Here is a 72,089-nt window from a genome sequence, read left to right on the forward strand (position 1 = left end):
TAGGCTGTAGCACTCTTTTATTTAGGGCGATTACATTAAGATATAAGTTCCACGACACTAAGATACGTTTTTGTCCTTTCTTGACATGTGAAATCACGTGCTTATTCATTTTAGTCAAAATATTCACAGGTGACAGTACCGACCAGTCAGTATTCAGCAGCTGCATTGATTCAACCATTTTGAATTATTGTCAAAGAAGTGAAGAGTCCGAACCCTAAATATCAAGTTTTTGGACTTAAAATACGTTTTAATTGCCTAAAAAAAGATACTTTTCTATATATAACGCAGTATTATATCGTGCTATACGTCAACGGTATTTCTGCAGTTGAAGTATAGCGCGGTATAATAACGCGGTACAATACAGTATTATATATAGCGCGGTATTATAACGCGTTATACCTGTTTGTGGGCCTACCAATTAGTCTCCTGCATTTAACTGACATAACTGTAATTCAAATATATATAGCGTGGTATAATACCGCGCTATATATGTTTGTGGGCCCACCAATAACTCTCCTGCGGTTAACTGACTTAACAATAATTCAAATGGGTATAGCCCAGTGTAATACCGCGCTATACATCAAAAAATCCAGCCCCCCTGACATTGCTTTATTTAAAGGCGTTAGAATTTTATGAAAATCCATTCAAAAAATATTCTAACTTCCGTTCAAACTTTTCTTCTTGTTATCAAGCAATTTTCTATAATGTCTGAAGAGCCAAAAATAAGGGTTTCATTATATTGGGGGGAAGGGGGTGAGATTGTAATGGAGAATAACTCTGTGAGGTATAGTTCATCTCCACAGTGTCATGTTAAATTGCCGCTTACAACGGAGTGCGATAAATTGGTATCGTTGTTACGTAAAAAAATGAGTGTGAGGAAACGTTCGGTGAACCTTAAAGTAACCGGTAGATTTCCGTATTCTGTGACTCCGCAGGGGTTTGCTTATTATTCTGAGTTTAACATCGAAGATGATGAAACTCTTATAGATTTTTTGCGGATTCCGGATGAATACAGAGAATTTATTGTAATAAAATTGTTGGAAATGTACGTCAAGGCTGAAGACGTTGGCAATAATGAAATTGCGCAAACCAGGGATAACCCCCAGTCTCGGGTGGTTATTCTGGAGCAATTTTAGCCTAACATGTTCCGGCTGAAAGAGTTTGGCCGGATCTTAACTTATCTCCGCGGGCGAACGAGGAGCGAGGAAATAATTTCTCTCCTACTTTACATAATCCATAAGACGACTCGTAAACTTCAATTTCCTTTCTGTTATGATGTTTATTTTTTTGTTGAATTGAATTTGTATTAACACTCATATTTTCCACAGGGGTTACCGTTCGGATATGAATTTTACAAGTTATGACCTCACGCCTAGTTGGAATATGCGTAGTTCTGGCATGTTGGATCACGGTGGTCTATCCGGGAGTCATCACCAACAGGAAAATGTGCATCATGGAATGTCAACGTAGTACGACTTGCAAGTGAAGTGATATAGCATATGTAAAATATTTATCAATTTGAGTAGCTTATCATTTTGTTCTTTTTGTGCAGTGAAAACGAGCAACTTGATGGTCCTGACCTCACTCAATTGCCCGTAGACGACGTATTTACTCGTGATCTGGAAGATGCGCAGAGTCAGGAAGATAATAGTGATTATGAAAATAATGTTGATGAGCCTGGAGATGACACACCCTTCCCTGACGAGGGTGATGATGAGGAGGAAGTGAATGTCAAACCTGAGCTGACGAGGGAGCATGCTCTTCCACCTCCCGTTAGACCAAGAGTGTACGAGTCCCACGTACCGTTTCATGAGCGGAATATTCCCTACTTGATAATTTGCCAAGTATGCCAGATGTGGATGCCCTCACAAGGGATGCTGACGAATTTCGGTCAGCAATGTGAGATGAGTCAAGATCAACGGTGCTGGCAAAGGGCATGTATTTTCCCAATAAAGCTCGTTTAACCAAGGCTGTAAAAATATACAGCGTAAGAGAGTGTCGTGAGATAACGGTAAGGAAGTCAACTCCGGAGGTATACAAGGCTGTATGTCGTAGACATTTTATGGGTTGTAACTAGATGTTGTGTGCGATCAAGAAGGAAATAGGGTTGTGGAAAATGGGTAAATATATTGGCACCCACAGATATGAAATGGACACATTCAATCAGAATCACTTCAACTTGGATGTAGACTTGATTTCTCTTGTCTTGATTCCACGCTTGGAAGTATCCATTAGGTACAAGATCAAAGAGTGTATTACATCCGTCCACCAGGAATATAGGTGTACTATAACCAAAAGAAAGGCATATCTCGGGCGAAACGTGCATTTGAAATATTTATGGTGACTGAGATAAGTCATTTTCATCTCTACCCAGGTACATGGACACACTGAAATACGTTAACCCCAGGACTGTTGTTGAATGGAGGCATGAGTGGAGTCCGAAAATACCGGAATCTATTTTTAATTATGTGTTCTGGTCATTTAAACCAGCAATTTATTGTTTTGTGCATTGTCGTCCGGTAATTTCCATAGACATTACTCATGTCTTTGGAAAGTATGATATTAAGCTTTTGATCGCAGTTGCAGTAGATGCCAACGGACAAATATTTGCACTAGCTTTTGCCATTTGTGCCAATGAAAGCGAAGAGACGTGGACGCTTTTTTTGAACTACTTGAAGCAGCACGTTGTCAAATAGCGTTCAGGTATTTTTATAATATCTGATCAGCACGGTGGTATTTTAAGTTCTGTATGGCATTTGCCCGAATGGCAGGAACCCTGTGCATACCACCGTTACTTATGAGGCATTTGAAGGCCAATTTTCAGAAGAAATATCCCGACAATGCCTTACATGATTTAATGTGGATGGCTGCAACTGAGCACCAGCAGTTCAAATTCATGAGGCGCATGGAAGCGATCCGGCAGTTAGACGAAAGAGAATATAATTGGCTGATAGGACATGAGCTTCACAAATGGACATTGCATGCTTATGGTGGCAGACGATGGGGAGCTCTGACTACAAATGTATCAGAATCATTCAATGGCTTATTGAAGTCTGCACGTGGATTGCTTGTCACTGCCATGGTCCGGATGACATTCAAACAGATTACGGAGAGGTTTGTTGAAAGGCATAGAGATGCATCGGAATGGAAGGGTAAGGGTGTTCAATTTATGCCAATATCGATGAGAAGATTTGAGAAATACAGGAGGCGAACAAATTGGCATTCATTTTTACAGTATGATCACAGCCGGGGTGTTTTTGAAGTTCGCACCGCTATTCGTGGACACCGGGGAAATAATCTACAAACTGCGAATAAAGCCAGTAGGTTGTGTTCATGTGGGAAATGGACCATCTACCACATGTCGTGCGCACATGCCATGAAGTGCTTTCAACAAGTTGGTTTAGGGGCAACCAACTATGTTGATAGGCAATACAATGTTATTGCATTATTATGTGAAGCCTTATGTGTATTTCTCCCGGAAGTATTTTGATTCCGGGCATAAGTTCTTTCAAAATCAACCCTTTTACATAAGGGTTTCAATAAGTATTTGCGCAAGTTTACTTTTTGCGTCCTTTCGTATGCGGCCTCGGGTGTATTTTTCCCCGAAGGCATTTTGATTCGGGGCATAAATCCTTCCAAAATCAACCAATTAACGTGAGGGTTTTTATAAGAAAGAGCTCTCTTATGTTTACGGTGCTCTTAAAGAGGACGTCTCTTATTTATTATGACACTAGCATTTGAAGTACTTGTTTAACTTTCAAATGACAAAGTTGATTCATTGTTCAGACAAGAAACAAGATAAAAACAAAAGGATTTCATTTTATTCCTTCTATTTTCAAAAAGGAAAGTACATAAGCATTTGCTATGCTGAAAAGAAACTATCATTACTTGTGGCTAACTCGTACAACTTGTTTCTACGGGGCTGGCCGCGCAATCCCCGGTCTCGATGATAAAATTGTGTTTTCAATTTTTCATTTCCCGGTCAACGTGGCAGTTATTATTTCCGTATCCTCATATTTTTTCCTCTCAGTGTTCGAATAGGAAAAATGCAAATTGGAACACTGGAAGTTTTGTACCTTCGAAGATTCCACTAATGAATTGCTAGATAATCCTTAACTCGGTAACATGCTTTATTTCCCTCACGAATTTACGCTATCTATTGAAGGACTATCTAACAACCCTCTAGTGGTTTATGCTCGTGAACGATCGGGTAACCTCTGCTCAGTAGCAAACTTAACTTCCCGGTAGGAATTTGCTATAGAGCAAAAGATTATCTAACCGTCTCAGAGTGGATCTTTGCTTGTGCGCCTTGCTATTAAAGGTCTTATTGTTGCTGTCTTCGTAGTATGCTTTCTGTTCCTGCCTCATTAAAAAGCTTGCTAGAAAAATTCAATTGGGACAAGAACTGAACAAAGGAAAAAAGAGTGCAACACATGCTTCCGCTCGGATAATGTTCATCAGCAATAATATCTTTTGAGATGTGCCACGTTCCAGCTTCTATGCAACTTTTCTCCATCTTGGTTCTCCAATTCATACGAACCTTTCCCTGTGACAGTTGAAACCCGGTAGGGGCCTTCCCATGTTAGACCTAGTTTCCCTGCATTGTGCTCCTAGGTGTTTTGAGTTACTTTCCTTATGACCAGGTCTCCTACTTTGAAATAATGGAGGTTGGTTCTTTGTTTATAATACCACTCCATTCTCTACTTTTGGGCTGTCATTCTTACATGCGCCAAGTCCCTGCGCTCATCGAGCAGCTCCAAGATGACTAACATTGATTCGTTGTTTGATTCTTCATCTGCTTGGAAATATCTCAAGGTGGGTTCCCTTACCTCCACCAGGATTAAAGCTTCTGCACTGTACACAAGGGAAAATGGAGTTTCTCATGTGCTTGATTTGGCTGTTGCTTGGTATGCCCATAAAACTCTAGGTAACTCCTTGGGCCAATTACGTTTAGCCGCTTCCAACCTTTTGTTGAGATTTTGTATAATCACTTTGTTCGTTGACTCTGCTTGACCCTTTGCACTCGGATGATAGGGTGAAGATGTGATCCTCGTTATTTTTAAATCTTCTAGGACTTTGTGACTTTTGCACCGATAAATTATGGCCCATTATCACACGCTATTTCTTTTGGTATTCCGAACCTGCAAATTATATTTTCCCACAAGAAATCCACCACTTCGCGCTAGCCGATCTTTTGATAAGGACCTGCTTCTACCCACTTAGAAAAATAGTTAGTCAAAATTAAAAGAAATATTACCTTTTAGGGAGCTGGCGGTAGTGATGCGACGATGTCTATCCCCCACTTCATGAATGTCTATGGGGACAGAACCGAATGTAATGGTTCTGCTAGTTGATGCACCGGTGGTGCGTAGGGTTGGCACTTATCACATTTTCATACGAAGTCTTTGGCATCTTGTTCAATGCGGGGCCAATAATATCCTGCCCTTACCAACTTTAGCACTAAGGAATCTGCGCCCGAATGGTTGCCGCATATCCCTTTATGGACTTCTCCCATGACATAGTTAGGTTTGGATGTTCCTAAGCATCGGGCCAGCGGGCCTTAGAAATATTTTCTATACAATTGGCCTCTCTTGAAGCTATATCGCGTTGCTTTAGTGCGCAATACTTGGGATGCTTTGGGGTCTTCGGTGTAGCTTCTCATGCTCGAGATAATCAATGATCTCATTCCTCCAGTCCCAGATCAAATTAGTCGCATTTACCTCATAATAACCATCTGCATCCAGGACTGAGTTCATCAGTTGTACTACCATTCCGGACTCCGATCCCTTTATTTCCCTTGATGATATGAGGTTAGCCAATGCATCTACTTCTGTGTTTTCTTCCCTCGAGATATGAGTAATCGACCACTCCCAAAATTGTGCCAGCAGAGCCTGGACCTTTACCACGTATTGTTGCATGCGCTCCTCTTTGGTTTCGAATATCCCGTAGACCTAATTTACCACCAGCTGTGAGTCGCATTTGCTTTCGATGACCTCGAAGTCAAGTCCCTCGGCCAGTTCGAGCCCTGCAATCAAAGCTTCATAATCTGCTTTATTATTAGTTAAAGGGACCGTTCTGATGGCTTACCTTAGGGTTTCCCTTGAAGGCGTGATTAATACTATACCAAGCTCGGACCCTTTTACGTTGGAAGCTTCGTCCGTAAATAATGTCCAAACCCCTGATGCCGATTCCGACACCATTACTACCTCTTTGGTTGCTAGAGGCAATAATCCTAGACTAAAATCGACCACAAAGCCAGCCAAGATTTTTGACTTAATTGTAGTCCTTGGTTTATACTCTATGTCAAACTCACTCATTTTGATGGCCCATTTGGCCAATCTACTCAAGAGCTCGGGTTCGTGAAGGATGTTTTACAAAGTGAAACTGGTCACCAAGACTATCAGGTAACATTGGAACTAGGGCCTCAGCTTCCTAGCGGCGACTACGAGAGCTAAGGCCAGTTTCTCCAAATGTGGGTAGCGAGTTTTTCCTCCCGTTAAAATTTTGCTTACATAATAAATGGGGGAATGCGTACCTTCGTCCTCATGGACTAAAGCAAAACTTACTGCAACTTCTGAGACCGCGAGGTAGACTAACAACGTTTCATCTTCTTTTGGTTTCGAAAATAATGGAGCACTTGACAAGTACTTTTTCAAATCCCTAAAAGCCTACTGGAACTCCGGGTTCTAATTGAAATTATTTTTCTTTTTGAGTAGTGTGAAGAAACGATGACACTTTTCTAATGACCGGGAAATGAACTTGCTCAAAGCTGCCTGTCTCCCTATGAGCCTTTGGACTTCCTTCATGCTTGACAGTTGGTTTGGGATGTCTTCGATGTCCTTGATCTTATCGGGGTTTAAATTAATGCCTTTTTGCGATACTAGAAAACCAGAAACTTACTAGAGCTAACTTTGAACATGCATTTCTCGGGGTTAAGTTTCATATTATGCTTCCTTAGGATGTCAAAAGTTTCTTGCAGATGTTTAAGGTGATCAGCTACATTCAACGACTTAACTAGCATATCGTCTATATAAACTTCCATAGTTTTTCCTATTTGATTTTCAAACATCCTATTCACGAGCCGTTGATAAGTGGCTCCAACGTTTTTCTACCCAAAAGGCATACATTGCTACAATATGTACCAAAATTCGTTATGAACAAAGTCTTTTCCTGATCCTCCAAGTTCATCTTAATTTGGTTGTACCCGGAATAAGCATCGAGAAAACTCCTTAACTCGTGTCCGACCGTGGAATCAATCATTTGATCGATGATTGGCAGTGGGAACGATTCTTTCGGGCACACCTTATTAAGATCTTTATAATCTCTTCTTTGACGAATTTATTCTTGGCTTCGATAATAGGGCATTTCTTTAGTCTTACCGGAGGTACGTTGGGATCCATACTTAACTTTTGTATGGCTACCTCCGTTGGGATACTTGTCATATCTGCATACGACCATGCAAAATAATCGGTATTAAATTTAAGGAATTTCATTAAGCTAGACCTCAGCTCTGAGTGCAGTCTTGTCCCCAAGTGGAATTTCCTTTCTAGGAATTCTTCGAACAATGCAACTTGCTCAAGCTCTTCCACTGTGGATTTCGTTGGATCCATCTCTTCTGGAACCTGGAAATACCTTGGCACCTGATAATAGTCTAACATTTCTGGCCCCGAGCTGACTTCATCTAGTTTGAGAGCAGCACCGGTTCCTATAATTTCTATGCCCCGTGTTCCTTTCCTTTGCTACTGGAGACCGAAATTGCATTCATCTCCCTTGCTGCCGGTTTGGTCACCCTTTATCTATTTAACTCTTTCGAGTGTTGGAAACTTCAGTAGTTGATGAAATGTTGATGGTACAACTTTCATCTCGTGCAACCATGGCCTTCCCAAAATGATGTTATACCCTATTCACAATCTACCACTTCGAAGAGAGTTATTTTTATTACTCCTTCGGCGTTTGTGAGTAATAAAATTTCTCCTCGAGTTGTCACGCTCGTGAGGTTGAATCCAACAAGGAGCTTTATGGTCGGAATAATGCTTCCGGTGAGTTTAGCTAGCTCCAATACTCTCCATTTTATGATATTAGCTGAACTTCCTAGATCCACTAGAACACGTTTAATCTTAAAATCTAGCACATTTAAAGAAATTACTAGTGTGTCATTATGTGGTAGCAACAATCCTTCTGCGTCCTCCTCCGTAAAGGTGATATCATCTTCCCGGAGCCTTTTGCTATGGGTTATTGATATTTTTGTCTTTTTTGCTGCCAAAAAGGTGATCTAGTTGATCTCATTCCCTCCGAAGATCATGTTAACCGTTTAACGCGGGGGATCTTCTCCTGCTTTCAAGGTGTTCACATTGTCCCCGTTATGACCATAATTGTTCTTAGATTGGGCACTCAAGAATTCTCTGAGATGGTCATTATTCAATAATATTGCCACTTCTTCCCGTATGTGTTGGCAGTCTCCTGTCCGGTGGTCATTCGTCCTGTGCTATTCACACCATAAACTGGGATCCCTCTAGATAGGATTAGATCTCATTGGTTTCGGGAACCTCGCTTCTTTGATGTTTCTCATGGCTGAAACCAACTCCACTATACTAACGTTGAAGTTGTATTCTGATAGCTTGGGTTAAGAAGGATCCCGTGACCCTAACGCTTCTTTGTCCTCCAGTATCTATTGTTCCGACCGTGATCAATCCTTCTATCACTAGCCAGCTTGTCTGTTGTTTGAAAGCCTCTGCTGCGGCCCTCGACCCATTCGTAGGGAAAAAATCGACCCCTCGAAGATCGTCTGTCCATGTCGAAATAGTCTCTTGATTTTTCTCTATTCTTCTCCCATCCTTTGGTTGACAATGGAAAGCCAACCTGATCATCGTTGATTCGTATCGATTGTGGACATCTTCCCAAGTCGTTGCTTGAAACTCAAGCAAGCTTTCCTTCAATTTTCGAGAAGCGTCTGAACTTCTCGGATTCAGTCCCTTGGTAAATGCTTCAGCTGCCCATTCCGAAATAGCCAGGAGCAACATTCTCTCCTTCTAGAATCGGGTAATGAACTCTCGTAGCAACTCGGATTCTCCTTGCGCAATTCTGAATATGTCGGCCTTTCGGGCCTACACTTTTCTGGCCACGGCATGCGACTTGATGAAAGAGTCCACGAGCATCTCAAATGAGTTTATGGAATGCTCGGGTAACAGTGAATACCACGTAAAGGCTCCCATCGTGAGAGTCTCTCAAATTTCTTCAGCAAAACAAATTCAATTCGTGAGGATCTAAATCATTTCCCTTTACCGCCGTCGTGTAGGTGGTAATATGCTCCTTAGGGTCTGAATTTCAATCATACTTTGGCACATCAGGACTTTTAAACCGCTTCGGGATTAATTCTGGTGCCGCACTTGGCTTGTATGGAAGTTAGGTATACTTCTTTGAGTCTAGACCTTTCAGCACTGGTGGTGCACCCGGATTTGGTCCATGCGGGAGTTTACTTCCCTCATAAATCGTAAAAGTTCATTCTTGAAAGGATCGTTCTCGTTATTGGGGCCGAATTTGCTCCCCCGGCCCCATCGGAGCCAACTTCTCCCCTCAGAGTGTTGTCGTCAACCCTCTACATCGTTTGATTTGCGGGCGCGCCAGGGAGAGTCGGATCTAGTCTATTTGCATTATTCGAAGCCCCCGATAGCGCCTCCTTCAACTCCGTCATAACCTTATCCTATCGCGTGAGGTGGCCAAGAATGATCGCGTATTGTTCTTGCAAGAACCTTACAGCATCAACAACATATTCCTCCTCAGCATCATTAGGAGTTGTCTTCCGAATATGTCGAGGATATTGCCTATCATGCACCTGTGTGGCATCATTCCCCTTGTTATGAGTGTCACTGATTGAGTCCACGAAATAAGACTGATCCCCTCGAATCTTGGGATTATGCGTGTTGTTAACACCGTTATCTGCCATTTCTTATGATTTTTTCTAAGACAAAATAATCAAAACACATTAGTAAAGAAGTCAAGGATAAATTTAATCGCACGACTCTCTAGGCCCCATGGTGGGCGCCAAACTGTTTACCCATAAAATGGTACAGTTCAATTTATACATGATTTCTAGACAAGTGAAGTAATTTGATCCTAAAATAATAAGATAATTGAAAGAATATGCAATACTTAGCCTTGAGATGGAGACAAAATAGTAGAAACAGAAGTTATGGGAGTAGGGCTTCCGGGCATAACAATAATGAAATCAAAAAAGCAAGAAGATAAAATTGTATTAAGCTTTGGATAGAGTGTAGTGTAAGTTTGCCAGAAAATTTTTGTCCTTTATAATGATAACTGAGCTCCCTATTTATAGCTACGTCTAGGGAAGGAGGTCCTAGCATCATACCCTTCTTTAATGTCAATTATGAGGGTCGTTGATGAAAATGTCACGGTGAGTATAAATGCCAAATTCCTTGTAATGGTCAATCACACTTAATGCCATAGAATATTCTCTATTAAATACTACCAGGCGAAGAGTATTTATTACATCCTTATGAGCATTATTCTCCCCGGTGACAGACGGAACAATTGCCTTCGGTCTTGGCTATGCCCCCGTCTTGGGCTCCACGTGTCCCTCTTTTGGACGACCACGTAGCACAACACATTTTACCCTATACAATATTGTTTCTATTTCTAGTCTCAAGGAGAGTTAGAGGGAGGTTATACTGAATGGAGATATAAATCCATCCATCTCAATTTATTTGATACCTTTGTTTTGAAACTATAATATTTTAAAATATTTGACTCTATTTTGTATTTGTACAACTTTTACAACTTTCAAGAACTTAAATTCAATGAATTATTCGCGCTATATCTTTAATATGATATTTACTCGCTTTTTGATCACCAGTTCAGTATCATCATTCATCATTACCAAATGGATAAGTAATGAGTTTAAGTGATCATATTTAAGAAGCCATGGATAATATGAAGAGTAGAATCCATTGAATCCTTCATAACCTGAGCCTCCGCCATGATGGGTCATAGCTAAAGAGTAGAATCCACTGAATCCTCCAGAACCTTGAGACCTCTTGTTCTCCTTATCCTCCCTCTCCTCACCCCGAATACACTCTAATCACCTGGCAATCTCCACAACTTGCTAAAATGGAGTATCAGTTTCCAACTCCCCAGCCATACTGAATCAAAGACCATAACTGAGCCCCTCGATAAATCTATAGACTCGCTCTCTAAGTGTAGGAACAAAAGTAGGTGCATGACGGGATAACTCATTGAACCCGATGGCATACTCCAACATCGTCATGTTGCCCTGACGCAGCTGCTCGAACTTTGTGCGCCACACCTCCTAGAGAGTCTGGTGAACAAACTCCCTCAAAAATATCTCTAAAAACTAAGTCCAAGTAAGTGGTGCTACATCAGCTGGCCTACCCTCCTCATAAACCTGCCACCACTGATACGCTGCTCCCGACAGCTGAAATGTAGTAAAAGCAACTTCGTTCCCCTCCACAATATCTATGGTGCATAGAATACGGTGACACTTCTTTAGAAAACCATGTGCATCCTCGGTAGTTGTACCACTAAAAGTAGGTGGACCATACTTCTTGAATATCTCAAGCCTCTTCTGCTCTTCCTCTGATGCCCGTGGACTGACCTCAGGCTGAACCGGAATAACAGGTTGTACCGGCACCACACTCGGAGTATAACCAACATGAGCTTGCTGCTATGGAGTACGAGCGGTGGGAGTTTGGGGGCTAAAAGTATAGCCATGTTTGGGGGCCAACATGGTGCAACAGAGATCAATTCCGCCTGGGCCAATGTTCAAAACATGCGCAGGAACTGCGCTAAAGTGTCCTGAAGTTTGGGGGTAACAATAGGCGCATTGGTTTCTGTCCCCCAACCAGAGTTATTGGCGACTCCTCAACTACTGCTCTAGCAGGTGCTCTAGCTACGAAACATGCCCCTCCTCAGAATCTACCTCATCCCGGGCCTCTCGCGGTTCTAGCAGGGGTGCGGGTGTCTGCTCGGCTAATCCAATAGCGCACGTCCTCACTATCTGTAAGAGAATAGAGATACAAATGCTCAAACTTCGAAATTGACAAATCCGCACGACAAGAATGAAAGAAGTGAAGTTTTCCTAATGGTTATGTATTCTTTAGAAGATAAGTACAGACATCTCCGTAACGATCCGCAAGACTCTACTAAACTTGCTCCTGACTCGTAGAACCTATGAACCTAGAGTTCTGATACCAACTTGTCACGACCCAAAATTCCGCCTCAGACGTCGTGATGGCATCTAGTCTCTAAGACTAGGTAAGCCGATTAGTTACCACAATTAAGCCAATTTAACAATGATATTTAAATCAGAGAACTATATAAAATATCAGACTAAATGTGAAATAAGCCTCCACGACAATAATCACTACAACCTCCCAAGACTAGGTAATACAGAGTCATGAACTCTAGTTGAGTACATGGAAAGATCTCAAAGATCGAAATATAATACTAGTCAAATAACAATCTAACAGTACAATGAAAGGAAAGGACTCCAAGGGACTATGACGACCAAGTAGCTCTACCTTGAATCCTCGCGATCAATAAGCTAACTCTGCCTGAGTCTGATATCTCCAATACCTGGATCTGCACAAAAATATGAAGAAATATAGTATGAGTACACCACGATCGGTACCTAGTAAGTATCAAGACTAACCTCGGTGGAGTAGTGACGAGGTACAAGTCAAGACACCTACTAGTCAAATTAACATGTGTAGTATAGAAATATATAGCTAATAATGAAAGCAGGAATCAGTAAATGGCAACAAGAATCAACATATGATATAAATAGTACAGTAATAAGAACACCGTGAAGGTACCACTGAAACCAAATAGGGAAAACAAATAACAAACCAATTAATCAAACCTTCTAACATAGGTTTCGCAACGAAATTACTCTGAGATATCTCATCTTATAATCACAAGTCACAGGTCTCAACCCACAAATCATACGCTCACGGCATCTTGTATCCACTTTTCTAATAAAGACCGTACGGATAACTCACGTGCCAATATCTCAGTCCGCCCAACATGATCAAAGGCTCATAATCACGATCCGCCCGGCATGGTCATATGCCCAATATCACAATGAAAGAAGATAAGATAAGAATACATGGGCATGATCAATAAATGTCAAGTTTCATACTCTGAACTAGTATAAGTGGCATGCTACCATGTATGCTTGTGCGGGTGTACTATTACAGCGCAAGTCAACAAGTAATATCAAAGACATTGAGTAGCTCAATGAAGTAACACAACAAGTCGCGTAAGGTGTATAACATACACAAGGATTACACCATCACACGAATATCATCAACATAATGCCCCCAAGCTATCACACATGATCCCTGATATTGCCACCCTTATATTTCCGATAGCCACCCATATTACTCTGCCCTGAAAATATCATTAGCTACCCGTATCACTCCATATAATAGCCAACCTTGTCTCTCCACCCGAACAATAACACAACAGCCATTTGTATCACTCCGCACAATCAAGAACGGTGAGATGCCACCCTTATGCCCCGCAGAATAACAACAGTGAGATGCCACCCTTATGTTCCGCATAACAACAACTAATCTACATAACAATTCACATGTGTTAATATCACAACAACACGACATATCAACTCTTACTACACATATCCATAGGCCACAACTTTTCCAAAAGAACCAAAATATCAATATTTCCACAACAAATAGCCCATGGCTCAAACACAATGTGAATAAAATCTCAATAACAACAAAATGAACGGGAAAGTAACTCAACAATAAACAACATCCCCTTTAAACACAACTTCAATTCAAATAGATTAATGACTTTCAACAACTTCGACTTCAATTAATTGATTAGGAATAAAATCGATAATAAAGGTATTTTCATGAATTGGCAAACTTCGGATTCTAGTGTATGAAATAGACTAACAATGAAATAGATGGCACAAACTAGCAACTACGTCTAAATGCATGAGAATAACCTGGTAACAAAAGGATATCATGTAACAACAATTTCAATTAAGAGTAACTCAACAATAAAGGAAGTCATGTAATGATAAAAGATGTAACAACTTCAAATAAAGCATATAAGAGTAAACTTGACAAGTAAAGGATGTGATATGTAACAATAACTCCAAATAAAGTATGTGAAAGTAAACATGACAAATAAAAGATATAACATGTGCTAACAATTCCAAATAAATTCATGAAAGAATCCTAAGAGTCTAAACCGGTCAATTTCCACATATAAGTCCGAGTACGCACTCGTAACCTCACGTACACGGTTTTCACATAACACAAATAGCACAAACAACTAAAATCCCGGGGGAATAGCTCCCTCACACAAAGTTAGGCGATATACTTACCTCAAAGAAGCCAAATCAATACTCTAAAATGACCTTCTCATGTGAAACACACCTCCGGATGGCTCAATCTAGCCAAAATAACTTAATATCATAAATAAGAACACATAGGAAATAATTCCGGATAATAAAGCTTCGATCTTTAATAAAAACTAAAAAGTCAACCCCGAGTCCCTACCTCGGAACCCGACAAAGCTCACAAAATCCGAACACCATTCTGATACAAGTCCAAACATACAAAAATTATCCAATTCCAACACCAAATCGACCTTCAAATCCTCATTTTACATTTTTGAAAGTTTTTACAAATATCCTCAATTTCTCCAATTCAAATCACTAATTTAATGATAAAAACAAAGATAGAATCATGAAATATATTCAAATCCAAGTCAAGAACACTTACCCCAATCCAAATGGTGGAAATCCCCTCCAAAATTGCCAAAACCGAGGTCAACAAATCAAAACATGATAAAAACAACCAAACCCTCAATTTATATGAAGTTGCCAAGGGATTCCGCATTTGCAGCCAATAAACACATTTGGGAGCAATGGCTTGCATCTGCGACAACAACTTACCATATAGAGATTCATATCTATGGAATGGTAGTCACACCTGCGACAGCGCAAAAGCGCAAAACAAATCGCAGAAGCGGAAAATCTCCTAAGCCTTCCACACGCACTCTTCGCAGATGCGAAGCCACACCTGTGGTTACCTATTCACGAAAGTGGAAAGCCTGACCATGAAAAACTGTGTAGAAGTTACTAGCAATCATGCAGAAGTGGGTCGACATCTGCGGTCCAAAATGCACAAATGCGAAACACCAGAACCAGACTTCTTCAACAATCATAGAAATGACCCGAAACTCATCTGAAACACATCTGGGGCCCCCGTCCAATCATACCAACTAACCCTATATCATAACGTGGACCTACTCAAGACCTCAAATCACATCAAACAATAACAAAACTAAGAATTGCACCTCAATTCAAGCCTAATGAACTAATGAACTTCCAACTTCTATAACTCGCACCGAGTCATATCAAACCAACTCGGAATGACCTAAAATATTGCATGCAAGTCCCAAAATACATAACGGAGCCACTGCAACTCCCGGAATCAAAATTCCAAACCCGATATCAACAAGGTCAACTTTCGGCCAAACCTTTCAACCTTTCAAACCTTCAATTTTTCCAACTTTCGCCAAAATGCATCAAATCAACCTATTTGTACATACACCTAAGTCCAAAAGCACCACACGAAGCTATTGGAATCATCAAAATACCATTTCGGAGTCGTCTACACAAAAGTTAAACTTCAGTTAACTCTTATCACTTAAGCTTCTAAAGAATCATTCTTCCAAATCAATCCCGAATCATTCAAAAACCGAACCCGGTCACACACTCAAGTCATGATACATAATACGAAGCTGCTCGAAACCTTAATCCACCGAACTGAATGTAATTCTCAAAATAATAGCCAGGTCATTACAAGTATTTAGACAATAGAGTAAGCAATCATACGTGTGGATGCAAAGACAAGTTTGTGGAGATAAATAAAACGGTGAGAGGTAATGTATCCTTTGGAGATATCTCAAAGATTCAAATTGAAAGTATAGTTACGATTTTAATCTCTTGTAAAGATGGTGGCCACATGTTAATTCAAGATGTTTATTATGTGACAAAATTAAAAAGTAAAGTTTTGAGTTGGGGCCAACTTCCTGAAAAGGGATATGATATCCACATGAAAAATATGCATCTTTGGCTTAGAGATTCAAGTAAAATTCTAATTGCTAAATTGCATATAGCAAAGAATAGATTATTTTCTCTGAATATTAAGATAATTGATGCAAAGTGTTTGAAGGCTAATATGCAAGATGAATCATGGTGTTGGCACATGTTATTCGGGCACTTGAACTTTGAAGCACTCAAATTAATGGGAGAAAAGAATATGGTGCGTGGGATACAGTCAATCAACCATCCAATCAACTGTGTGAAGCTTGTCTACTTGGAAAACATGCAAGGAGAAGTTTTTCGAAGGAGTCCATGTCAAGAGCAACCAAACCACTCCATTTTTTTTCTAATTGCTAAACTTGTTTATTTTATGTATGTGCACCAATCAATCCACATTCTTTTGGTAAAAGTAAATACTTTCTACTCTTCAATGATGACTTTAGTAGAAAGACTTAGGTTTATCTCTTGACCCAAAAATCTGAAGCATTTGTTGCCTTTAAAAAGCACTTGTGGAAAAAAAATGGCTATGAAACAAAAGCTTTGAGGTCCGATAGAGGAGGAAAATTTACCTCAAAAGAATTTAATGACTTTTGTCAGTCTCATGGAATTCGTCGCCCTCTAACGGAACCTTATTCATCCCAACAAAATGGAGTTGCGGAGAGAAAGAATCAAACGATTCTTAATATGGCTAGATGTATGTTGAAAGCTAGAAGTATGCCCAAGGAATTTTGGGCCAAAGCAGTTTCATGTGTAGTTTATTTGAGAAACAGGTCTCCAACAAGAAATATTAGAGATCAAACTCCTGAAGAAGCATAGAGTGGAAGAAAGACAAGTGTCAAGAACTTGAGAATCTTTGGGAGCATAGTCTATACTCATCTGCCACAGCAAGGGAGAGCGAAGCTTGAAGATCAAAGTGTCAAGCATGTGTTCATCGACTATGATACGAGTTCAAAAAGTTACAAGTTATACAACCCAAGTAGCGGCAAGCTGGTGGTGAGTCATAATGTTGAATTTGATGAAGAATTGGCATGGAATTGTGAAGCTCAGGAAGAAACTTCATATGATTTTCTTCCATACTTTAGTGATGAAGAGGAACCAGAGACCGTGAAACATTTGCAAGATGCAACTCTGCCTCCTTCGCCAACCAATGTTGCATCTCTTTCTTCTCAAGAAAGTTCAAATGAACAACAACAAAGGAAGAGGAGTATTCAAGATCTCTATGATGACACCGAAGAAGTTACTAATTTTGATTTTTTTATATTGTCTCTTTGCTGATAGTGAACCAATGAACTTTGATGAAGCTGTTACAGACAAAAGGTGGAGACAAGCCATGGAGGATGAGATCGAGTCAATAGAGAAATAACAACACTTGGGAATTAACGACTCTTTCCAAGGGTCAACGAGCAATTGGAGTGAAATGGGTATACAAGACAAAGAAGAAGGATGATAGAGTTATGGAGAGATACAAGGCACGACTTGTGGCTAAAGGCTACAAGCAAAGGCAAGGTATTGACTATGAAGAAGTCTATGCACATGTTGTCCGCATGGAGACGATTTGTTTGCTGATCTCTTTGGCGGCGCAAATGAAGCAGAAGATCTATCAATTAGACGTCAAGTCAGCCTTTTTGAATGGCTATCTTGAAGAACAAGTCTATGTTGAACAACCATTATACTTCCTGGTCAAAAACAATGAAGATAAAGTGATGAAGTTGAACAAAGCTTTATATGGATTGAAGCAATCCCAGCGAGCATGGAATAGTTGCATCGACAAGTATTTTCAAGACAATGGATTTACTCATTGTCTCCATGAATATGCTCTTTACCTTAAAGTTCATACTAATGGAAATATCTTGCTTGTTTGTCTTTATATTGATGGTCTTATTTTCATGGGTAATAACCCAAGTTTGTTTGAAGCTTTTAATAAAGATATGTCCCGTGAGTTTGAGATGACGGATATAGGGCTCATGTCATACTACTTAGGCCTAGAAGTAAAGCAGATGGAGGGTGGAATTTTCATCTCTCAAGAAAACTATATGAAGGAGATCTTGAAGAAGTTCAACATGCTCGATTGTAACCCCGTGAACACACCGATGGAGAGTGGGACAAAATTGTCCAAGTTTGATAAAGGAGAAAAAGTGAATCCCACATTTTTCAAAAGTCTTGTGGGATGTTTGTGGTATTTGACTTGTACCATGCCGGATATACTCTTTGCCATTGGAGTAGTAAGTCGCTTCATGGAAGCTCCTACCTCCACTCACTTGAAAATCGCTAAAAGAATTCTTCGTTACCTAAAATGTACGATTGACTTTGGGCTATTCTATTCTTCTTTTAGTGATTTCAACCTTGTAGGAGTTTGTGATAATGATTATGCGGGAGATACTGATGATAGAAAAAGCACAACTGGCTTTGTGTTTTTCTTGGGTGATTCTGTTATTTTTTGGAGTTCAAAGAAACAATCAATTGTTACTCTCTTGACTTGTGAAACTGAATATACAACAACAATATCATGTACGTGTCATGCTATTTGATTGAGAAGATTGTTAAAGGATCTCAATTTACCACAAATTGAAGCTACAAAGATTTTATTAATAAAAATCTGCACATGCACTCGCGAAGAATCTGGTGTATCATCATCGAAGGAAGAATATAGACACAAGGTATCATTTCATCAGAGAATGCCCTATCAAGAAGGAAGTCGAGCTCAAATATGTGAAGTCTCATGATCAATCTGCGAATATTTTTACAAAACCTCTCAAGTTTAAAAACTTTCAGAGATTGAGATCGAGATTTGGAATGAAGAAGAAAAATCAAAACTAAGGGAGAGATTAGTGGGGTCAGCCTCATGAAATAAAAGAAAAAACTAAAGGAAAAATGTGATTGGTGGAAAAGAAACCAATGCTGGGCGGCAACTTGTTTTAATGGAACAATTGGTTTTGGTTTTGCAAATTGCATATGCAAACATTCTGATTGGTTTGTTCAACGGTGGAGGCTTCTATATAAGGAGCTTCAATTCCTTCATTTCAACACACTAAAAATTAGAGAGCGCAATAGAGCGTAGAGAGAGTAATTCATAGATTGTAGTCTGTGAGATAAATAGAGTGAGAGTTATATTATAGTGAATTATTTAAAATAAAAAGTGTTATTTCTCGTGAAGTTGTAGTAGTCTCTTGACTCTACCAAGTTATAATATTATAATGGTATTATATTGCTCCGCTCGGGTATTATATTTTATCCAGTTAAAAGATTTGGTGTCATTGTTACTTCTTGTGTTATTATTATTTACCGTGGATATTATTCCTGGGCGGTATATTATTTTTTCCAATATTGTTTTGGGGGAGATTATTCTCTCGATAATTTTTTTATATAAGTTAATTTTCTCATATGTAGGTCAATCGACCAAAATTATATTATCGTATATTATGCATTTTTAGAATAATTCTCTTTGTCATCTGATTTATTGTCACCAAGATTTGTTTTGGTAGCTTCGACATGAAACCTTGTTATTTTCGAACCTAAATCATTTCTCCCCATTATATTTGAAATGCATAGATATTTTGAGTATCACATTGGGTACATATAGAAAGAAAATCTGCATATTTATTGAAGTATTACCTCTAAAGCCTTGGTCACTGTAGGAATAGTCGTTTTATTCATTGTTCCTTCTACCTGTCATTTGAAAGGTAAAATTCTCACTTATTATTTGAGTGTCCTCTTTGCCAGTGATGCCTAATTAGGTCTCTCTACTAACTTTTTAACTATGTGAAAACACATGCCACACAAAAAATATGTATGTATGTAATAAGCTATATATGCATTCATGTTATGTTTTGAAGATCTAACAAACTTACTGTCAAGAACCAAATAAGGAACTTGTTACACATTCTCAAGACCTTAAGATCAAAAAGGTTCCAGCTAGGGATATGGTTCAACTCTTTAGAGTCAAAATAATAATATAGAGAATATATAAGTACTAGTTCCTATGCTGTCTGGACAAGTCAACTGCTCCAGCTATAAAGTTGTTGCCTGCACATGCAACAGTGCGAAAACAGTGCAGCAATCAACTTTATGGAAATGCCTTTTACCTACCTTGCTTACATCATTCATGTGATATCAAAAATGTATTATTAACATCAAGCAAAAGGTAAAACAAGTCACTTGAACACTTAGAGAATTTACTCAATCTCTCTCATAGTGATTGATCATCCAGCAAATTATTCTCAAGTGCATCAGAACAAAGAACGACACTGCTGACCAGTTCCCCATATCAATTTATTATATGTCCTTAGTTGAGTTGTAACTTTGTAAAAGCTCTTATTTGTAATTCCTACTTAGCTTACTTAGAAGCATTGTGTAGGAAATCCTTTGTAAATCATACACCCTTGTGTTTATGTCTTGGCTAGAGATAGTCGAGTTGTAAAGACTTTCTAATAGAGTTATTACAAAGTGGCTTGTACAGAGTTGTTACAAGTTAGTGATGGATTAAGAGGTTAATTCCTAGGTTATAATCTAAAGATTGCTCAGTAGTGAAGTTGAAATCCTACAAAGGTAGGTCATGATTTTTAATCCCGTTGAGCTGAGAATTTTTCATGTAAAATTCCTCTGTGTCATTTACTTACTGCAGTGTGCGTGGTTTCTATAGGAACTAATAGAGAACCTGGTTCTCTGTATAGTTTGGTGGACCCTTAAATTGTATCAATTAGTATCGGAGCAAGTTCTTTCTATCAGGCTAACACCTAGAAAGGATCCTCATGGCTGCTCCTTCAAACTTTGAAGAAGGTCAATCTACCTACAGGCCACCAAGGTTCAATGGCCAATATTATGGATGGTGGAAGACTAGGATGCACGACTTCATCATGGTTGAAGATTCTGAGCTTTGGGATGTCATCTGTGATGGACCCTTCGTTCCTACCAAGACTATCGGCGACCCAAATGTAGTTGTAACTGTTCCCAATAGAAAGGAATTCAATGACGCTGACCGAAATGCCATAGAAAAGAATTTTCGAGAAAAGAAAATTCTTGTTTGTGGCATTAGTCCTAATTAATATAATAGGATACCGGCATGCCAATAAGCTAATGAAATATGAGAAGCCCTCCAAACAGCTCACGAAGTAACAACAGAAGTCAAGCAATCAAAGATTGACATGCTTATAACTGAATACGAGCTCTTCAGGATAAAGGACGATGAATCCATTAAAGATATGCATACTCGCTTCACCTCTATCATCAATGAGCTCTATTCTCTTGGGGAAATCATTCCAAGAAACAAGCTAGTCAGGAAAATACTCAGTGTCTTGCCCAGCTCCTGGGAAAGCAAAGTGAACATTATCACATAGGCAAAGGACTTGCAAGAGTTAACCATTGATGAGCTTATCGGTAATCTGAAAACCTACGAAATGAAGAAGAAGAAGAAGGATAATGAGAAAAGAGAGCCTAAAAGGGAGAAGAAACTGGTCCTCAAGACCGACAACAATGATTCAAGTGGTAAGGATAGTGATATGGCTTACCTGACAAGAAGATTACAGAAAATGGTTCGCAGGAATGGAGGCATTCCAAAAAGGGGCAGTTCTAGCAAGCCAAAAAATTATGACCTCTATCATAAATGTGGCAATCCAGGACACTTCATCAAGGATTGTCCTCTCCTAAAGCAAGATCAATTTAAGAACAACTTAGTCAAAGCAACCAAGAGGAACCCGATTCCTAATAAACGCTTCAAGAGAAAGAATGTCGTTGACAATGTCGTGAAGCAAGCTCTTACTACATGGGGAGACTCCTCCAGCAAATCTGAAGAAGAAAATGATCACGGCGATAGTTCAATGGTGCTAGTAGAAAGTGAAGCAACTGAGTATGACCCAATCTTTGCCTTGATGGCTCAGTCTGATGATGATGAAGATGACGACGGTGATGAGGTAAATTTTCTAGATGTTCAGAGAAACCTGAAATCTTATTCTCCTAAAAAACTCATGTCTTATAAATGATAAAGATGCTTTAAATGTGGAATTAGGAGAAGCAGAGAAGTCTAGAGATGACCTAGTAGTCGTTGTGGTTGATTTAAAGGAAACAATTGAGAACCTGAAGAAAGAGAAGGATGCCTTAGATGAAAAAATTGTAAATATGGAACATGAGAGAGATGATCTGATGGTTATTATGGTAGATCTAAAAGAGACCATTGAGTGTGTTAGAAAGCAAAAAAAAGAAGTCTTAACTAAGAGAGTTGCTAACATTGAGCATGAGAGAGATTACCTATTAGTGGTGGTAGTGGGCCTAAAGAAAACAATGAGGAACTTAAAATGGAGAGCAAGCCTGAAAATTCTCAAAAGGGAAAGAAAGTTTCAAGTGAGGCACACCTTAAGCTTGAAAGTGAGTTAAAATCAGTAAAGTCTAGTTTGTGTGCCAAGCTTGAGAAAAACAAACAACTTCAGGAAGAACTAGAAAGAGCGAAAAGTGATCTTGAAAAATCAATTAAGTGGACCTGGTCCTCTAAATATATCAGTGCCATGTACACTAACAATGGGGGAAACATGCAAGGAATTGGGTTCCAAAGGAAAAAAAACTCCATACAACCCTCATAGCAAGTACGTTATTGTTCTTGACAATTGGCTTTGCACTTATTGTGACAATACTGTGCACTTCAAAGAAAACTGTAAGTCCAGATTTCAGTCACAACAGAAAAATAAAGTTTTTGCTAAAAAAGTTACTACTGGTAGAGAACCTGGTCCTTCATATAATAAATGTATAATGCCTGCTTTGACCAGAAGATCTCTCATTCACCCATTTCCTCATTACAAGGACCCAAACTCATTTGGATTCCTAAGTCTAACTCCTGATTTTCTTATGCAGGGAACAGTGAAAGGGAGCAGCCTACAATGGTACATGGATAGCGGTTGCTCAAAGCATATGACTAGAAGTATGAATGATTTCCATTCACTTAAGGCCCTGCAATGAGGGAGTATATCCTTTGGAAATGGCAAGAAATGATACATTCTAGGAGTTGTAAGGATTGGGAAATCTCTCTCTCACTCAATTGAAAATGTGTACTACGTGAATGGGTTGAAGTACAACTTGCTAAGTGTTTCCCAGATCTGTGACAAGGGAAATAAGGTGGACTTTTTTTGTCATAAATATGTACAGTCACAAACTTCGTGACTGGTGAGGTAGTGCTAGTGGCAAAAAGATACAAAAATATCTATGTTGCTGATTTTGAGTCTCTACAGAATGGTGATCTAGGTCATGTAAGCTTCACGTTGCTGAACAAATTGGTCAGGAAGGACCTGGTTCGTGGTCTGCCCAAGTCAAGCTTCAAGGATCACAAAGTGTGTGATGCATGTGTAAAACGAAAGCAGGTCAGATCCTCAGTCAATCCCAAAAAAGAAGTCAGTACCTCAAGGCCACTTAATCTTCTTCACATGGATCTATGTGGACCTATGAGGGTTCCAAGCAGGGGAGGAAAGAAATACATCTTTGTTATAGTTGACGACTACTCCAGATTCACCTCGACTTTGTTTCTAAGAACCAAGGATGAAACTTTTGAAGTGTTTGTTGCTTTCGTCAAAACGATCCAGGTGAACATGGGTAATAAGGTAGCTTTCATCAGGTCTGATCATGGGACAGAGTTCGACAATGCCAAATTTGATGAGTTCTGCACTAAAAATGGTATCACTCACAATTTTTCAGCTCCAAGAACACCTCAACAAAATGGTGTTGTGGAGAGTAAGAATAGAACTCTTAAAGATATGGCAAAGACAAGGTTGATTGACAGTGGGATTGCAAAGAATTTCTGGGCAAATGTTGTCAATACTGCTTGCTACTTGGTGAACATGTGCATGATTAGGTCCCTTCTGAACAAAAATCCATATGAACTGTTGAATGGAAGGAAGCCCAAGCTGACATATCTAAGGACTTTTGGATGTAAGTGTTTTGTCCTCAACAATGGAAAGGAAGCTCTTGGAAAATTCAGTGCCAAAAGTGATGAATGAATCTTTTTGGGATACTCATCTCAAAGCAAATCGTACAAAGTGTACAACAAAAGGACTCAATGTATTGAGGAAAGTATACATGTGATTTTTGATGAATCTCACCTCTCATGTGAGAAGGACAGATTTTTGAACAAGATGGAAAAATTTTAAAATTTGTTCCAGGAGAAGTTATTGACATGGCAAATGGAAAGGCAGACATGATGAGTCATGTCAAGGAATCCAGTGAGGATTATGCAAATACACCTCCATCCATCGGAGAGGAACCTGGTCCCACGATCACAATAACTAAAGCTGAAAACAAAGTTGTTGACGCAGTCCAAGGTACTCCTCTTGCTGAAACAAGAAGTGGCAAAGAACCTCAGTCAGGCATACCTGGATCTTCTACCAATGAGATTCAAGTACCAAATCGGAAGCACAAAAGTTCACACCACCTTGACAATATAATCACTCCTCTTGACTCAGGAATTCAAACCAGCTCAAAAGCTAGAAACTCACTCGCCTCTCAGCCTTCCTTTATCAAATAGAGCCTACAATTTTCAAAGAAGAATTAAAAGATGCATACTAGATGAATGCCATGCAAGAAAAGCTGCATCAATTTGAAAGAAACAAAGTATGGCACCTGGTTCCACAACCTGCAGATCGAACTGTTATAAGAACCAGATGGGTATTCAGGAACAAAATTGATGAGTTTGGAAACACAACAATAAATAAGGCAAGGCTTGTAGTTCAAGGCTACAATCAGGAAAAAGGGATTGACTATGATGAAACTTTTGCTCAGTTGCTCGAATGGAAGTTATCAGAATCCTTTTTGCCTTTGCATCACATATGGAGTTCACATTATTCCAAATGGATGTCAAAAGTGCATTTCTAAATAGTTTCCTAAAAGAAGAAGTTTATGTCAAGCAACCACCTGAATTTGAGAATCACGAGCATCCTGAGCATGTGTTCAAACTGGACAAGGCATTGTATGGGCTAAAGCGGGATCCTCGGGCTTGGTATGAAAGGTTGTCAAAATTTCTTCTAGAAAATGGCTTTACAAGAGGGAAAATTGACAACATTCTTTTTCTGAAGAAATGAGGGAGGAGCCTACTCATTGTGCAAGTATATGTTGATGATATCATTTTAGGAGCCACAATTGACTCTCTTTGTGAAGAATTTGCAAAACTCATGGGGTGTGAGTTTGACACGAGTATGATGGGAGAATTAAGTTTTTTCCTGGGACTTCAAGCGAAGCAGTCTCAAAAGGGAACATTGATAAGTTAGTAGAAACACATCAAAGAGCTGCTAAAAAGGTTTGACATGGAAGCTTCAAAAGTTATTGACACTCCCATTGCCACGGCTACTCATCTAGACATGGATGAACCTTGTTCCCCTGTAAATCAGACCATGTATAGAGGGATCATAGTCACTCTTGTATCTCACTACAAGCAGACCAGACATTGTGTTCAGTGTGTGTCTCTGTACAAGGTTCCAATCTAATCCAAAGGAATCTCATCTGAAGGTTGCCAAGAGAATATTTAGATATCTCAAAGGAACGCATGACCTGGTTCTCTACTATCCCTCAGGAGGCAACTTTGATCTTGTTGGGTATGCTGATGCTGATTATGCAAGATATCTGGTGGATAGGAAAAGTATGTCTGGAATGGCACATTTCCTGGGTTCTTCTATAATCTCATGTGGCACAAGGAAGCAAAGATCGGTGGCACTCTCAACTGCAGAAGCGAAATATGTAGTTGTTGCTTCTTGCTGTGCTCAATTGCTATGGATCAAGCACCAGTTGGAAGACTTTGGAGTGTTCACTGACTGTGTGCCCCTCCTGTGCGACAATACAAGTTCACTCAATATGGCCAAATATCCAGTCCAACATAAGAGAACCAAGCACAATGATGTGCGCCATCACTTCCTTAGAGACAATGTTGAAAAAGGGCTCATCAGCATGAAATTCTGCATCACAGAAGATCAGATTGCAGATATATTCACCAAGGCCTTAAGCAGAGAACATTTTGAAAGAAATCACTAGCCACTGGGGTTGATAAAACCCAACTGAGAACCTGGCCCCTCGATGATTGGCTATGAAAGAAATGTACAGGTAAAATTAGCTAAAAAGTGTTTTCTGGCAAAGTCTAACTTACCTCTATATCATTACAGGTAGGCACGCATGATGATTACAGAGCAAATAAGCAGTTGATACAGCGCACACCGGTAAAAAGGGCAAAGCTTATAGGTGCAAGATTCATTAGAGAACCTGGTTCTCCTGACACAAGTTAGTAGTTTCTTTGTTCTCTCATGCACAATTTTTAATGGTTAAAACAAGTGCCACATCATCAGTGTGTCAGTTTCTTTTCTTTGCGTCTTTTGAACCCAAACGTCTCACCCATTGGCAATCGACCCGAATCCCAAAATTGCCGCCCTTTCTTAACCGGTCCCTTATCCATCTTACATATATCCATCACTGTCACAACTCTTCACATCAAACTTTAAGATTTTCCTCCTTCTTTCTCTCTTCAAACTACCAATCCCTCCTCTTCAACTCATTACTTTCACCATGGCTGAAAATCACGAAACCTCGAGTGTTCCAAGTAACACCCCTATTGAGTCCTCACCAGTTAAAACATCGATGTTAGACTCCTCACTCAACACCACTACTTTCCAAAAACCTAAGGCAGAGTCACCCCCACACTCAGTTTCCTCTCCTACCCAATTGAGTTTTGGTTCTCATCGGAGCCGCAAAATCTCGACTCCTAAAAAGTTTGTGGCTACGAGCTCTACTCCTACCTCGCCGAAAAAAGAGGGTGAAAAAGGCACAGTCAAAGATGAAAATCAAGAAATCTCCAGTCTTCCCATGGAAGAAGGCTCAAATGTAGACCAAACTGCTGGTTCTGAGAATGCTGACTCCACAAAGGCATTCCCCGATCTTGAGTCTGTAGGTAACACTCCTCTTTCTCTTGCGTTTTCCATGGAGTTACAAGAGAGAGAAGCAATAGAAAATATGCTATCTATAGCTGGTGAATAGGTTATTATCGAAAGAGGTAAGGATGGGTCTAAGCCTCAGGGGGAAAAGTCTAAGACCTTGATAGAAGGCAGAGAGCTTGTGACTATTGAACAATAGGCACATAAAAATACTACTGGAGTACCTAATAAAGAACCTAATCCCTCCTCGGAGGATCCAACTCAGGGGTCCTCTCAAAAGCCCCATGTGAGTATTGACCCTACTCCCTCTTCTCATTTTGATGCTGAGCCTTTGTCTGTGGTTGTACCTGAGATGAGATCTGATTATGGAGAAGATAATGGAGATAGTGAAGAGGATTCTGATGATATGCCCATCGCTAGCTTGACTAGGCGTAGACCAATTCTGGTGGACAAAGTAAGTTTCGCCTATATTATCCACTGGAGAGTGATGGAGCAAGCCAAGCTCACCAAAAGTATTATTCCGTCCACAAAACTTCTCGTTGGGTTCAATTTGGCAAGAATAACAACCTGGGAAGAGATCTTGCTGCCCACGAATGCCGAGGGGGTGATGAAGATGACCCTTTTCGACGTAGTGGATGGTGATATAGGTTACAATATCATCCTTGGGAGACCAGGGTTGCACAAGATGAAGGCTATGCCATCAATGTATCACCAGTTGCTAAAATGCTCGACTCCCGAGGGAATTAAACAAATAAAAGGTGACCAACTGACAACAAGGGAGATGAATGCAATCTTAATTTCCAGTAGCAAAAGAAAGGAGCATGCGGCATAGCAATTACAGGAATCGGCGCCTGCTCCTAAACCTAGCAAAATCTGCCAGGGGGAAGAGTCGTCGGAATCCTATTAGGTACCAAGATATTTCCAAGTACCAGAAGAGACAGACGCAACAAAATCCACGGCGGAAGAACTTGAACAAGTCGCATTATTCAAAAAGTTCTTGGAGAGGAAGTTCCACTTGGAGACAGGACTACACCCCGAGCTCGGGTATAGATTTATTGAATTTCTTAAATTTAATGTTTATTGTTTTGCGTGGTCGCATGCGGATATGACAGGTATCCTGTAGAAGTGACCGTACACAAATTAAGCCTAGATCCCAGCATCCTTCCGATAAGATAGAAAAAACATCATATTGCCGAGGTCAGGAAAAAATTTGTCAAGGAAGAGGTAACTTGATTGCTTGATATCAGTTCAATCCGAGAGGTAAGTATCCAGACTGGTTAGATAATATAGTAGTAGTTCCAAAGAAGAAGAACAAGTTTCGCATGTGTTTAGACTATAAAGATTTAAATAAGGCGTGCCCAAAAAACTCATTCCCATTACGAAACATTGATCAAATGATTGATGTAATGGCCAGGCATGAGTTAATAAGTTTCCTCGATGCTTACTCCGGGTACAACCAAATCAAGATGAACCCTGAGGATCAGGAAAAAACTTTATTCCTAACAAACTTCGACACATATTGTTATGATGTGATGCCCGTCGGGCTAAAGAACGTCGGAGCCACGTATCAGCGCTCATGAACAAAATGTTCGAGAAACAAATAGGGAAAACCATGGAAGTTTACATAGATAATATACTGGTTAAGTCTTTGAACGTATGTGATCATCTTAAACACTTGCAAGAAACTTTTGACATCTTAAGGAAACATAATATGAAGCTTAACCGTGAGAAATGTGCGTTTGGGGTCAACTCCGGTAAGTTTCTGGGATTCCCGGTGTCACAAAGGGGGATCGAAGTTAACCCCAATAAAATTAAATCCATTGAAGACATCCCAGATCAACTTTCAAGCGTGAATGAGGTTCAAAGGTTAACAAAGAGACTGACCGCTTTGAGCATATTCATTTCCTGGTCTTTAGATAAATGCCATCATTTCTTCTCACTACTCAAAAAGAAGAAGAACTTCGAATGGACCCCGGAGTGTTAGCAGGCTTTGAGGGATTTGAAAAGGTATTTGTCAAGTCCTCTGTTAATATCAAAATCGGAGGAAGGCGAACAACTGTTGATTTACTTAGCAGTCTCGAAGGTAGAGCAAAATGCCATTTTAGTCCATGAGAACGAAGGTACACAATCTCCTATTTATTACGTTAGTGAAATTTTAACGGGAGTATAAACTCGCTACCCACATCTGGAAAAATTAGCCTTAGCTCTCGTAGTCTCCACATGAAATCTTAGGCCTTATTTCCAATGTCATCTGATAGCCATGGTGACCAATTTTCCCCTATGAACATTCTTCATAAACCCAAACTTTCGGGTAGGATGGCCAAGTGGGCTATCAAAATAAGTGAATTTGACATAGAATATAAGCCTAGGACTGCGATTAAATCACAAGTCTTGGCCGACTTCGTGGCCGATTTCAGACCAGGACTATTACCTTTAGCCACCAAAGAAGCAGTGATGGTGTCAGAATCAACATCAGGAGTTTGGATCTTATTCACGGACGGAGCTTCCAACGTGAAGGGGTCTGGGCTTGGCATAGTACTGACCACGCCCTTGGGAGAAATCCTAAGGTAGGCCATAAGAACCGTTCCCCTGACTAAAAATGAAGCAGAGTTTGAAGCATTGATTGCAGGACTCGAACTAGCCCGGGGGCTTGACTCCGAGGTCATAGAAATCAAATGTGACTCCAAATTGGTAGTAAATCAGGTCTATGGGATCTTTGAAGCCAAAAAGGAACGTATGCAACAGTATGTAGTGAAAGTCCACGCTTTACTCGCTCGATTAAAGGAATGGTCAATTACACACATCCCGAGGGAAGAGAATGGGGAAGCGGATGCACTAGCCAATCTAGGCTCGTCTACAAATATGAAAGGATCGAAATCTGGTATGGTCGTACAACTTATGCATTCGGTACTGGATGCAAATAGATATTATGAGGTCAACGCGACCAACTTGGTCTGGGACTGGAGAAATGAGATCATTGACTATCTCGAGCACGGAAAGTTCCCTAAAGATCCCAAGGCATCTCGGGTGCTACGCACTAAGGCAGCGCGATATAGTTTTAAAGGAGGTCAATTGTACAGAAGATCTTTCCAAGGCGTGCTGGCCCGATGTTTGGGAGCTTCTGAAGCTAATTATGTTATGCGAGAAGTCCACGAAGGGATCTGCAGAAATCATTCGACCGCGGATTCCTTCTTGCTAAAATTAATTAGGGCAGGAAACCACTGGCCCTGGATGGAAGAAGATGCCAAGGCCTATGTTCAAAAATGTGATAATGTCAACACTACGCACCGTTGGTACATCAACTGGCAGAGCCACCATACTTGGTTTTGTCACCATGCCCATTCATGAAGTGGGGGTGGATATCGTCGGACCACTGCCACCAGCCACCGACAAGGTAAGATTTCTTTTGATTTTAACTAACTATTTTTCTATGTGGGTTGAAGCAGGTCCTTATCAGAAGATTGGCGAACAAGAAGTAGTAGATATCTTGTAGGAGAATATAATTTGCAGATTTGGGATACCAAAAGAGATTGCCTTTGACAACATGCCACAGTTTATAGGCTCAAAGGTCACAAAGTTCCTTGAAGACTTAAAAATCAAAAGGATTACATCATCACCCTATCATCCGAGTGAAAATGTCCAAGCAGAATCAACCAACAAGGTTATTATACAAAATTTCATCTCCCGTCTTCTGGCAAAGACGTTGATGACAAGCGACTGTCCTCTACACAGAAGGACTTACTTGTGCCAGTCATACCTAGTAGCGGATACAGAACTCCACGATGATGGAATCAAGCTCCCCACTTAAAGAGAACGGCCCCAAAGTCAAAGAATACATATAAAAATACGTAAAAACCTTCTTGGGTAAGGTTATCCGCTCCGTCAAATCAGGAGTGATAATGTCTAAATCTTGGCAATGGCAATCTTCCTTCACATTAGGGATATTGGTAGAAGGGTACACCCCAATGGTCCACATACGAGGTTTAGCGGAAGGATATTTCTCTTCAAAGTCTTTAGTTATGACAAGACTTCTTGGGATGATGGTACTCACCGTAGGATGAGTAGCATCATCAGCTTTACCATTATTTTTTGAAGAACTAGGGTTTCTGGAAGAAGAAGCCATTTTTATCAAAAAGGAAAGGAAGGGTTTCTCTAAAGAAGAAGGCTAAAGAAAGGTTGAAGACAAAGTACGAGTTGAGTAAAGAGAGTTTGAGAAAATTTGGAGAATTATGAAGTATAAATGAAGAAGTTCGATGTGTGTAAGTAAAGGAATAAATGGCTAAAATCGTGGCCATAATTACCTCGTTAACCGGCAAAAGTGATGTTAAATCGTGGGATGATGCGTGTTTTGGGGAATTAAATGCAGAGAGACGCGCGCCTAATAAACCGTCAGAAACTTTTTAAAGGGGGTCAGAGAATTTCCCGCTAAAAAAATATCTCTACCAACTTTCTGGTGACACAAAGTTATGCCACCGGAAAGCAGGGGAACTATATGTATGGGGGTAAAATATGTTCATATTTAATGTTCACATGAGAAAGTGACACGTGGAGCCGGAGATAGAGGACAGTCGAGCCTGAGGGCAGTGATCTCGCTTGTTGTCGGAGAGAACGATATTCATAAAGGCAAAGTAAATGCCTACCATCTGGTAGTATTTAATGAAGAATATTCTATAACATTAAGTACATGGTCTGTTACAGAGAATAAGATATTTATCGCCTACCGTTACACATTCTTTAATGGCCCTTGTAATAGTCATTTAAGAGGGGCATGATCCTAGGACCTTGTTCCCTAGGTACAATTATAAATAGTGAGCTCCACCATCATTGTAAGTGAGGAATAATCTAACAAACATATGCTACACTTTGTTCAAAGCTCAATATAATTTTATCTTCTTGCTAATTTATATAATTATTATTGTCCCCGGAAGCCCTACTCCCGGAATTACGATTTCTGCTGTTTTATCTCCATATCAAGGCTAAGTATTACATTTATATATAATTTATTCATCATCTTGGGATCAAGTTAATTCACTTGTCTATAAACCACGTATAAATTTAACTGTACCTTTTTACGGGTAAATACTAGTGTAGTCCCATAAGTGGGGTCTAGGAAGGGTAGAGTGTATGCAGACCTTACCCCTGTCTTTAGAAAGGTAGAGATGTTATTTCCGATAGACCCTTGACTCAGGAAGGAAAAATGGAAGGGAAAATAACAAGCAAACCAATTTGACAACTGAAGCAAAAATACAAACTAACACTAAGTAATGCAATTAGAAACTGAAACAAGATAGCAATAAGTAATAACAACAATATAGCAATAAAAAAAAAATACAAGAAGGACACTAAGTGATGTATCAAAGCTACTATTACAAACAAGGAGAACACTCAACTACCTAACCCTTTACCTTTATTCTCAACCTCCATACATTCCTATCTATGGTTATATCTCGCCTAATCACCTCTCCCCAATATTTGTTTGGCCTGCCTCTACCTCTTCGTTGGCCCTCCAACGCCAGCCTCTCATACCTCCTCATAAGAGTATCAACGGCTCTCCTCTTAACATGCCCGGACCATCTAAGTCTCGCCTCCCGCATCTTATCCTCCACAGGGGCCAACCTATTTTGCCCCGAATAACTTTATTTCTAATTCTATCTAACCTGGTATGTCCCCACATCCATCTCAATATCCTCATTTCGGCCACCTTCATCTTCTGTACATGGGAGTTCTTGATTGACCAACACTCTGTTCCATAAAGAAATTATGATTTTAAATATATCATAAAAATTTTATATTCAACGAGATATGTCTGTATATCGAGAGTTTGTTCTCTCTCTCTCACACACACACACAACAAAGGAAAGAGATAGAGAATTTATGTACTTTACTCTTTTCCTGCGAATTTATCGTAATAATAAGAAAGTATAGAAATGTGTCATTTTCAAAAACGAAATAATGTCAAACAAAGTGGGGCGGATGAAGTATTATATTACCAGCCCGCAGAAAATCGATTTATCATTATTACAAATATTTTTTAGTTATATGACCCTTTTTACATAATTGTTGAAAAACTATAATACAAGAGATTGATAAATAAAACATACTTATTAGATATTTATAGGATTATTTTCTTCTATTCACATTATAATGGACACTCTTTTTCAACTTCATCTTCAAATAGTAGAAATGGCGTGGGGTAGCCATTGTTTAAGCTGGTATTTACTTTTTATCCAATATTTTTAATGCTTAGCAATAGTAGCAATAGTGGCCCGGTCGCCCTACGCGACTGGCGCTTCAAAGGGCAAAACTCTGGGTCGTAGTTTGTGACATATTTTCAGTAGGGGCCTTTAGTCTATTGATTAGAGTAGGGGTTGCGCGGGTTTCATTACTTTTCTTCCATTCCGTCGCAGAAAGAAAAGGATATATAATGATCGATTTGTACATTTCTCGAAAGAGTTCCTCGAGAGGACCATACCCTAGCCAGTTGTCAACCCTAAAGGTTTTTTTTCTGACTATTTCCAATACCGAAGCCAATATTAGCAACAAAAATAGGCCATTGCTGTCTGATGGTTCTCCAAGTGCTCACCCCAAATGAAGTTTTCACTGGTTTAGTACACTAGTGACCCTCTTAACCATACTTTTGATTTGTCATCTGCCTCCATAAAGGTTGTTCTTCACAGTCGTGTCTCCATAACCATTTTAGTAGCAGACACTTATTATGTACCCTTTAATTCCTTGTACCGGTACCACCTTCTCTTTTGCTGTTGTATTATGACCGCTAGATTCTAGGGCCATTTTTGTATGTTAAACATGTTTAGCTTATGAGTCAAAAGTAAATCTTTCTTAAATCTCATGCCTAGTCAAATATCATCATGTAAAATAAAACAGTGGGAGTATGAAAGACCTTATGGAATGTGATACCTAGTATTGAAGTCTCTTCCTGTTCTCCAATTATGTGTATTTGATCTTATTGATTACAAAAATGGTGATTTAAAGATTATGATTTATATTCAGAAGAAAGAACGCTAGATAAGTGTAGATTAGTCAAAGTTGCATATTCATTATCTAGTGAGAAGTTAACAAACAAGTTTAAAGAAGAGATAAGACACTACTATTTAACGTCAGGTGATGTCCGACTAGTGTGAGTGGACTGTATAGTTGTGCTCAAGAGCAAGAAAGGAAATTGAAATCATGAAAGCATCAAGATTTCATTTTCCCTTTATTTGTCTGCTTTTCTTGAGTATTTTATCTTTTAGATGCTTATCTGTAAAGGAAATATGAAATTCTGGTAAATTCCATATAATGTATCCGCAACATTCAATAGATGTTGAGATACTGTGCAAATCATCATTGTGATTTAGGTACCCGGCGATTAGAAAGGGACTGAACAAAGAAAAATGATTATTCCTTTTTGAACAAAAGAAACATAACGATTACTATAAAAGTGGGGAATAGATTCAAATTCGTTTACTAGATGTCTATCCATTGGTGCTCTGGAATATGTTTTGAGCTTTGTCCTTACTCTTTGTTGGTATGTTTAGTTTTTTACATATGGTCTGCTTTTTGTAATTTAGGTATTGAATTGTCTAGTAGTTAAATACATATTAACCTTTCATGCAAAGATGTTCATTTTGGTAGTCAAATACATTATGGTGTAATGTAAACATTGCTCAATAGGGTAGTAAATCTAGTTTCTCAAGCAATTTATGTCAGTGCAGAAGACTGCATTTAGTTCATTTCTATTTATCTTGATAGAATTGTTACTATTGTCAGCATTTCATTCTTGTGCACAGTTGATAGTAATATCTTTCATACATCTTGGAATTCTCTCTCTTCTATGCTGCGATTAACTTATTTGACCACTCTGGAAGTAAGAAATAAAAGTATTTGTTAGTGATGGGTGAAGGGGCAGAAGAAAATACAGAACAATTTTGTGTTGCTTGCTTTGGTAATACTGGCTATTGTATTGGCTACTCAAAACATTGATAAATATGTTAGGTATTGCAGGATTGTCAGATTCATAATCCTCGCACTAGGGTTCAAGAAGCATCCCATTGTTTAGCTGGGAATAATTGATTTGTGGAATCCCCATTGATATGATTAAAAAGGATCATATAGGTGCCAAAGAGGGATGGTTGGGAGGAATAATGGATGTTGCATATTTTTCTTGTGGGAGGCCTTATATTTGGCCCAGCTCCAAACTCAATCCCAGCTACACCTAAGAGACTAAAAATTAAGTTCTAATCACAAATATAGATGACTTTGTGAGATGGAAATTAGAAACTCTCTATCACTGAATTTCTGAACTTCATTATTATTATTATTTTGAAAATTGTAAATTCCTGATTTTGGTATTGTTATTTTTCAGTACCGTTAGGCATGGAGAGCGCATTGGTTTCAGCTATCTTGTTTCTCAAAAATATACTGGAGATGATGCTCGAGTGAAAGTTCTTCGTAAATCTAAGACTCTAGAATTCAAAATAAAGCTTAACGCACATAAACGATTGATTCCAGCTCATATCAAGGGAAAACCTCCTTCTTACTACATTGTCGGTGGATTTGTTTTCACTGCTGTTTCTGTTCCATATTTACGTTCAGAGGTTTGTAATCAACTGCATAACTTCATATTTTATTTATTACTTGTTCGCTATGCCTTTGAGGGCTTACATATCTTGCTTGGGTACCACTTTTTTCCCTTAAATTTAGTATGAAAAAGATTATGAATTTGATGCTCCAGTTAAGTTGTTGGACAAACTCTTACACGCAATGGCACAATCAATTGATGAACAACTGGTTGTGGTTTCTCAGGTCAGTCTAGCTCTTTGTCGATTTACTAGTCTGTTATATCTAAGGCTCCTTTCTGATCTGCCTTGCCCACTTCCTATTAGGTGCTTGTGGCTGACATCAATATTGGTTATGAAGAACTAGTTAACACTCAGGTGAGAAGAAAATATTGTGGGACTACAGAGCTGAGTAGTATTTACGAATTAGGGAGCTGCCATTGTTAATTTTTTCACGTGCATCTATATGTTTTGATTTGACATTGAATGAATGTAATCTAGGTTCTTGCTTTCAACGGCAAGCCTATAAAAAATCTGAAGAGCTTGGCTAACATGGTGGAGGCCTGTAAAGAAGAATACATGAAGTTTGATCTTGATTATGATCAGGTTATCTCTCTATCTGATTTTTATGTCCTTTCCTTTCTTTTCTTTTCTTTTCTTATCCTTCTGGACCTCTCAAGGTGATTCTGTTGTTTTTTTAGATTGTTGTACTGCAGACTAAAAATGCAAAAGCGGCAACGTCAGATATTCTTGCAATGCATTGTATACCTTCAGCCATGTCTGATGATCTGAAGACATGAGAGCTGTTTTTGATGGTATCGAAGCTCAGGACTCTCCGCATTCACCTTTTCTCCTCTTTGAGCTACTTTTTTGTGTTTCTACTCCTATTATCTTTGGTCAATTTGCATAGATTGTGGAGTTTCTACTGGCAACTGTGGTGTCATCGATGGCCTCTCCATAAGAGAGTTCCTGTTCTCTTCCCTGCGATAGGAACTGAACAGATGCTATGAAGTTTTGGTACCTTTTTTTCCCCGGGTGCGCAGTTCAAAACATGGTAGATAATGGGCTCGTCCCTTTATCCTTCTCCACTTAAATACCTACCTATTATATTGTCCAGCTAGTATACTAGATTTTCTTATAGTGCATTCCTGAGATACAAGTGGAGAGCGTTGTTTCTCCAGTAGTGGATTTGAGTGCTTTAAAGCCAACGTAGAATGTGGTTCAGAAGTCCTATCAGGAGATCACTCTACTGCACTCTCCCTCTCAGACCGCCTTTCATTTATACCTATACGATTTATGTTCTTGTAGAAACATACCTTTATATGTGCTTGCAGGATTTACTTTTCGATATCCTTTAGCATTACGCTTGTCTGCGAACTGCATAATGATGATGAGGTTATGAATATCTAGCTTAGCTACCTTTTTGTGTTGTATTTGTTTTTTTCCCTCTGTAACAAGGGAAACTTTTTTAGCTGAAGATAACGCTAGAGCCGCTAACATAACATTCAGAAATGTCTTTGTTCCTTTCCCTACTTAACATTGGAGAATCCAATGGCTATAATTGTTACGTTGTCACAACCCAAGCGAATCTCATATCATGACAAAACATGAGATGTTGAATATATAAGTAAACAAGCCTTATACCTTAGTGATGCGTTTAAAAGTTGTGTGGATCTAGGCCCAAAGCGGACAATGAGCTTGTTTGGATTGGCTTGTCTTAAGTGCTTTTAAGCCAAAATGGGTTTTAAGCTATTTTGTAGTGTTAGTAAAGTAAAAAAGTGCTTTTAAACACTTATTTTTAAGCTAAAATGACAAAAACAAGGTAAAAGTCAAAAGTTGGAATTCCTAATTTATGGCTTAAAAATTATTTTGGCTTAAAAGTCACTTAAAACAAGCACATCCAAACGGGCTCAATATCACTAGTTAATTGAGCTGTTACATATGGTATCAGAGCCATTCTGTGTGGAACCTTGAGATGGTGGGACAAATTTTAGCTATCAACTAAGAGCTTGTTTGACCAAGTTGTCAAAAACTGCTTATTTTGAAATGATTTTTTTTTGTTTAAATATGTTTTTTGAAAAAGTACTTTTGCAAAATAGTAGTTTGTGTTCGGCCAATTCGTTTGAATAATGCTTTTTGCAAGCTCATTGTGTTTGGTTATTTTTAAAAAAAAAAGTACTTTTAAGTATCAAATTACCAAAAAAGGATAGTAAAGGTTCGATTTGCAATTAGTATTAAAAATAAATTTAAACATTTATTATAAAAGAATTTAATTGAAATATAAAATATAAAGTAAAAATATAAATTAAAAATTTCAATCAATATAATAGTTATTCCAAAGTAATAACATTGAGTGCTTGGTATTACTTATTGTTTATATGATACTTTAAATATGCCAAAATATATTGTTTAATATAAATTTAAAATTTACTCTTACGAATAGGAGAAAAAGAATAAATCTATGATTAAAATAAAAAAGAAAAGAAATGTATAGTAGAATAAAAAGAAAAAGGAAAAGAAAAATGTTAAATTAATGAGGATAATTTGAAAAATATAAAGTTATTGCAAAGTTATTTTTGTCTTGAACAAATTAGTTTTCCGCTTCTACTTCTTGGAAGAAGCTAGAATTTGTAGCTTCTCCCCAAAAGCAGAAAAACTGCTTCTGTTGCTGCTCAAAAGTATTTTTTATTTTGGCTAAATATCTTAAACTTTTTATTAAAATACTTTTTTTACAAACAAAAAAAAGAAGTATTTTTGGTCTCCCAGAAGCTTGGCCAAACAGACTCTAAGTTTAGGCGAATCTCACATATTTTGGGATACATAGACATTTGTCTGTAAACACATAACCCCAGCAGGGGTCTGGTTTGGACATGCACAGCAATAGCTGATGCTGGCATAATCACAAACCAGACATAAAACATTAACACATGGAAGGGATAGGGGTTTGGGATTCATAAGATAGTAAGTATACAGTAATGATTGACAGGGCATGCTTGGGAGCACACATAAGGGAATGCATTAATCTAAAGGGGAAGGGGAGACATTATAGCATGCTGGTAATGTAACTTGACTGCAGGTTTCACGACAGAATCACAAGCAGAAGTAGACAAGAATGAGAGAAACTGAAACAATTAAAGAAGCATGTTGTTGTTGAGGCTTTAAAATTAACTAGGACATACCAGTTGAGAATGCAAAGTGCAGAAAGGTAAAGCAAGTCGGATTCTACAGTCTAGCCTTGGCTTTCAGCCGGCTAGACAAAGCAAAAGCACAAGTAGTAGTAGAGAAAGAGAGTTTTGAGTGTATAAGTGTGTGTTCTGAACTAAATTGTTTGTGTCTTTAAAGAAGAGAGGGTAGGGTTTTTATAGCTTTGAAAACGAGTGAAAAATAAGGCAACAAATAAAGGTTTAACACAAATATGGAAATAATCACAATCAGAATCTCACTAATACAAGTACTTTCCTTTAATCAAGGAATTACTGCTTAACGGATACTAATGGAATAATTAAGGAAATAAAATCAATCTGAGGAAGATTGATTTCTGACCATATAAGGGATAGTAAAATTATAGAGTATACAATTGAGTCTAGGTACAGAATATACTTAATTTGGGGAGAGGATTCAGCAGGGTAAAACATCACAGCAAATAAAGGAAAGGAATCAATCAATTTAAACAAATGAGTAAAATTAGGGTTTATAAGAAAATGTTTTGCAATCAGTCGTAACTTAAGAAAATAAAGATCAATCAAGAAAAGGTCATGATTCTGCACTTCAACATATAAAAGAATGAATATGCATATTAGACATGCAGGGTCAAACATATTGAAAAAAAGTAGCAAACTAGAGGAACATAAACATACAGGAGTGACATGAATAGGCTAAGGACTATTCAAAGCATGGTAATCAACAAGGTCAAGCAGTCATGGCTCACACATAGAACCAAAGTGAAGAAACTAGTCTAACAGGTAAAGAAAGTCAGAAACAAGTAAAGAACTCACAGTAATAAGTAAGGAAAACCTTTTAAAAAATTAGGGTTTTAATAATAGTCGAGTTAAGAAATGGTAAGAACTCTGAATCAGATAAGTCAAACAAGGAAAAGGATTCAAACACAAGAACTTAATCGAACCAAGCATGCGTATAAAATAAACAAAGAGAGTTTCAGAACACCGGATAGAACCAAAACACTTAGGGTTTTAACACGATGAACCAGGTAGAAGAAAAACATAAGCAAATCGTTTAAACATAGTAAAATCATAAAACAACACCGAAAATTGGAGAAGAGATATTTTAAAAAGAGTTTAAGAAACCCTAATTTTTGAGGACGGAGAGTCGCTTTGAAAAATCGGAAAAGCTTTGAGAAAAACACATAAGAGGCTCATAACATACACAGATCTAAGGTAGATCTAAAATAAAATCGAAAGATCTTAAAGGTTAGGGTTTCAGAGAACCCAGAAAAGTGAGAAAAAACTTTGAAAAGTTACCGATCTAGCTGGAAAAGCCATGGATCTGACTCGATCGGCCATGTATAGCTGGAAAAAGACCATAGACAGAAGTCGAGAAGGATCTGGATTAGATCTCTTTGAGATATTTCCATGGAATCACGAAAGCAGGCCACAAGGAGACATAGGAGATGAGTACACGTCTCAAACAGCCATGGGAGTCCATGGATTGAGTGATGATTGAAGGGGTTTAGGGTGGATTTGGGTGGCGGCGGCTAGGGTTAGCCTTAGGATTTCAGAGAGAGTTTAGAGGAGAGGGGATTCAAGGGTGGCAGACAGGTGAGGAATGATTAAGGTTAGGGGGTCGTTTGGGGTTAAAAATGGTAAGGTGGAATGGTGGTCGTTGATCTGAATGATCAATGGCCTAGATTAAATGGGGTAGGTGGGGATCCGGGTTTGGGTTGGTTTTAAAGGGTTAGGGTCGGGTTTAAAACAAAATTGGGCTGGGGATTTGGAATCTAATTTAGGCTATAATTGAAATACAAATGGGATGTTATTTAAATAGCCATTGTTTTCTTTTAATTTATAAAAAATAGTAAATAGTTTCTAAAAATAAATTGAAAGTACTAAAATGATTTATAACATATAAATAACAATTTAAAAATATAGGGCCTAATTTTATGCGTACAAAACACAATTAAACCTTAAAAGGGACAAATTTGCAATTATGTGAAATTTAGCTTTAAAAATACTAAATTGTAAAAATGTGTAAAAATTACCTTAGCCATATTTTGGCATAAATATAAAAACCCAATAGATGAATTATTAAGATAATAAGTTTGGAAATAATTATTGGGGATTTTATGGATAAAGAGGGGGAAAATAAATTAATTTAAACTTTTTAAAATTATAGAAAAATAACAAAAACCTTGGATATGCTTATGTATGAATATATATGCTATTTTGCATGTATTTTGCATATTTAAGAAATATATGGGGGAAAATTTGGGTATCAACAACTGCCCCTCTTTACCCGGGAAGGATGAAAGAGTTGTCGGTAAAGATATGATGGCCAATTTTGACCGAGCGAAACGGTTTTGAAGAGGATTTAGGCCGCACCCTGGCTTCTAAGTTGCCTACATATCCCTAGTTTCACAGGAATCAGGCCGTATGTAGTTCAGGATCCATCGGCGGAGTATACCGATGAAGACCTTTCAAGAATGAACGCAATATTTAAGGCTGGGTGAGTGAAAGGTTTACGGGGATGGTTAGGTTTGAATGGCTGAGGGAACTGGAGCGGGATCGCTCCTGTCGGGATAGCCGTTGCTCGCTGGTTTACCTGCAATTAGACACAATACAAGCATATGTTGTGCATAAATTTAAACATGATGCACATTCCCGTTGGACCATGAATGTTGTCTTTGGACGGTTAGGAATGGAGTCCTCAGACCATGATGTCATGGGCCATGAAGCGTATGATAAAGGATTCGCAGGCCATAAAAGGATGTTCTCGGTCTATGAGGATGGTGCCTCCGAACCATGACGCCTGTGAATAATGATGTGCAAAAGATTGAGAGAGATCCTCATGCCATGATATGGTGTTCTCGGGCTATGAAGATGGTGCCTCCGAACGATGATGACTTTGGACGAGTTGGCAATATTTCAGCCCATGAAAGATGCAGTAGTATGATGCGGACAAGACGGAGCTTAATCTTGCAATTTAAAGGGCAGAGCTTAGCTCGTAAGAATAGCGAGATAAATAGTTCCTGAGATGGCACTTAGTTTCGAAGAAAATTGGAGGCAGAGCTTAGCCTCGGAAGGCAGAATGATAACCTTATGCAAAATGCAGATGGAGACAGCGTTTAGTCTCGGAAGGCAGAAAGGTAGCCTTATGCAAGAATGCAGATGCAGATGGAGGTAGAGCTTAACCTCGGAAGGCAGAATGGTAGCCTTATGCAGAATGCAGATGGAGACAACATTTAGTCTCGGAAGGCATAAAGGTAGCCTTATGCAAATATGTGAATGTGGATGGAGGTAGAGCTTAACCTCGGAAGGCAGAATGGTAACCTTATGCAATGCAAATGCGGATGGAGACAACATTTAGCCTCGGAAGGCAGAATGGTAGCCTTATGCAATGCAAATGCGGATGGAGACAGCGTTTAGTCTCGGAAGGTAAAATGGTAGCCTTATGCAGATTGGAAGGCAGAATAGTAGCCTTATGCAATGCAAATGCAGATGGAGACAGCGTTTAGTCTCAAAAGACATAATGGTAGCCTTATGCTAGTTGGAAGGCAGAATAGTAGCCTTATGCAAGAAATAAAATAACAAACGATAGTAAAGTTTTCTTAGCTGATAGCAGATTGCGACGTTATGATTATTGGGAGCATTGTGACACGGGACATCATTGGTGTGTGCTGATAGCAAATGTTGGCAAGTGCAACGGTTCTGAGAATCGTATTCTTGAACAATGTTTGTTTCATAGGTGTACAGTATGTTTAGTGATTCCGCCATCCTAGTGCCTGCATCCAAAGGAAAATTGTGAGTTTTGTAAAGGGGAAGGTTAGTTTGCATCCCCGCTGGCTTTGCTTGACTCATTCGACTTTGATTTGGTGATACCGTCTGTATCATTGGGGTAGCATTTCTAAACAAAGCAGTTTCAATAATAAACATGCGTGATTTCGTAAAAGTATGACATAAATATATAATTAAAAATATCTTTTAGATGAATCGACGACTGTGACGTGGCTCGGGATATTGCAGCCTCTCCTGTTATGGAATTTTGAGGGTCCTCCTCAAAGATCTGCCCCAATTTGATGGGTTGACGCTTCTGATTGTTGCTCGTGTGGCGATCGACTGAAATTACTTTGGAATTTTGAGGGTCCTCCTCAAAATTCTGCCTCAATTTCCAATTGTCGGGGGAAATGAAAATTTTATTGGGTTGTGGCCGAACCCATAGGGCTGCCTACATATCCCCTCTTAAACAGGAATCAGGTCACGCGTAGTTCAATTTACATCATATAAGGGAAGCATAAAGATTACACATAGTAACACTTCACTGCATCCGAATTGATCGACTTCGGCCAGACTTCTCCATCCATTTCTGCAAGTATGAGGGCTTCTCCTATCAGAACTCGGTGAACCATGTATGGACCGTGCCAGTTGGGAGACAACTTCCCTTTGGCTTCATCCTGATGCAGAAAATTTTCTTTAACACCAGTTGCCCTGGTGTGAACTGTTTCGGCTTGACTCTTTTGTTGAAGGCTCTGGACATTCTGTTCTGATAGAGTTGACCATGGTAGACTGCATTCATTCTCTTTCCGTCTATAAGGGCTAGTTGCTCATAACGACTTTTTATCCACTCTGCGTCGTCGAGCTCAGCTTTTTGTATGATCCTTAGGGAAGGAATTTCTACCTCAGCGGGAATGACAGCCTTTGTACCGTAAACCAGCATATAGGGGGTTGCCCAGGTTGATGTGCGGACTGTAGTGCGATACCCCAATAGAGAAAATAATAACTTTTCGTGCCACTATTTATGCTTCTCTATCATTTTCCTTAATATCTTCTTGATATTTTTGTTGGCGACTTCTACAGCTCCATTCATCTGAGGCCTATTGGCTGTGGAATTCTTGTGTCTAATCTTGAAGGTTTCACACATAGCTTTCATCAAGTCGCTATTGAGGTTGGATCCATTATCAGTAATGATTGACTCTAGAATTCCGAATTGACAAACAATGTAGTCGCGGACAAAGTCTGCCACGACTTTCTTAGTTACTGCTCTATAAGATGCTTCTTCGACCCACTTGGTGAAATAGTCGATGGCTACTAGGATAAACCTGTGTCCATTGGAAGCGACAGGCTCGATTAGTCCAATAACGTCCATTCCCCAGGCGGCGAACGGCCACGGTGAGCTTGTTGTGTGAAGCTCGCTTGGAGGTACCTTTATCATGTCTGCATGTACTTGACAGTGATATCATTTCCAGACATATTGGATGCAGTCTGTTTCCATAGTTATCCAAAAGTAACCAGCCTGGAGTATTTTCTTTGCTAAGACAAAACCGTTCATATGTGGTCCGCAGGTCCCAGCATGAATTTCCTCTAGTAGCCTGGATGCTTCCTTCGCGTCAAAAAATCTTAATAGTCCCAGATCAGGAGTCCTCATATACAGGATTCCTCCGCTGTGAAAGAAGTTATCGGACAATCTCCGAAGTGTGCGTTTCTGAGTAGGATTTGCAAGTTCTGGGTACTCTCCTTTTGCCAAATATTCCTTGATATCATGAAACCAAGGCTCTCTGTCTGCTTCCTCTTCAACATGGGCACAGTAAGCTGGCTGATTGTGGATTTTCACCGGAATGGGATCAATGAAGTTCTTGTCTGGATGTTGTATCATAGATGATAGGGTAGCCAATGCATTGGCGAACTCATTCTGGACTCTGGGAACATGCTGGAACTCTATCTTTGTGAACCTTTTTCTCAATTCCTATACATGATGCAGATACGGGAGTATCTTGGAGTTCTTGATTGCCCATTCTTCTTGTACCTGATGTATAAGTAGGTCTAAATCACCAATTACTAGCAGCTCTTAAACATTCATGTCAATGGCCATTTTAAACCCTAAGATGCAGGCTTCATACTTGGCCATATTGTTGGTGCACGGGAACCTGAGTTTGGCAGACATCGGGTAATGCTGACCGATTTCTGACATTAGGACTGCTCTTATGCCAACTCCTTTGAAATTTGTTACTCCATCGAAAAACATTCTCTAACCGTCATAGGATTCTGCAATGTCTTCTCCTATGAATGATACCTCTTCATCAGGAGAATACATTTTTAGGGGTTCGTATCCTCCATCCATGGGGTTTTCAGCAAGGTGGACTACCAGTGCATGTCCCTTGACTACTTTTTGAGTTACGTAAACAATGTCGAATTCACTTAATAGGATTTGCCACTTAGCTAGCTTGCCGGTGGGCATAGGTTTTTGAAAGACGTACTTCAAAGGATCCATTTTTGATATGAGATATGTAGTATAAGCACAAAAGTAATGCCTCAGCTTCTGAGCTACCCAAGTCAAAGCACAACAGGTGCATTCCAATAGAGAATACCGTTCCTCGTATGGGATAAACTTCTTACTGAGATAATAGATGGCTTGCTCCTTCCTCCCATTTCATCATGCTGCCCCAGAACGCAACCGAAAGCTCCATCCAATACTGCAAGGTAGAGTAATAAGGGTCTACTTGGCTCGGGAGGGACTAAGACTGGAGGTGTTGATAGGTACTCCTTGATTCTGTCGAAGGCCTTTTGGCAATCATCAGTCCATTTGGTAGCGGCGTCCTTCTTCAACATCTTAAAGATTGGCTCACAGATAACTGTAGATTGTGCTATGAATCAGCTGATGTAGTTGAGCCATCCCAATAAACTCATCACGTCCTTCTTGTTCTTTGGTGGTGGTAGTTCTTGAATGGCTTTGACTTTTGATGGATCCAGTTCTACTCCTCGGCGACTCACAATAAACCCAAGCAATTTCCAGAAGGAACCCTAAATGCACACTTTGCAGGGTTTAGTTTCAGGTTCTATCTCCACAATCTATTGAAGAACTTCCTCAGGTCCTCCATGTGGTCAGTGGCCTTCTTGGATTTGATAATAACATCATCCACATATACTTCTATCTTCTTGTGTATCATATCATGGAAAATGGTAGTCATGGCCCTCATGTAGGTGGCCCCTGCATTCTTCAGGCCGAACGACATCATCTTGTAACAGTACATTCCCCACGGCATAATGAAAGCCATTTTCTCATCATCTTCTTCGTCCATCCAGATCTGGTGATAACCAGCGAAGCAATCTACAAATGACTGCAGCTCATGCTTGGCGCAATTGTCAATCAGGATGTGTATATTCAGCAAAGGGAAGTCATCTTTCGGACTGGACCAGTTGAGATCCCGGTAGTCGACACAGACTCTAACCTTCCCATCCTTCTTTGGCACTGGTACAATGTTGGCTAACCATGTCGGGTATTCTACTACCCTGAGAACCTTAGCTTTGATCTGCTTGTTGACTTCTTCCTTGATTTTCAAACTCATATCAGGCTTGAACTTTCTAAGCTTTTGATTTACTAGCGAACACATTGGATCAGTTGGTAGTTTGTGATCCACAATAGACGTGCTCAAACCAGTCATATCATCATATGATCAAGCGAATATGTCCTCATATTCCTTTAGAAATTCTGTGTATTCTTCCTTTTCTGATGGCGATAGGTAAACGTTGATTCGTGTTTCCTTGATGTTTTCTATATCTCCCAGGTTGACAATTTCGGTCTCGTCCAGGTTGGACTTAGGTCTGTTTTCAAAGTTCTCAACTTCTTTAACAATCTCGTCAGGTATGTCATTTTCCTCTGAATCAATGTCCGTTTGTTGCGTTGTCTCATTGCATGTCACAGTCGTTGGTTCATCAAGACAAGTAATAGTAATGCTGTATTGGTAAAGTAAGGAGAGATAGCAATAAGTATTAAATCATAATAAAAATCAGAAAGGCTTTTGATAAATTGAATAATTATTTTGAACATCGAAGATCTTATTGCGGGAATTGAAAATATGAAAAGAAAATCATTTAGTAAATAAAAATAGCGAATGATGCTTGTTTTAGCCTTGCTACCTCGAGGCTCATCGGGCTTTGGTTGTCCTGATGGTCCAATTATTGAGATGTGCACCTCTGCTTACAGCCTGTATGGAAGGGCATTCCTCCCCCTCCTCCTCGAGAATAACACAACAGTTCATATCACTGTCTTCTAGGAACAAGTTCTTCACTGCTGCAAGCGCTTCTTCTTCATCTGACCCATAAATAATGTCAGCCTGTTGGAACGTCTACTCCAGATGTAGTATTGGTTGCTCCAGTGGATAGTAAGGATCGCGCCATGGTGGTGACCAGTTATTGAATTCTTCCCATGTGCAATCATATCCCTGACCGAAAGTAGTGCCATGTTTCTTGAGTTTTATGGGCTTAGAGATTTCTTGGAGGTTCTTGCCGAGCCCTTTTCCAGGTTCGTACCCACTCCAATTTAGTATACTCTCGATTCTGCTATCCTACCATTTGTCTTTGTCGATAGCATTGATCCGTTCAATGTGGTGGTAAGTTATCCACCTAGTTTCCTTCTTCCTTCGATTGCCGGAATGGTCTGGCGGCTGTATATAGGGTTGCTACCGTCGCTGTGAATGATCACTTCCTAGTGATTCCATTCGAACTTTACTGCCTGATGCAGTGTTGATGTTACGGCCCCAGCAGCATGAATCCATGGCCGTCCCAGCAGCAAATTGTAAGATGTCGGCACATCTATCACCTGGAAATCAACCTCAAACCAAGTTGGTCCCATCTGTAAGCATAGAATAATCTCACCAATGGTGAACCTCTGGGAACCATCAAAGGCTTTCACATTGATTGCTCCATCTTTTATCTCATGCAGCCCTTTACCCAACTTTTTGAGTGTTACCAACGAACAAATGTTAAGACTGGAACCTCCATCGATTAGGATTCTAATGATGAAATAATCCTCGCATTGCACGGTGATGTGTAGTGCTTTATTGTGTCCTAACCCTTCAGGTGGTAGCTCGTCCTCATGTAAGGTGATCTTATGGCTCTCCATCACTTGTCCTACTATGTTAGCCATTACCCCGCCAGTGATGTTGCTTGGTATATATGCCTTACTTAGCACCTTTAACAGAGCATTCTTGTGCGTCTCAGAGTTTTGCAGCAAAGAGAAAATAGATATTTGTGCTGGCATCTTGTTTAACTGGTCGATGACCGAATATTCCTTGGCCTGTATCTTCCTCCAAAGATCATACGGACCTGTCTCAATGAGGGGTGGCCGATTGGAGGCCTGTTTGCTTGATTCAGCTAGATGTTCAGGGGTATAGACTCTACCAGTTCTTGTCATACCCTGTGCTGCGACAGTTTCTTCAATCTTGACCTTGCCTTTCCTTCTTGCCTCGGCTGTACAGTCCTAAGGTACAGCATTTGCATAGAATGGTATCATGGTTGACATTGCCACTGGGATCGGCACAGCTATCCTTACTCCGAACGGAACATGTGCCTTGGGTGGCAAAACTGCAACCTCAAATGGTGCAGGTGCATTTGTTGGAGACATGAATTCAACCTCAATTGGTGCCAGTGTCTTTGCGGATGGTGCTGCTTCAAACTCAAGTGGTACAAACATATTCACCTCAGCATCCTCAGATGGCTGGATCTGGACTATGATTGGATTGAGAGTGATTGTTGGTTTCTTTAGGTCATCACCTTCTACGATCAACCCGATTGATCCCTCAGGATCCCAGTCATCTTCTATTTCAATCATGTGGATACCTCCACCCTTATGGTCTGGCAGAGGGTTGTTGCATCCATTTGGAACGGGTTCTTCTGCCACAATGATCCTGTTATCAATCAAAGACCATATCGTGTCTTTCAAGAAATGACACTCATCGATGGTGTGCCCTTTCATGCCGGAGTGGTATGCACAGGATTTGCTTGGGTTAACCCACTGAGAAGGGTTCTTAGGGGTTGCAGCAGGGATGGGGGTGACATAACTAGCAGCTTTGAGTCTCTCATACAGCTGATCAATAGGTTCGACGATGGATATATATTATTTTGGAGGTCTGCGATCAAAATTTGGTCGAGGTCTAGGGAAGTTTTGGCATACGGGGGGTGATTGATAATGGGATGGTTGAGCATTATGAGTTTGGTAGACATGAGCGGGTTGGGGGTATCTGGGTGAGGTAGGTTGATATGTAGGAGGTGGAAGTGACTGATAAGTTAGTGGTGGAGCTTGGTATGAGGGTGAAGGTGCTTGGTAGTTCGGAGTTGGCTGGTATGTGAGTGGAGGTGTTGGGTAAGTTTGGTATGCAACCATCACGGCCCCTACGTCCCTTTTCTTGGATACACCACCGGACTGTAAAGCCTTATTTGTAGCTTGCAAGGCATCGAAGTTTGTAACCATACCACTTTTGATACCTTCTTCAATTCTTTCACCCAATTTGATAATGTTGGAGAATTTGTGGTTCTCAATCATCATCAGCCGCTCATAGTACTGCGGGTCCTGAGCCCGGACAAAGAACTTGTTCATTTGCTCTTCTTCTAAAGCGGGTCTGACCTTAGCAGCTTCGAACCTCCAACGAGTAGCATACTCACGAAACATCTCTGTGGGCTTCTTCTTCAAATTCTGTATATAGAACACGTTTGGTGCATTCTCTGTATTAAACTTGAATTTATCTATAAAGTCAGATGTCATGCCTACCCAGCTTGACCACTGCTAGGGATCTTGGCTAATGTACCAAGATAATGCATCTCCTTTCAAACTCCTCATGAACAGCTTCATACGGATCCTTTCATTCATCCCTACTCCAACCAGCTTGTCACAATATGTCCTCAAATGGACCCTTGGGTCACCCGTACCAACAAACATCTCAAACTTAGGAGGTTTGTACCCCTCGGGTAGTTCAACATCAGGATGTATGCAAAGATCCTTATAGTTCAGCCCCTCAATTCCCTTGCTTCCTTCAACGCCCTGGATCCGGATGGTCAGTTTCTTAAGCTCCTCGGGCAGGTTCCTGATAAGTAGATCATTTTCATCACACTCAGGTGTGACTGAGATAGGTTGGTTGGAGTGTGGCATGGTCTCCACATAGATGGGATTGTTATGGTGGCCCGGTGTATGGGTATGGAAATGGTCGTTTGTGGAGTTCTAAGGTTCTGGGATGAGTAGTGGAGTGTTGTTTAGGGTATGGCAGGTGTTGCATTGGTTCTTTGGTGGAGCTGCGTGATGGTGAGGTGCGGGATCATTCTGTTGTTTTGGGATGTTTTGAGGAGGTGTAGGGTTTTGAGTATTGGGGAAGTTGATATCTGGGGTGCTGAGGGAAAATGACAGGTTTGCCAGATTCCGAACCTGATCAAGTTCTTCCTGGAATTTCATCAGTTTCTGTTCAAGCTGTGACACATTCTCATTTGGAACCCGAATGCCCTGGCCATCAGTGGTCTCAACCCGTTCAACAGTGTTCTCCTTCCTAATGTTGTTCAAGTCGTCCATTTTGCCTTTGTTCTTGCCTTTAATGTGACTAAGAGAAGGAGTAGGTGGAGGGCCCCTGGATCTCGTGGAATAAGATGATGATACCAGAGTTCACGAACTAACCTTTGGGGAGGGGAATAATAAAACAAAAACAAAAATAAAAACAAAAAGGTAACCAAGTCAGTGAGGATTATAAAAAGCATTGCAACATTTAAACACATAGTGCGGGAATGTAAAACATGTCCTAATTTAGGGGAATCCCTTTGTGCCTGAGGTAGGCCTAGAGACAAATTGATTTGGAGAACTTAGAATGCCAAAAGCCTTATTTTATTGATAAAAAATAGATGAATCCCAAAACAACACTGAATAAATGAGAAATAAAAGTTATTATGGCCATTGGCCTTATTACATCCGTAAAGCGAAAAAGATAAATTCCTATCTACTTGGTCCCAAAAGGACCTTCCCCAGATTCGGCATCCTTGGCTCCGTCAAATAGCTTCCCCAGCTCGCGAAGTCCCAGCAACAGGTATGCTCTGGCTAGATGTCTGCCTTCGGTCCCTTCAGCATTTTGACAATCTTTAACCCTTTTGAGAAACTTTCTCTCCAATTCTACTATGCCTCGCTCCAAGTATCCTAGCCTCTTGTTGGCACTGATAGCCATGTCTTTCCATTCCTCAATCAGCTTTTGGTTGGACTCTTGTATCTCGCGGTGTTCGCTCTCACATTCGCGGATCCTTTTGCGCAGCTGGTTGTACTTGACTTGCACCTCGGCCCATTTATCTATAATTTTGTGACCTCGAACGAACCCTGGCTGGCCCAGACCATCATGATTGTCTTCTAACCAACCTGTATAGAAAGGAGTATATCCAGCATGATATCTGTCGGGCTCGATGGTGTCTTTCCCCATTACGATCTTGCAATGCCACATGTGTTGGGCTTGACACTTGTAGGGACTGTCATCATTTTGGAAGTCAGCTCGGAAGTGGCTCATCTTGTCGACCCTGGGTATAACTTGCTTCCTACCAGCTTGCCTCATCATTCTAAGAGGGACGTAAGGGTATGTTCCTCTCAGACCGATCAGTATTAGGAAGGGTGCATCTCTAGATCAGGCGATGAACTTTTTTGTTGGAAACCACTCGAACATCCATTGAACCGATTCTTCAGTCAGGTTATCAAATAGCTCAACCCATCCTTTAGCATTCTCAGGCTGAGCGAACATGTCGGGGATGTAATTTATTCGCTTTGGATGGTGGAAAGTGATGTGGTCATCCCAGTCCCTTCGCTGAATTTCTTGTCGGTATTCGCCTTTTTGGAGATGTTTCATGAGCCAGAGTTGAAGTAGTAAATTGCAGCCTTCAAAGTGTTTTGCTCCTCGTTGACACTTCTCTAAGGCTCAGTATATGTCTGCAATGATCATAGGTACAATGCTGAATGTCTGCCCACCAATCCCCTTCATTAGGGTTTTGGTTACCATAGCCAGCCTGGTATGGATTCTCCCTTTCTTCATCAGAAACACGATCAGACCCAGGAAGCAAAACATGAAGACGAAAACCCTACGATGGATGTGTCCTAAGGATGTGATGGCGAATTCGTCAAGGTAGGTATGGTAGGATTTGTTGTGACCATACGTATCATACAAGTAGTCAAAAGGGATGTATGATTCCTTCAGGCATGTCAATTCTGCATTCTTCTTCAAAAACATCATTTTCAGGAAACCCTTGCCTTTGCGGTTCTCAGGCCTTAGCAAACCCAGAGTTTCCCATGCTAGAGCTTCCCTGACGAGGGTGATGATGAGGAGGAAGTGAATGTCAAACCTGAGCTGACGAGGGATCATGCTCTTCCACCTCCCGTTAGACCAAGAGTGTACGAGTCCCACGTACCGTTTCATGAGCGGAATATTCCATACTTGATAATTTGCCAAGTATGCCAGATGTGGATGCCCTCATAAGGGATGCTGACGAATTTCGGTCAGCAATGTGAGATGAGTCTAGCTCAACGGTGCTGGCAAAGGGCATGTATTTTTCCAATAAAGCTCGTTTAACCAGGGCTGTAAAAATATACAGCGTAAGAGAGTGTCGTGAGATAACGGTAAGGAAGTCAACTCCAGAGGTATACAAGGCTGTATGTCGTAGACAGTTTATGGGTTGTAACTAGATGTTGCGTGCGATCAAGAAGGAAATAGGGTTGTGGAAAATGGGTAAATATATTGGCACCCACAGATGTGAAATGGACACATTCAATCAGAATCACTTCAACTTGGATGTAGACTTGATTTCGCTTGTCTTGATTCCACACTTGGAAGTGTCCATTAGGTACAAGATCAAAGATTGTATTACATCCGTCCACCAGGAATATAGGTGTACTATAACCAAAAGAAAGGCATATCTCGGGCGAAACGTGCATTTGAAATATTTATGGTGACTGAGATAAGTCATTTTCATCTCTACCCAGGTACATGGACACACTGAAATACGTTAACCCCAGGACTGTTGTTGAATGGAGGCATGAGTGGAGTTCGAAAATACCGGAATCTATTTTTAATTATGTGTTCTGGTCATTTAAACCAGCAATTTATTGTTTTGTGCATTGTCGTCCGGTAATTTCCATAGACAGTACTCATGTCTTTGGAAAGTATGATATTAAGCTTTTGATCACAGTTGCAGTAGATGCCAACGGACAAATATTTGCACTAGCTTTTGCCATTTGTGCCAATGAAAGCGAAGAGACGTGGACGCTTTTTTTGAACTACTTGAAGCAGCACGTTGTCAAATAGCGTTTAGGTATTTTTATAATATCTGATCAGCACGGTGATATTTTAAGTTCTGTATGGCATTTGCCCGAATGGCAGGAACCCTGTGCATACCACCGTTACTTATGAGGCATTTGAAGGCCAATTTTCAGAAGAAATATCCTGACAATGCATTACATGATTTAATGTGGATGGCTGCAACTGAGCACCAGCAGTGCAAATTCATGAGGCGCATGAAAGCGATCCGGCAGTTAGACGAAAGAGCATATAATTGGCTGATAGGACATGAGCTTCACAAATGGACATTGCATGCTGATGGTGGAAGACAATGGGGAGCTCTGACTACAAATGTATCAGAGTCATTCAATGGCTTATTGAAGTCTGCACGTGGATTGCTTGTCACTACCATGGTCCGGATGACATTCAAACAGATTACGGAGAGATTTGTTGAAAGGCATAGAGATGCATCGGAATTGATGGGTAAGGGTTCAATTTATGCCAATACCGATGAGAAGATTTGAGAAATACAGGAGGCGAACACATTGGCATTTCATTTTTACAGTATGATCACGGCCGGGGTATTTTTGAAGTTCGCACTGCTATTCGTGGACACCGAGGGAATAATCTACAAACTGCGAATGAAGCCAGCAGGTTGTGTTCGTGTGGGAAATAGACCATCTACCACATGTCGTGCGCACATGCCATGAAGTGCTTTCAACAAGTTGGTTTAAGGGCAACCAACTATGTTGATAGGCAATACAGTGTTATTGCATTATTATGTGAAGCCTTATGTGTATTTCTCCCGGAAGTATTTTAATTCCGGGCATAAGTTCTTTCAAAATCAACCCTTTTACATAAGGGCTTCAATAAGTATTTGCGCAAGTTTACTTTTTGCGTCCTTTCGTATGCGGCCTCGGGTGTATTTTTCCCCGAAGGCATTTTGATTCGGGGCATAAATCCTTCCAAAATCAACCAATTAACGTGAGGGTTTTTATAAGAAAGAGCTCTCTTATGTTTACGGTGCTCTTAAAGAGGACGTCTCTTATTTATTATGACACTAGCATTTGAAGTACTTGTTTAACTTTCAAATGACAAAGTTGATTCATTGTTCAGACAAGAAACAAGATAAAAACAAAAGGATTTCATTTTATTCCTTCTATTTTTAAAAAGGAAAGTACATAAGCATTTGCTATGCTGAAAAGAAACTATCATTACTTGTGGCTAACTCGTACAACTTGTTTCTACGGGGCTGGCCGCGCAATCCCCGGTCTCGATGATAAAATTGTGTTTTCAATTTTTCATTTCCCGGTCGACGTGGCAGTTATTATTTCCGTATCCTCGTATTTTTTCCTCTCAGTGTTCGAATAGGAAAAATGCAAATTGGAACACTGGAAGTTTTGTACCTTCGAAGAATCCACTAATGAATTTCTAGATAATCCTTAACTCGGTAACATGCTTTATTTCCCCTCACGAATTTACGCTATCTATTGAAGGACTATCTAATAACCCTCTAGTGATTTATGCTTGTGAACGATCGGGTAACCTCTACTCAGTAGCAAACTTAACTTCCCGGTAGGAATTTGCTATAGAGCAAAAGATTATCTAACCGTCTCAGAGTGGATCTTTGCTTGTGCGCCTTGCTATTAAAGGTTTTATTGTTGTTGTCTTCGTAGTATGCTTTCTGTTGCTGCCTCATTAAAAAGCTTGCTAGAAAAATCCAATTGGGACAAGAACTGAACAAAGGAAAAAAGAGTGCAACACATGCTTCCGCTCGAATAATGTTCATCAGCAATAATATCTTTTGAGATGTGCCACGTTCCAGCTTCTATGCAACTTTTCTCCATCTTTGTTCTCCAATTCATACGAACCTTTCCCTGTGACAGTTGGAACCCGGTAGGGGCCTTCCTATGTTAGACCTAGTTTCCCTGCATTGTGCTCCTAGGTGTTTTGAGTTACTTTCCTTATGACCAGGTCTCCTACTTTGAAATAATGGAGGTTGGCTCTTTGTTTATAATACCACTCCATTCTCTACTTTTGGGCTGCCATTCTTACATGCGCCAAGTCCCTGCGCTCATCGAGCAGCTCCAAGATGACTAACATTGATTCGTTATTTGATTCTTCATCTGCTTGGAAATATCTCAAGATGGGTTCCCTTACCTCCACCAGGATTAAAGCTTCTGCACTGTACACAAGGGAAAAGGGAGTTTCTCATGTGCTTGATTTGGTTGTTGCTTGGTATGCCCATAAAACTCTAGGTAACTCCTCGGGCCAATTACGTTTAGTCGCTTCCAACCTTTTGTTGAGATTTTGTATAATCACTTTGTTCGTTGACTCTGCTTGACCCTGTGCACTCGGATGATAGGGTGAAGATGTGATCCTCGTTATTTTAAATCTTCTAGGACTTTGTGACTTTTGCACCGATAAATTATGGCCCTTTATCACACGCTATTTCTTTTGGTATTCCGAACCTGCAAATTATATTTTCCCACAAGAAATCCACCACTTCGCGCTCGCCGATCTTTTGATAAGGACCTGCTTCTACCCACTTAGAAAAATAGTTAATCAAAATTAAAAGAAATCTTACCTTTTAGGGAGCTGGCGGTAGTGATGCAACGATGTCTATCCCCCACTTCATGAATGTCTATGGGGACAGAACCGAATGTAATGGTTCTGCCAGTTGATGCACCGGTGGTGCGTAGGGTTGGCACTTATCACATTTTCATACGAAGTCTTTGGCATCTTGTTCAATGCGGGGCCAATAATATCCTGCCCTTACCAACTTTAGCACTAAGGAATCTACGCCCGAATGGTTGCCGCATATCCCTTCATGGACTTCTCCCATGACATAGTTAGGTTTGGATGTTCCTAAGCATCGGGCCAGCGGGCCTTAGAAATATTTTCTATACAATTGGCCTCTCTTAAAGCTATATCGCGTTGCTTTAGCGCGCAATACTTGGGATGCTTTGGGGTCTTCAGGGTAGCTTCTCATGCTCGAGATAATCAATGATCTCATTCCTCCAGTCCCAGATCAAATTAGTCGCATTTACCTAATAATAACCATCTGCATCCAGGACTGAGTTCATCAGTTGTACTACCGTTCCGGACTCCGATCCCTTTATTTCCCTTGATGATATGAGATTAGCCAATGCATCTACTTCTGCGTTTTCTTCCCTCGAGATATGAGTAATCGACCACTCCCAAAATTGTGCCAGCAGAGCCTGGACCTTTACCACGTATTGTTGCATGCGCTCCTCTTTGGTTTCGAATATCCTGTAGACCTGATTTACCACCAGCTGTGAGTCGCATTTGCTTTCGATGACCTCGAAGTCAAGTCCCCCGGCCAGTTCGAGCCCTGCAATCAAAGCTTCATAATCTGCTTTATTATTAGTTAAAGGGACCGTTCTGATGGCTTACCTTAGGGTTTCCCTTGAAGGCATGATTAATACTATACCAAGCTCGGACCCTTTTACGTTGGAAGATTCGTCCGTAAATAATGTCCAAACCCCTGATGCCGATTGCGACACCATTACTACCTCTTTGGTTTCTAGAGGCAATAATCCTGGACTAAAATCGACCACAAAGCCAGCCAAGATTTTTGACTTAATTGTAGTCCTTGGTTTATACTCTAAGTCAAACTCACTCATTTTGATGGCCCATTTGGCCAATCTACTCAAAAGCTCGGGTTCGTGAAGGATGTTTTACAAAGTGAAACTGGTCACCAAGACTATCAGGTAACATTGGAACTAGGGCCTCAGCTTCCTAGCGGCGACTACGAGAGCTAAGGCCAGTTTCTCCAAATGTGGGTAGCGAGTTTTTACTCCCGTTAAAATTTTGCTTACATAATAAATGGGGGAATGCGTACCTTCGTCCTCATGGACTAAAGCAAAACTTACTGCAACTTCTGAGACCGCGAGGTAGACTAACAACGTTTCACATTCTTTTGGTTTCGAAAATAATGGAGCGCTTGACAAGTACTTTTTCAAATCCCTAAAAGCCTACTGGAACTCCGGGTTCTAATTGAAATTATTTTTCTTTTTGAGTAGTGTGAAGAAGCGATGACACTTTTCTAATGACCGAGAAATGAACTTGCTCAAAGCTGCATGTCTCCCTATGAGCCTTTGGACTTCCTTCATGCTTGACAGTTGGTTAGGGATGTCTTCGATGTCCTTGATCTTATCGGGGTTTAAATTAATGCCTCTTTGCGATACTAGAAAACCAGAAACTTACCAGAGCTAACTTTGAACATGCATTTCTCGGGGTTAAGTTTCATATTATGCTTCCTTAGGATGTCAAAAGTTTCTTGCAGATGTTTAAGGTGATCAGCTACATTCAACGACTTAACTAGCATATCGTCTATATAAACTTCCATAGTTTTTCCTATTTGATTTTCAAACATCCTATTCACGAGCCGTTGATAAGTGGCTCCAACGTTTTTTTACCCAAAAGGCATACATTGCAACAATATGTACCAAAATTCGTTATGAACAAAGTCTTTTCCTGATCCTCCAAGTTCATCTTAATTTGGTTGTACCCGGAATAAGCATCGAGAAAACTCCTTAACTCGTGCCCGACCGTGGAATCAATCATTTGATCGATGATTGGCAGTGGGAACGATTCTTTCGGGCACACCTTATTAAGATCTTTATAATCTCTTCTTTGACGAATTTATTCTTGGCTTCGACAATAGGGCATTTCTTTAGTCTTACCGGAGGTACGTTGGGATCCATACTTAACTTGTGTATGGCTACCTCCGTTGGGATACTTGTCATATCTGCATACGACCATGCAAAATAATCGGTATTAAATTTAAGGAATATAATTAAGCCAGACCTCAGCTCTGAGTGCAGTCTTGTCCCCAAGTGGAATTTCCTTTCTAGGAATTCTTCGAACAATGCAACTTGCTCAAGCTCTTCCACTGTGGATTTTGTTGGATCCATCTCTTTTGGAACCTGGAAATACCTTGGCACCTGATAATAGTCAAACATTTCTGGCCCCGGGCTGACTTCATCTAGTTTGGGAGCAGCACCGGTTCCTATAATTTCTATGCCCCGTGTTCCTTTCCTTTTCTACTGGAGACCGAAATTGCATTCATCTCCCTTGCTGCCGGTTTGGTCACCCTTTATCTATTTAACTCTTTCGAGTGTTGGAAACTTCAGTAGTTGATGAAATGTTGATGGTACAACTTTCATCTCGTGCAACCATGGCCTTCCCAAAATGATGTTATACCCTATTCACAATCTACCACTTCGAAGAGAGTTATTTTTATTACTCCTTCGGCATTTGTGAGTAATAAAATTTCTCCTCGAGTTGTCACGCTCGTGAGGTTGAATCCAACAAGGAGCTTTATGGTCGGAATAATGCTTCCGGTGAGTTTAGCTAGCTCCAATACTCTCCATTTTATGATAGTAGCTGAACTTCCTAGATCCTCTAGAACACGTTTAATCTTAAAATCTAGCACATTTAAAGAAATTACTAGTGTGTCATTATGTGGTAGCAGCAATCCTTCTGCGTCCTCCTCCGTAAAGGTGATATCATCTTCCCGGAGCCTTTTGCTATGGGTTATTGATATTTTTGTCTTTTTTGCTGCCAGAAAGGTGATCTAGTTGATCTCATTCCCTCCGAAGATCATGTTGACCGTTTAACGCAGGGGATCTTCTCCTGCTTTCAAGGTGTTCACATTGTCCCCGTTATGACCATAATTGTTCTTAGATTGGTCACTCAAGAATTCTCTAAGATGGTTATTATTCAATAATATTGCCACTTCTTCCCGGAGGTGTTGGCAGTCTCCTGTCCGGTGGTCATTCGTCTTGTGGTATTTACACCATAAACTGGGATCCCTCTAGATAGGATTAGATCTCATTGGTTTCGGGAACCTCACTTCTTTGATGTTTCTTATGGCTGAAACCAACTCCACTATACTGACGTTGAAGTTGTATTCTGATAGCTTGGGTTAAGAAGGATCCCATGACCCTAACGCTTCTTTGTCCTCCAGTATCTATTGTTCCGACCGTGATCAATCCTTCTATCACTAGCTAGCCTATTTGTTGTTTGAAAGCCTCTGTTGCAGCCCTCGACCCATTCGTAGGGAAAAAATTGACCCCTCGAAGATCGTTTGTCCATGTCGAAATCGTCTCTTGATTTTTCTCTATTCTTCTCCCCATCCTTTGGTCGACAATGGAAAGCCAACCTGATCATCGTTGATTCGTATCGATTGTGGACATCTTCCCGAGTCGTTGCTTGAAACTCAAGCAGGCTTTCCTTCAATTTTCGAGAAGCGTCTGAACTTCTCGGATTCAGTCCCTTGGTGAATGCTTCAGCCGCCCATTCCAAAATAGCCAGGAGCAACATTTTCTCCTTCTAGAATCGGGTAATGAACTCTCGTAGCAACTCGGATTCTCCTTGCGCAATTCTGAATATGTCGGCCTTTCGGGCCTACACTTTTCTGGCCACGGCATGCGACTTGATGAAAGAGTCCACGAGCATCTCAAATGAGTTTATGGAATGCTCGGGTAACAGTGAATACCACGTAAAGGCTCCCATCGTGAGAGTCTCTCAAATTTCTTCAGCAAAACAAATTCAATTCGTGAGGATCTAAATCATTTCCCTTTACCGCCGTCGTGTAGGTGGTAATATGCTCCTTAGGGTCTGAATTTCCATCATACTTTGGCACATCAGGACTTTTAAACCGCTTCGGGATTAATTCTGGTGCCGCACTTTGCTTGTATGGAAGTTAGGTATACTTCTTTGAGTCTGGATCTTTCAGCACTGGTGGTGCACCCGGATTTGGTCCATGCGGGAGTTTACTTCCCTTATAAATCGTAAAAGTTCATTCTTGAAAGGATCGTTCTCGTTATTGGGGCCGAATCTGCTCCCCCGGCCCCATCGGAGCCAACTTCTCCCCTCAGAGTGTTGTTGTCAACCCTCTACATCGTTTGATTTGCGGGCGCGCCAGGGAGAGTCGGATCTCGTCTATTTGCATTATTCGAAGCCCCCGATAGCGCCTCTTTCAACTCCGTCATAACCTTATCCTATCGCGTGAGGTTGTCAAGAATGATCGCGTATTGTTCTTGCAAGAACCTTACAGCATCAACAACATGTTCCTCCTCAGCATCATTAGGAGTTGTCTTCCGAATATGTCGAGGATATTGCATGTCATGCACCTGTGTGGCATCATTCCCCTTGTTATGAGTGTCACTGATTGAGTCCACGAAATAAGGCTGATCCCCTCGAATCTTGGGATTATGCGTGTTGTTAACACCGTTATCTGCCATTTCTTATGATTTTTTCTAAGACAAAATAATCAAAACACATTAGTAAAGAAGTCAAGGATAAATTAATTGCACGACTCTCTAGGCCCCATGGTGGGCGCCAAACTGTTTACCCATAAAATGGTACAGTTCAATTTATACGTGATTTCTAGACAAGTGAAGTAATTTGATCCTAAAATAATAAGATAATTGAAAGAATATGCAATACTTAGCCTTGAGATGGAGACGAAATAGTAGAAACAGAAGTTATGGGAGTAGGGCTTCCAGGCATAACAATAATGAAATCAAAAAAGCAGGAAGATAAAATTGTATTAAGCTTTGGATAGAGTGTAGTGTAAGTTTGCCAGAAATTTTTTGTCCTTTATAATGATAACTGAGCTCCCTATTTATAGCTACGTCTAGGGAAGGAGGTCCTAGCATCATACCCTTCTTTAATGTCAATTATGAGGGTCATTGATGAAAATGTCACGGTGAGTATAAATGCCAAATTCCTTGTAATGGTCAATCGCACTTAATGCCATAGAATATTCTCTATCAAATACTACCAGGCGAAGAGTATTTATTACATCCTTATGAGCATTATTCTCCCCGGTGACAGACGGAACAATTGCCTTCGGTCTTGGCTATGCCCCCGTCTTGGGCTCCACGTGTCCCTCTTTTGGACGACCACGTAGCACAACACATTTTACCCTATACAATATTGTTTCTCTTTCTAGTCTCAAGGAGAGTTAGAGGGAGGTTATACTGAATGGAGATACAAATCCATCCATCTCAATTTATTTGATACCTTTGTTTTGAAACTATAATATTTTAAAATATTTGACTCTATTTTGTATTTGTACAACTTTTACAACTTTCAAGAACTTAAATTCAATGAATTATTCGCGCTATATCTTTAATATGATATTTACTCGCTTTTTGATCACCAGTTCAGTATCATCATTCATCATTACCAAATGGATAAGTAATGAGTTTAAGTGATCATATTTAAGAAGCCATGGATAATATGAAGAGTAGAATCCATTGAATCCTTCAGAACCCGAGCCTCCGCCATGATGGGTCATAGCTAAAGAGTAGAATCCACTGAATCCTCCAGAACCTCGAGACCTCTTGTTCTCCTTATCCTCCCTCTCCTCACCCCGAATACACTCTAATCACCTAGCAATCTCCACAACTTGCTAAAATGGAGTATCAGTGTCCAACTCCCCAGCCATACTGAATCAAAGACCATAACTGAGCCCCTCGATAAATCTACAGACTCGCTCTCTAAGTGTAGGAACAAAAGTAGGTGCATGACGGGATAACTCATTGAACCCGATGGCATACTCTGACATCGTCATGTTGCCCTGACGCAACTGCTCGAACTTTGTGCGCCACACCTCCCAGAGAGTCTGGTGAACAAACTCCCTCAAAAATATCTCTAAAAACTAATTCCAAGTAAGTGGTGCTGCATCAGCTGGCCTGCCCTCCTCATAAACCTGCCACCACTGATATGCTGCTCCCGACAGCTGAAATGTAGTAAAAGCAACTTCGCTCCCCTCCACAATATCTATGGTGCATAGAATACGGTGACACTTCTTTAGAAAACCATGTGCATCCTCGGTAGTTGTACCACTAAAAGTAGGTGGACCATACTTCTTGAATATCTCAAGCCTCTTCTGCTCCTCCTCTGATGCTCGTGGACTGACATCAGGCTGAACTGGAATAACAGGTTGTACCGGCACCACACTCGGAGTATAACCAACATGAGCTTGCTGCTCTGGAGTACGAGCGGTGGGAGTTTGGGGGCTAAAAGTATAGCCATGTTTGGGGGCCAACATGGTGCAACAGAGATCAATCCCGCCTGGGCCAATGTTCAAAACATGCGCAGGAACTGCGCTAAAGTGTCCTGAAGTTTGGGGGTAACAATAGGCGCATTTGGTTTCTGTCCCCCAACCATAGTTATTGGCGGCTCCTCAACTACTGCTCTAGCAGGTGCTCTAGCTGCGGAACATGCCCCTCCTCAGAATCTACCTCATCCCGGGCCTCTCGCAGCTCTAGCAGGGGTGCGGGTGTCTGCTCGGCTAATCCGATAGCGCACGTCCTCACTATCTGTAAGAGAATAGAGATACAAATGCTCAACCTTCGAAATTGACAAATCCGCACGACAAGAATGAAAGAAGTGAAGTTTTCCTAATGGTTATGTATCCTCTAGAAGATAAGTACAGACATCTCCGTAACGATCCGCAAGACTCTACTAAACTTGCTCCTGACTCGTAGAACCTATGAACCTAGAGTTCTGATACCAACTTGTCACGACCCAAAATTCCGCCTCAGGCGTCGTGATGGCATCTAGTCTCTAAGACTAGGTAAGCCGATTAGTTACCACAATTAAGCCAATTTAACAATGATATTTAAATCAGAGAACAATATAAAATATCGGACTAAATGTGAAATAAGCCTTCACGGCAATAATCACTACAACCTCCTAAGACTAGGTAATACAGAGTCATGAACTCTAGTTGAGTACATGGAAAGATCTCAAAGATCGAAATATAATACTATTCAAATAATAATCTAACAGTACAATGAAAGGAAAGGACTCCAAGGGACTATGATGACCAAGTAGCTCTACCTTGAATCCTCGCGATCAATAAGCTAACTCTGCCTGAGTCTGATATCTCCAATACCTGGATCTGCACAAAAATATGTAGAAATATAGTATGAGTACACCACGATCGGTACCTAGTAAGTATCAAGACTAACCTCAGTGGAGTAGTGACGAGGTACAAGTCAAGACACCTACTAGTCAAATTAACATGTGCAGTATAGAAATATATAGCTAATAATGAAAGCAGGAATCAGTAAATGGCAACAAGAATCAACATATGATATAAATAGTACAGTAATAAGAACACCGTGAAGGTACCACTGAAACCAAATAGGGAAAACAAATAACAAACCAATTAATCAAGCCTTCTAACATAGGTTTCGCAACGAAATTATTCTGAGATATCTCATCTTATAATCACAAGTCACAGGTCTCAACCCACAAATCATACGCTCACGGCATCTTGTATCCACTTTTCTAATAAAGACCGTACGGATAACTCACGTGCCAATATCTCAATCCGCCCAACATGATCAAAGGCTCATAATCACGATCTGCCCGGCATGGTCATATGCCCAATATCACAATGAAAGAAGATAAGATAAGAATACATGGGCATGATCAATAAATGTCAAGTTTCATACTCTGAACTAGTATAAGTGGCATGCTACCATGTATGCTTGTGCGGGTGTCCTATTACAGCGCAAGTCAACAAGTAATATCAAAGACATTGAGTAGCTCATTGAAGTAACACAACAAGTCACGTAAGGTGTATAACATACACAAGGATTACACCATCACACGAATATCATCAACATAATGCCCCCAGGCTATCACACATGATCCCTGATATTGCCACCCTTATATTTCCGATAGCCACCCATATTACTCTGCCCTGAAAATATCATTAGCTACCCGTATCACTCCATATAATAGCCAACCTTGTCTCTCCACCCGAACAATAACACAACAGCCATTTGTATCACTCCGCACAATCAAGAACGGTGAGATGCCACCCTTATGCCCCACAGAATAACAACAGTGAGATGCCACCCTTATGTTCCGCATAACAACAACTAATCTACATAACAATTCACATGTGTTAACATCACAACAACACGACATATCAACTCTTACTACACATATCCATAGGCCACAACCTTTCCAAAAGAACCAAAATATCAATATTTCCACAACAAATAGCCCATGGCTCAAACACAATGTGAATAAAATCTCAATAACAACAAAATGAACGGGAAAGTAACTCAACAATAAACAATATCCCCTTTAAACACAACTTCAATTCAAATAGATTAATGACTTTCAACAACTTCGACTTCAATTAATTGATTAGGAATAAAATCGATAATAAAGGTATTTTCATGAAATGGCAAACTTCGGATTCTAGTGTATGAAATAGGCTAACAATGAAATAGATGGCACAAACTAGCAACTACGTCTAAATGCATGAGAATAACCTGGAAACAAAAGGATATCATGTAACAACAATTTCAATTAAGAGTAACTCAACAATAAAGGAAGTCATGTAATGATAAAAGATGTAACAACTTCAAATAAAGCATATAGGAGTAAACTTGACAAGTAAAGGATGTGATATGTAACAATAACTCCAAATAAAGTATGTGAAGTAAACATGACAAATAAAAGATATAACATGTGCTAACAATTCCAAATAAATTCATGAAAAAATCCTAAGAGTCTAAACCGGTCAATTTCCACATATAAGTTCGAGTACGCACTCGTAACCTCACGTACACGGTTTTCACATAACACAAATAGCACAAACAACTCAAATCCCGGGGGGGGGTAGCTCCCTCACACAAAGTTAGGCGATATACTTACCTCAAAGAAGCCAAATCAATACTCTAAAATGACCTTCTCATGTGAAACACACCTCCGGATGGCTCAATCTAGCCAAAATAACTTAATATCATAAATAAGAACACATAGGAAATAATTCCGGATAATAAAGCTTCGATCTTTAATAAAAACTAAAAAGTCAACCCCGGGTCCCTACCTCGGAACCCGACAAAGCTCACAAAATCCGAACACCCATTCTAATACAAGTCCAAACATACCAAAATTATCCAATTCCAACACCAAATCGGCCTTCAAATCCTCATTTTACATTTTTGAAAGTTTTTACAAAAATCCTCAATTTCTCCAATTCAAATCACTAATTTAATGATAAAAACAAAGTTAGAATCATGAAATATATTCAAATCCAGGTCAAGAACACTTACCCCAATCCAAATGGTGGAAATCCCCCCCAAAATTGCCAAAAACCGAGGTCAACAAATCAAAACATGATAAAAACAACCAAACCCTCAATTATATGAAGTTGCCAAGGGATTCCGCATTTGCAGCCAATGAACACATTTGGGAGCAATGGCTTGCATCTGCGACAACAACTTACCAGATAGAGATTCGCATCTATGGAATGGTAGTCACACCTGCGACAGCGCAAAAGCGCAAAACAAATCGCAGAAGCGGAAAATCTCCTAAGCCTTCCACAGGCACTCTTCGCAAATGTGAAGCCACACCTGTGGTTACCTATTCGCGGAAGTGGAAAGCCTGACCATGAAAAAATGTGTAGAAGTTACTAGCAATCATGCAGAAATGGGTCGGCATTTGCGGTCCAAAATGCGCAAATGCGAAACACCAGAACCAGACTTCTTCAACAATCATAGAAATGACCCGAAACTCATCCGAAACTCATCTGAAACACATCCGGGGCCCCCGTCCAATCATACCAACTAATCCTATATCATAACGTAGACCTACTCAAGACCTCAAATCACATCAAACAATAACAAAACTAAGAATCGCGCCTCAATTCAAGCCTAATGAACTAATGAACTTCCAACTTCTATAACTCGCACCGAGTCATATCAAACCAACTCGGAATGACCTAATCCCAAAATACATAACGGAGCCACTGCAACTCCTGGAATCAAAATTCCAAACCCGATATCAACAAGGTCAACTTTCGGCCAAACCTTTCAACCTTTCAAACCTTCAATTTTTCCAACTTTCGCCAAAATGCATCAAATCAACCTATCTGTACATACACCTAAGTCCAAAAGCACCACACAAAGCTATTGGAATCATCAAAATACCATTTCGGAGTCGTCTACACAAAAGTTAAACTTCAGCTAACTCTTATCACTTAAGCTTCTAAAGAATCATTCTTCCAAATCAATCCCGAATCATTCAAAACCGAACCCGGTCACACACTCAAGTCATGATACATAATACGAAGCTGCTCGAGACCTTAATCCACCGAACTGAATGTAATTCTCAAAATAATAGCCAGGTCATTACAAGTATTTAGACAATAGAGTAAGCAATCATACGTGTGGATGCAAAGACAAGTTTGTGGAGATAAATAAAACGGTGAGAGGTAATGTATCCTTTGGAGATATCTCAAAGATTCAAATTGAAAGTATAGTTACGATTTTAATCTCTTGTAAAGATGGTGGCCACATGTTAATTCAAGATGTTTATTATGTGACAAAATTAAAAAGTAAAGTTTTGAGTTGGGGCCAACTTCCTGAAAAGGGATATGATATCCACATGAAAAATATGCATCTTTGTCTTAGAGATTCAAGTGAAATTCTAATTGCTAAAGTGCATATAGCAAAGAATAGATTATTTTCTCTGAATATTAAGATAATTGATGCAAAGTGTTTGAAGGCTAATATGCAAGATGAATCATGGTATTGGCACATGTTATTCGGGCACTTGAACTTTGAAGCACTCAAATTAATGGGAGAAAAGAATATGGTGCGTGGGATACAGTCAATCAACCATCCCAATCAACTGTGTGAAGCTTGTCTACTTGGAAAACATGCAAGGAGAAGTTTTTCGAAGGAGTCCATGTCAAGAGCAACCAAACCACTCCATTTTTTTTCTAATTGCTAAACTTGTTTATTTTATGTATGTGCACCAATCAATTCACATTCTTTTGGTAAAAGTAAATACTTTCTACTCTTCAATGATGACTTTAGTAGAAAGACTTAGGTTTATCTCTTGACCCAAAAATCTGAAGCATTTGTTGCCTTTAAAAAGCACTTGTGGAAAAAAAATGGCTATGAAACAAAAGCTTTGAGGTCCGATAGAGGAGGAAAATTTACCTCAAAAGAATTTAATGACTTTTGTCAGTCTCGTGGAATTCGTCGCCCTCTAACGGAACCTTATTCATCCCAACAAAATGGAGTTGCGGAGAGAAAGAATCAAACGATTCTTAATATGGCTAGATGTATGTTGAAAGCTAGAAGTATGCCCAAGGAATTTTTGGCCAAAGCAGTTTCATGTGTAGTTTATTTGAGCAACAGGTCTCCAACAAGAAATATTAGAGATCAAACTCCTGAAGAAGCATAGAGTGGAAGAAAGACAAGTGTCAAGAACTTGAGAATCTTTGGGAGCATAGTTTATACTCATCTGCCACAGCAAGGGAGAGCGAAGCTTGAAGATCAAAGTGTCAAGCATGTGTTCATCGACTATGATACGAGTTCAAAAAGTTACAAGTTATACAACCCAAGTAGCGGCAAGCTGGTGGTGAGTCGTAATGTTGAATTTGATGAAGAATTGGCATGGAATTGTGAAGCTCAGGAAGAAACTTCATATGATTTTCTTCCATACTTTAGTGATGAAGAGGAACCAGAGACCGTGAAACATTTGCAAGATGCAACTCCGCCTCCTTCGCCAACCAATGTTGCATCTCTTTCTTCTCAAGAAAGTTCAAATGAACAACAACAAAGGAAGAGGAGTATTCAAGATCTCTATGATGACACCGAAGAAGTTACTAATTTTGATTTTTTTATATTGTCTCTTTGCTAATAGTGAACCAATGAACTTTGATGAAGCTGTTACAGACAAAAGGTGGAGACAAGCCATGGAGGAGGAGATCGAGTCAATAGAGAAATAACAACACTTGGGAATTAACGACTCTTTCCAAGGGTCAACGAGCAATTGGAGTGAAATGGGTATACAAGACAAAGAAGAAGGATGATAGAGATATGGAGAGATACAAGGCACGACTTGTGGCTAAAGGCTACAAGCAAAGGCAAGGTATTGACTATGAAGAAGTCTATGCACATGTTGTCCGCATGGAGACGATTTGTTTGCTGATCTCTTTGGCGGCGCAAATGAAGCAGAAGATCTATCAACTAGACGTCAAGTCAGCCTTTTTGAATGGCTATCTTGAAGAACAAGTCTATGTTGAACAACCATTATACTTCCTGGTCAAAAACAATGAAGATAAAGTGATGAAGTTGAACAAAGCTTTATATGGATTGAAGCAATCCCAGCGAGCATGGAATAGTTGCATCGACAAGTATTTTCAAGACAATGGATTTACTCATTGTCTCCATGAATATGCTCTTTACCTTAAAGTTCATACTAATGGAAATATCTTGCTTGTTTGTCTTTATATTGATGGTCTTATTTTCATGGGTAATAACCCAAGTTTGTTTGAAGCTTTTAATAAAGATATGTCCCGTGAGTTTGAGATGACGGATATAGGGCTCATGTCATACTACTTAGGCCTAGAAGTAAAGCAGATGGAGGGTGGAATTTTCATCTCTCAAGAAAACTATATGAAGGAGATCTTGAAGAAGTTCAACATGCTCGATTGCAACCCCGTGAACACACCGATGGAGAGTGGGACAAAATTGTCCAAGTTTGATAAAGGAGAAAAAGTGAATCCCACATTTTTCAAAAGTCTTGTGGGATGTTTGTGGTTCTTGACTTGTACCATGCCGGATATACTCTTTGCCATTGGAGTAGTAAGTCGATTCATGGAATCTCCTACCTCCACTCACTTGAAAGTCGCTAAAAGAATTCTTCGTTACCTAAAATGTACGATTGACTTTGGGCTATTCTATTCTTCTTTTAGTGATTTCAACCTTGTAGGAGTTTGTGATAATGATTATGCGGGAGATACTGATGATAGAAAAAGCACAACTGGCTTTGTGTTTTTCTTGGGTGATTCTGTTATTTTTTGGAGTTCAAAGAAACAATCAATTGTTACTCTCTTGACTTGTGAAACTTAATATACAGCAACAATATCATGTACGTGTCATGCTATTTGATTGAGAAGATTGTTAAAGGATCTCAATTTACCACAAATTGAAGCTACAAAGATTTTATTAATAAAAATCTGCACATGCACTCGCGAAGAATCTGGTGTATCATCATCGAAGGAAGAATAGAGACACAAGGTATCATTTCATCAGAGAATGCACTGTCAAGAAGGAAGTCGAGCTCAAATATGTGAAGTCTCATGATCAAGCTGCGAATATTTTTACAAAACCTCTCAAGTTTAAAAACTTTCAGAGATTGAGATCGAGATTTGGAATGAAGAAGAAAAATCAAAACTAAGGGAGAGATTAGTGGGGTCAGCCTCATGAAATAAAAGAAAAAACTAAAGGAAAAATGTGATTGGTGGAAAAGAAACCAATGTTGGGCGGCAACTGGTTTTAATGGAACAATTGGTTTTGGTTTTGCAAATTGCATATGCAAACATTCTGATTGGTTTGTTCAACGGTGGAGGCTTCTATATAAGGAGCTTCAATTCCTTCATTTCAACACACTAAAAATTAGAGATCGCAATAGAGCGTAGAGAGAGTAATTCATAGATTGTAGTCTGTGAGATAAATAGAGTGAGAGTTATATTATAGTGAATTATTTAAAATAAAAAGTGTTATTTCTCGTGAAGTTGTAGTAGTCTCTTGACTCTACCAAGTTATAATATTATAATGGTATTATATTGCTCCGCTCGGGTATTATATTTTATCCAGTTAAAAGATTTGGTGTCATTGTTACTTCTTGTGTTATTATTATTTACCGTGGATATTATTCCTGGGCGGTATATTATTTTTTCCAATATTGTTTTGGGGGAGATTATTCTCTCGATAATTTTTTTATATAAGTTAATTTTCTCATATGTAGGTCAATCGACCAAAATTATATTATCGTATATTATGCCTTTTTAGAATAATTCTCTTTGTCATCTGATTTATTGTCACCAAGATTTGTTTTGGTAGCTTCGGCATTAAACCTTGTTATTTTCGAACCTAAATCATTTCTCCCCATTATATTTGAAATGCATAGATATTTTGAGTATCACATGGGGTACATATAGAAAGAAAATCTGCATATTTATTGAAGTATTACCTCTAAAGCCTTGGTCACTGTAGGAATAGTCGTTTTATTCATTGTTCCTTCTACCTGTCATTTGAAAGGTAAAATTCTCACTTATTATTTGAGTGTCCTCATTGCCAGTGATGCCTAATTAGGTCTCTCTACTAACTTTTTAACTATGTGAAAACACATGCCACACACAAAATATGTATGTATGTAATAGGCTATATATGCATTCATGTTATATTTTGATGATCTAACAAACTTACTGTTAAGAACCAGATAAGGAACTTGTTACACATTCTCAAGACCTTAAGATCAAAAAGGTTCCAGCTAGGGATATGGTTCAACTCTTTAGAGTCAAAATAATAATATAAAGAATAGATAAGTACTAGTTCCTATGCTGTCTGGACAAGTCAACTGCTTCAGCTATAAAGTTGTTGCCTGCACATGCAACAGTGCGAAAACAGTGCAGCAATCAACTTTATGGAAATGCCTTTTACCTACCTTGCTTACATCATTCATGTGATATCATAAATATATTATTAACATCAAGCAAAAGGTAAAACAAGTCACTTGAACACTTAGAGAATTTACTCAATCTCTCTCATAGTGATTGATCATCCAGCAAATTATTCTCAAGTGCATCAGAACAAAGAACGACACTGCTGACCAGTTCCCCATATCAATTTATTATATGTCCTTAGTTAAGTTGTAACTTTGTAAAAGCTCTTATTTGTAATTCCTACTTAGCTTACTTAGAAGCATTGTGTAGGAAATCCATTGTAAATCATAAACCCTTGTGTTTATGTCTTGGCTAGAGATAGTCGAGTTGTAAAGACTTTCTAATAGAGTTATTACAAAGTGGCTTGTACAGAGTTGTTACAAGTTAGTGATGGATTAAGAGGTTAATTCCTAGGTTATAATCTAAAGATTGCTCAGTAGTGAAGTTGAAATCCTACAAAGGTAGGTCGTGATTTTTAATCCCGTTGAGCTGAGAATTTTTCATGTAAAATTCCTCTGTGTCATTTACTTACTGCAGTGTGCGTGGTTTCTATGGGAACTAATAGAGAACCTTGTTCTCTATAGTTTGGTGGACCCTTAAATTGTATCAATTGGTATTGGAGCAAGTTCTTTCTATCAGGCTAACACCTAGAAAGGATCCTCATGGCTGCTCCTCCAAACTTTGAAGAAGGTAAATCTACCTACAGGCCACCAAGGTTCAATGGCCAATATTATGGATGGTGGAAGACTAGGATGCACGACTTCATCATGGTTGAAGATTCTGAGCTTTGGGATGTCATCTGTGATAGACCCTTCGTTCCTACCAAGACTATCGGCGACCCAAATGTAGTTGTAACTGTTCCCAATATAAGAAAGGAATTCAATGACGCTGACCGAAATGCCATAGAAAAGAATTTTCGAGAAAAGAAAATTCTTGTTTGTGGCATTAGTCCTAATGAATATAATAGGATACCGGCATGCCAATAAGCTAATGAAATCTGAGAAGCCCTCTAAATAGCTCACGAAGGAACAACAGAAGTCAAGCAATCAAAGATTGACATGCTTATAACTGAATACGAGCTCTTCAGGATAAAGGACAATGAATCCATTAAAGATATGCATACTCGCTTCACCTCTATCATCAATGAGCTCTATTCTCTTGGGGAAATCATTCCAAGAAACAAGCTTGTCAGGAAAATACTCAGCCAGCTCCTGGGAAAGCAAAGTGAACATTATCACATAGGCAAAGGACTTGCAAGAGTTAACCATTGATGAGCTTATCGGTAATCTGAAAACCTACGAAATGAAGAAAAAGAAGAAGGATAATGATAAAAGAGAGCCTAAAAGGGAGAAGAAACTGGTCCTCAAGACCGACAGCAATGATTCAAGTGGTAAGGATAGTGATATGGCTTACCTGACAAGAAGATTACAGAAAATGGTTCGCAGGAATGGAGGCATTCCAAAAAGGGGCAGTTCTAGCAAGCCAAAAAATTATGACCTCTATCATAAATGTGGCAAGCCAGGACACTTCATCAAGGATTGTCCTCTCCTAAAGCAAGATCAATTTAAGAACAACTTAGTCAAAGCAGCCAAGAGGAACCCGATTCCTAATAAACGATTCAAGAGAAAGAATGTCGTTGACAATGTCGTGAAGCAAGCTCTTACTGCATGGGGAGACTCCTCCAGCAAATCTGAAGAAGAAAATGATCATGGCGATAGTTCAATGGTGCTAGTAGAAAGTGAAGCAACTGAGTATAACCCAATTTTTG

At 39.8% G+C, this 72,089-nt stretch overlaps 2 protein-coding genes across 2 annotated transcripts; both read left to right on the forward strand.

The window, feature by feature from the left end:
* The first annotated feature begins 17,574 nt into the window (after positions 1-17,574).
* LOC138878389 (uncharacterized mitochondrial protein AtMg00810-like) lies at positions 17,575-20,806 on the forward strand. Its single transcript, XM_070158063.1, has 2 exons — positions 17,575-18,628; positions 20,742-20,806. The coding sequence occupies exons 1-2, from the start codon at positions 17,575-17,577 to the stop codon at positions 20,804-20,806; spliced, it is 1,119 nt and encodes a 372-aa protein (XP_070014164.1).
* A 7,809-nt stretch (positions 20,807-28,615) lies between these two features.
* On the forward strand, positions 28,616-36,591 carry LOC104241178 (protease Do-like 9). Its single transcript, XM_070158064.1, has 6 exons — positions 28,616-28,869; positions 35,369-35,600; positions 35,707-35,808; positions 35,889-35,939; positions 36,063-36,167; positions 36,263-36,591. The coding sequence occupies exons 1-6, from the start codon at positions 28,616-28,618 to the stop codon at positions 36,359-36,361; spliced, it is 843 nt and encodes a 280-aa protein (XP_070014165.1). The 3' UTR covers positions 36,362-36,591.
* The last annotated feature ends 35,498 nt before the right edge of the window (positions 36,592-72,089 follow it).

The sequence above is a fragment of the Nicotiana sylvestris genome, chromosome 9, assembly GCF_000393655.2.
Source record: "Nicotiana sylvestris chromosome 9, ASM39365v2, whole genome shotgun sequence".
In the NCBI taxonomy this organism is placed as follows: domain Eukaryota; kingdom Viridiplantae; phylum Streptophyta; class Magnoliopsida; order Solanales; family Solanaceae; genus Nicotiana; species Nicotiana sylvestris.

Bases quoted from the DNA above. Each gene is read 5' to 3' on its own strand.
- LOC104241178 (XM_070158064.1), top strand. From the start codon at position 28,616: ATGGAAGTTTACATAGATAATATACTGGTTAAGTCTTTGAACGTATGT. The intron at 28,870-35,368 runs GTTAACAAAGAG...GTTATTTTTCAG, and splicing joins AGCGTGAATGAGGTTCAAAG to TACCGTTAGGCATGGAGAGC. The intron at 35,601-35,706 runs GTTTGTAATCAA...CCTTAAATTTAG, and splicing joins TTCCATATTTACGTTCAGAG to TATGAAAAAGATTATGAATT.
- LOC138878389 (XM_070158063.1), top strand. From the start codon at position 17,575: ATGGAGAGATACAAGGCACGACTTGTGGCTAAAGGCTACAAGCAAAGG. The intron at 18,629-20,741 runs GTACGTGTCATG...TACTTACTGCAG, and splicing joins ATATACAACAACAATATCAT to TGTGCGTGGTTTCTATAGGA.